Consider the following 72,089-nt stretch of genomic DNA (forward strand, 5'->3'; position numbering starts at 1 on the left):
GATAACGCCATAAACGTGAACCAAGGGTGACTTTAGAATTTGTTTGTACGGTATGGGTATCAAATGAAAGATGTTAATGAGTATTTTAAAAGGGAGTGGGCCTTAGTTCTATAGAAGGACGCCTTTTCGAGATATCGCCATAAAGATGGACCAGGACTGACTCCAGAATTTGTTTGTACGGTATGGGTATCAAATGAAAGGTGTTAATGAGTATTTTAAAAGGGAGTGGGCCTTAGTTCTATAGAAGGACGCCTTTTCGAGATATCGCCATAAAGATGGACCAGGACTGTCTCCAGAATTTGTTTGTACGATATGGGTATCAAATGAAAGGTGTTAATGAGTATTTTAAAAGGGAGTGGACCTTAGTTCTATAGGTGGCCCCTTTTCGAGATATCGACATAAAGGTGGACCAGGGGTGACTCTAGAATTTGTTTGTACGGTATGGGTATCAAATGAAAGGTGTTAATAAGTATTTTAAAAGGGAGTGGGCCTTAGTTCTATAAGTGGACGCCTTTTCGAGATATCGCCATAAAGGTGGACCAGGGGTGACTCTAGGATTTGTTCGTACGATATAGGTATCAAATGAAAGGTGTTAATGAGTATTTTAAAAGGGAGTGGGCCTTAGTTCTATAGGTGGACGCCTTTTCGAGATATCGCCATAAAGGTGGACCAGGGGTGACTCTAGAATTTGTTTGTACTATATGGGTATCAAATGAAAGGTGTTAAAGAGTATTTTAAAAGGGAGTGGGCCTTAGTTCTATAGATGGACGCCTTTTCGGAATATCGTTATAAAGGTGGACCAGGGTCGACTCTAGAATTTGTTTGTACGATATGGGTATCAAATGAAAGGTGTTAATGAGTATTTTAAAAGGGAGTGGGCCTTAGTTCTATAGAAGGACGCCTTTTCGAGATATCGCCATAAAGATGGACCAGGACTGACTCCAGAATTTGTTTGTACGATATGGGAATCAAATGAAAGGTGTTAATGAGTATTTTAAAAGGGAGTGGACCTTAGTTCTATAGGTGGCCCCTTTTCGAGATATCGACATAAAGGTGGACCAGGGGTGACTCTAGAATTTGTTTGTACGGTATGGGTATCAAATGAAAGGTGTTAATAAGTATTTTAAAAGGGAGTGGGCCTTAGTTCTATAAGTGGACGCCTTTTCGAGATATCGCCATAAAGGTGGACCAGGGGTGACTCTAGGATTTGTTCGTACTATATGGGTATCAAATGAAAGGTGTTAAAGAGTATTTTAAAAGGGAGTGGGCCTTAGTTCTATAGATGGACGCCTTTTCGGAATATCGTTATAAAGGTGGACCAGGGTCGACTCTAGAATTTGTTTGTACGATATGGGTATTAAATGAAAGGTCTTAATGAGTATTTTAAAAGGGAGTGGGCCTTAGTTCTATAGGTGGACGCCTTCTCCAGATATCGCCATAAAGGTGGACCAGGGGTGACTCTAGAATTTGTTTGTACGATATGGGTATTAAATGAAAGGTCTTAATGAGTATTTTAAAAGGGAGTGGGCCTTAATTCTATAGGTTGACGCCTTTTCGCGATATCTCCATAAAGGTGGGCCAGCGGTGAACCAGAATTTTTTTGTACGATATGGGTATTAAATGAAAGGTCTTAATGAGTATTTTAAAAGGGAGTGGGCCTTAGTTCTATAGGTGGACGCCTTTTCGAGATATCGCCATAAAGGTGGACCAGGTGTGACTCTAGAATTTGTTCGTACGATATGGGTATCAAATGAAAGGTGTTAATGAGTATTTTAAAAGGGAGTGGGCCTTAGTTCTATAGGTGGCCCCTTTTCGAGATAACGCCATAAACGTGGACCAAGAGTGACTCTAGAATTTGTTTGTACTATATGGGTATCAAATGAAAGGAGTTAATGAGTATTTTAAAAGGGTATGTGGACGCCTTTTCGAGATATCGCCATAAAGGTGGACCAGGGGTGACTCTAGAATTTGTTCGTACGATATGGGTATCAAATGAAAGGTGTTAATGAGTATTTTAAAAGGGAATGGACCTTAGTTCTATAGGTGGACGCCTTTTTGAGATATCGCCATAAAGATGGACCAGGACTGACTGTAGAATTTGTTTGTACGATATGGGTATCAAATGAAAGGTGTTAACGAGTATTTTAAAAGGGAGTGGGCCTTAGTTCTATAGGTGGCCCCTTTTCGAGATAACGCCATAAACGTGGACCAAGGGTGACTCTAGAATTTGTTTGTACGATATGGGTATCAAATGAAAGGTGTTAATAAGTATTTTAAAAGGGAGTGGGCCTTAGTTCTATAAGTGGACGCCTTTTCGAGATATCGCCATAAACGTGGGCCAGGGGTGACTCTGGAATGCGTTTGTACAATATGGGTATCAAACGAAAGGTGTTAATGAGTATTTTAAAACGGAGTGGGCCTTAGTTCTATGGGTGGACGCCTTTTCGAGATATCGACATAAAGGTGGACCAGGGGTGACTCTAGAATTTGTTTGTACGATATGGGTATCAAATGAAAGGTGTTAATAAGTATTTTAAAAGGGAGTGGGCCTTAGTTCTATAAGTGGACGCCTTTTCGAGATATCGCCATAAACGTGGGCCAGGGGTGACTCTGGAATGCGTTTGTACAATATGGGTATCAAACGAAAGGTGTTAATGAGTATTTTAAAACGGAGTGGGCCTTAGTTCTATGTGTGGACGCCTTTTCGAGATATCGACATAAAGGTGGACCAGGGGTGACTCTAGAATTTGTTTGTACGATATGGGTATCAAATGAAAGGTATTAATAAGTATTTTAAAACGGAGTGGGCCTTGTTCTATGGGTGGACGCCTTTTCGAGATATCGCCATAAAGGTGGACCAGGGGTGACCCTAGAATTTGTTTGTACGGTATGGGTATCAAATGAAAGGTGTTAATAAGTATTTTAAAAGGGAGTGGGCCTTAGTTCTATAAGTGGACGCCTTTTCGAGATATCGCCATAAACGTGGGCCAGGGGTGACTCTGGAATGCGTTTGTACAATATGGGTATCAAACGAAAGGTGTTAATGAGTATTTTAAAACGGAGTGGGCCTTATTTCTATGGGTGGACGCCTTTTCGAAATATCGCTATAAAGGTGGACCAGGGGTCACTCTAGAATTTGTTTGTACGATATGGGTATCAAATGAAAGGTGTTAATAAGTATTTTAAAAGGGAGTGGGCCTTAGATCTATTAGTGGACGCCTTTTCGAGATATCGCCATAAACGTGGGCAGGGGTGATTCTGGAATGCGTTTGTACAATATGGGTATCAAACGAAAGGTGTTAATGAGTATTTTAAAACGGAGTGGGCCTTAGTTCTATGGGTGAACGCCTTTTCGAGATATCGACATAAAGGTGGACCAGGGGTGACTCTAGAATTTGTTTGTACGATGTGGGTATCAAATGAAAGGTATTAATAAGTATTTTAAAACGGAGTGGGCCTTGTTCTATGGGTGGACGCCTTTTCGAGATATCGCCATAAAGGTGGACCAGGGGTGACCCTAGAATTTGTTTGTACGGTATGGGTACCAAATGAAAGGTGTTAATAAGTATTTTAAATGGGAGTGGGCCTTAGTTCTATAAGTGGACGCCTTTTCGAGATATCGCCATAAACGTGGGCCAGGGGTGACTCTGGAATGCGTTTGTACAATATGGGTATCAAACGAAAGGTGTTAATGAGTATTTTAAAACGGAGTGGACCTTAGTTCTATGGGTGGACGCCTTTTCGAGATATCGCCATAAAGGTGGACCAGGGGTGACTCTAGAATTTCTTTGTACGATATGGGTATCAAATGAAAGGTGTTAATGAGTATTTTAAAAGGGAGTGGGCCTTAGTTCTATAGAAGGACGCCTTTTCGAGATATCGCCATAAAGATGGACCAGGACTGACTCTAGAATTTGTTTGTACGATATGGGTATCAAATGAAAGGTGTTAATGAGTATTTTAAAAGGGAGTGGGCCTTAGTTCTATAGGTGGCCCCTTTTCGAGATAACGCCATAAACGTGGACCAAGGGTGACTTTAGAATTTGTTTGTACTATATGGGTTTCAAATGAAAGGTGTTAATGAGTATTTTAAAAGGGTATGGGCCTTAGTTCTATAAGTGGACGCCTTTTCGAGATATCGCCATAAAGGTGGACCAGGGGTGACTCTAGGATTTGTTCGTACGATATAGGTATCAAATGAAAGGTGTTAATGAGTATTTTAAAAGGAAGTGGGCCTTAGTTCTATAGGTGGCCCCTTTTCGAGATAACGCCATAAACGTGAACCAAGGGTAACTTTAGAATTTGTTTGTACGGCATGGGTATCAAATGAAAGGTGTTAATGATTATTTTAAAAGGGAGTGGGCCTTAGTTCTATAGAAGGACGCCTTTTAGAGATATCGCCATAAAGATGGACCAGGACTGACTCCAGAATTTGTTTGTACGATATGGGTATCAAATGAAAGGTGTTAATGAGTATTTTAAAAGGGAGTGGACCTTAGTTCTATAGGTGGCCCCTTTTCGAGATATCGACATAAAGGTGGACCAGGGGTGACTCTAGAATTTGTTTGTACGGTATGGGTATCAAATGAAAGGTGTTAATAAGTATTTTAAAAGGGAGTGGGCCTTAGTTCTATAAGTGGACGCCTTTTCGAGATATCGCCATAAAGGTGGACCAGGGGTGACTCTAGGATTTGTTCGTACGATATAGGTATCAAATGAAAGGTGTTAATGAGTATTTTAAAAGGGAGTGGGCCTTAGTTCTATATGTAGGTGGACGCCTTTTCGAGATATCGCCATAAAGGTGGACCAGGGGTGACTCTAGAATTTGTTTGTACTATATGGGTATCAAATGAAAGGTGTTAAAGAGTATTTTAAAAGGGAGTGGGCCTTAGTTCTATAGATGGACGCCTTTTCGGAATATCGTTATAAAGGTGGACCAGGGTCGACTCTAGAATTTGTTTGTACGATATGGGTATTAAATGAAAGGTCTTAATGAGTATTTTAAAAGGGAGTGGGCCTTAGTTCTATAGGTGGACGCCTTCTCCAGATATCGCCATAAAGGTGGACCAGGGGTGACTCTAGAATTTGTTTGTACGATATGGGTATTAAATGAAAGGTCTTAATGAGTATTTTAAAAGGGAGTGGGCCTTAGTTCTATAGGTTGACGCCTTTTCGCGATATCTCCATAAAGGTGGGCCAGCGGTGAACCAGAATTTTTTTGTACGATATGGGTATTAAATGAAATGTCTTAATGAGTATTTTAAAAGGGAGTGGGCCTTAGTTCTATAGGTTGACGCCTTTTCGCGATATCTCCATAAAGGTGGGCCAGCGGTGAACCAGAATTTTTTTGTACGATATGGGTATCAAATGAAAGGTGTTAATAAGTATTTTAAAAGGGAGTGGGCCTTAGTTCTATAAGTGGACGCCTTTTCGAGATATTGCCATAAACGTGGACCAGGGGTGACTCTAGAATGCGTTTGTACAATATGGGGATCAAACGAAAGGTGTTAATGAGTATTTTAAAACGGAGTGGGCTTTAGTTCTATGGGTGGACCCCGTTTCGAGATATCGCCATAAAGGTGGACCAGGGGTGACTCTAGAATTTGTTCGTACGATATGGGTTTCAAATGAAAGGTGTTAATGAGTATTTTAAAAGGGAGTGGGCTTTAGTTCTATAGGTTGACGCCTTTTCGCGATATCGCCATAAAGGTGGGCCAGGGGTGAACTAGAATTTGTTTGTACGATATGGGTATCAAATGAAAGGTGTTAATGAGTATTTTAAAAGGGAGTGGGCCTTAGTTCTAAAGGTGGACGCCTTTTTGTGATATCACCATAAAGGTGGACCAGGGGTGACTCTGGAATTTGTTTGTATGATATGGGTATCAAATTAAAGGTATTAATGAGGGTTTTAAAAGGGAGTGGTGGTAGTTGTATATGTGAAGGCGTTTTCGAGATATCGACCACAATGTGGACCAGGGTGATCCAGAACATCATCTGCCGGGTATCGCTAATTTATTTATATACTAGCCTTTACCCGCGGCCCCGTCCGCAAGGAGAAAATTAAATATATGGGATATTCACGTTAGCCTGCTTATCAAGTTATCTGTTTAAAAAGATGTTTCTGTCTAATACATTTTATTTTTGTAATTGAGTAAAAAAAGAACTAAATGAGCTGATAACCTGATAGGATCCCCAAATGATCCCGAAATTATCCAGAAAAATCCACGAAATGACCCCGACGCTATCGCGGACAGATCCCAAAAACCATCTAGAAATGCCACGGAAGGGTCTCCAAAAGTTCCCGGAATATTCCCAAAAAACCCGAAATGACAACGACACGATTCTAGACTTATCCAGAGAACCACAAAGAAATGATGCCTGAAGGGTACCAAAATGATCCCGAAATAGTCGCGAAAAAGTTCCGAAATGACCCTGACGGGCTCCTGGACGGTTCTCAAAAACCATCCAGAAAATATCCAGGAAGGGTCCTTAGGGGATCCACGACGGATCGCGAAAACCATACAGAAATTATTCCGGAAGGGTCCCAAAATGATCCCGTATTAGTCCCGAAAAAGTCCTGAAATGACCCCGACGGGATCCCAGACGGATTCCGAAAACTATCCAGAAATGATGCCGGAAAGATCCTCAAATGATCCCCTAATAGTCCCGAAATGACCCTGACGGGATCTCGAACGGACTCCTAAATAACCCTGACGGGATCCCGGACAGATCTCGAAATCCATCCAGAAATGATCTAGGAAGGGCCCAAAATAATCCCGAAACAATCTCTGAAAAGTCCAGAAATTACCCCGACGAGATCCCGCACGGATCCCAAAAACTATCCAGAAATGATCCCGAAATGACCGAAAACCATCCAGAAATTATGCCGGAAGGGACCCCAAATGATCCCGAATTAGTCCCGAAAAAGTTCCGAAGTGACCCGGAAGGGATCCCGGACGGATCCCGAAAACCATCCAGAAATTATGCCGAAAGGGTCCCCAAATGATCCGATACCAGTTGATAAAAAGTCCCGAAATAACCCCGGCGGGATCCCGGACGGATCCTCAAAATCATGATGCCGAAAGGCTCCCCTAATTATCCCGTATTAGTCCCGAAAAAGTCCTGAAATGACCCCAACGGTATTCCTGACGGATCCCGAAAAGCATCCAGAAATAATGCCGAAAGGGTCCCCAAATCATCCCGTATTAGTCGAGAAAAAGTCCTGAATTGACCCCGTTGGGATCCCGGATGGATCCCGAAAACTATCCAGAAATGATGCCGGAAGGTATCCCGAAATAGTCCCGAAATGACCCTGACGGGATCCCGGACGGATCCCTAAAACCATCTAGAAATGGTGCCGGAAGGTACCTCAAATTATCCTGAAACAGTACCGAAATGACCCGACGGGATCCCGGACGGATCCCGAAAACCATCTAGAAATGATGCCGGAAGGTACCCCAAATGATCCCGAAATAGTCCCGGAATTACCTCGACGGGATACCGGACGGATCCCGAAAACCATCCAGAAATGATGCCGAAAGCGTCCCCAAATGATCCCGTATTAGTCGAGAAAAATTCCCGAAATGACCCCGACGGGATCCCGGACGGATCCTCAAAACCATATAGAAATGATGCCGGAAGGTACCCCAAAGGATCCCGAAATAGTTCCGTAATCAACCTGACGGGATCCCGAACAGATCCCCTAAACCATCTAGAAATGGTGCCGGAAGGTATCTCAAATGATCCCGAAATAGTACCGAAATGACCCTGACGGGATCCCGGACGGATCCCGAAAACCATCTAGAAATGATGCCGGAAGGTACCCCAAATGATCCCAAAATATTCCCGAAATGACCCCGACGGGATCCCGGACGGATCCCGAAAACCATCCAGAAATGATGCCGAAAGCGTCCCCAAATGATCCCGTATTAGTCGAGAAAAAGTCCCGAAATGACCCTGAAGGGCTCCCGGACGGATCCCGAAAAGCATCCAGATATGATGACGAAAGGGTCCCCAAATGATCCCGTATAAGTCGAGAAAAAGTCCCGAAATGACCAAGACGGGATCCCGGACGGATCCCGAAAACCATCCAGAAATGATGCCGAAAGCGTCCCCAAATGATCCCGTGTTAGTCGAGAAAAAGTCCCGAAATGACCCCGACGGGTTGCCGGACGGATCCCGAAAAGCATCCAGATATGATGCCGAAAGGGTCCCCAAATGATCCCGTATAAGTCGAGAAAAAGTCGCGAAATGACCAAGACGGGATCCCGGACGGATCCCGAAAACCATCTAGCAATGGTGACGGAAGCTACCCTAAATGATCCTGTATTAGTCGAGAAAAAGTCCCGAAATTATCACGTCGGGATCCCGGACGGATCCCGAAAACCATCTAGAAATGATGCCGGAAGGTACCCCAAATGATCCCGAAATAGTCCCGAAATGGCCCCGACGGGATCCCGGACGGATCCCGAAAACCATCCAGAAATGATGCCGAAAGCGTCCCCAAATGATCCCGTATTAGTCGAGAAAAAGTCCCGAAATGACCCCGACGGGTTCCCGGACGGATCCCGAAAAGCATCCAGATATGATGCCGAAAGGGTCCACAAATGATCCCGTATAAATCGAGAAAAAGTCCGGAAATTACCAAGACGGGATCCCGGACGGATCCTGAAAACCATCCAGAAATGATGCCGAAAGCGTCCCCAAATGATCCCGTATTAGTCGAGAAAAAGTTCCGAAATGACCCCGACGGGATCCCGGACGGATCCCGAAAACCATCTAGAAATGATGCCGGAAGGTACCCCAAATGATCCCGAAATAGTCCCGAAATGACCCCGACGGGATCCCGGACGGATCCCGAAAACCATCCAGAAATGATGCCGAAAGCGTCCCCAAATGATCCCGTATTAGTCGAGAAAAAGTCCCGAAATTACCCCGACGGGTTCCCGGACAGATCCCGAAAAGCATCCAGATATGATGCCGAAGGGTCCCCAAATGATCCCGTATAAGTCGAGAAAAAGTCCCGAAATGACCAAGACGGGATCCCGGACGGATCCCGAAAACCATCTAGCAATGATGACGGAAGCTACCTTAAATGATCCTGTATTAGTCGAGAAAAAGTCCCGAAATTACCACGACGGGATCCCCAAATGATACCGAAATAGTCCCGAAATGACCCTGACGGATCCCGAAAACCATCTAGAAATGAAGCCGGTAGGTACCCCAAATGATCCCCAAATAGTACCGAAATGACCTTAACGGGATCCCGGACGGATCCCGAAAACCATCTAGCAATGATGCCGGAAGCTACCCCAAATGATCCCGTATTAGTCGAGAAAAAGTCCCGCAATTACCCCGACGGGATCCCGGACGGATCAAGAAAACCGTCTAGAAATGAAGCCGGAAGGTACCCCAATGATCCCGAAATAGTCCAGAAATGACCCTGATTGGATCCTGGACGGATCCCGAAAACCATCTAGCAATGATGCCGGAAGGTACCTCAAATGAACCCGTATTAGTCGAGAAAAAGTCCCAAAATTACCCTGAAGGGATCCCGAAAACCATACAGCAATGATGCCGAAAAGGTCCCGAAATGATCCCGTATAAGTCGAGAAAAAGTCCCGAAATGACCAAGACGGGATCCCGGACGGATCCCGAAAACCATCCAGAAATGATGCCGAAAGCGTCCCCAAATGATCCCGTATTAGTCGAGAAAAATTCCCGAAATGACCCCGACGGGATCCCGGACGGATCCCGAAAACCATCTAGAAATGATGCCGGAAGGTACCCCAAATGATCCCGAAATAGTCCCGAAATTACCCCGACGAGATCCGGGACGGATCCCGAAAACCATCCAGAAATGATGCCGGAAAAGCCCCCAAATGATCCCGAAAAAGTCCCGAAATGACCAAGACGGGATCCCGGACGGATCCCGAAAACCATCCAGAAATGATGCCGAAAGCGTCCCTAAATGATCCCGTATTAGTCGAGAAAAAGTCCCGAAATGACCCCGACGGGATCCCGGACGGATCCCGAAAACCATCCAGAAATGATGCCGAATGCGTCCCCAAATGATCCCGTATTAGTCGAGAAAAATTTCCGAAATGACCCCGACGGGATCCCGGACGGATCCCTAAAACCATCTAGCAATGATGCCATAAGCTACCACAAATGATCCCGTATTAGTCGAGAAAAAGTCCAGAAATGACCCCGACGGGATCCCTGATGGATTCCGAAAACCATCTAGAAATGATGCCGGAAGGTACCTCAAAGGAACCCGTATTAGTCGAGAAAAAGTCCCAAAATGACCCTGAAGGGATCCCGAACGGATCCCGAAAACCATACAGAAATGATGCCGAAAAGGTCCCCAAATGATCCCGTATTAGTCGAGAAAAAGTCTCGAAATGACCCCGACGGGATCCCTGATGGATCCCGAAAACCATCTAGAAATGATGCCGGAAGGTACCTCAAAGGAACCCGTATTAATCGAGAAAAAGTCCCAAAATGACCCTGAAGGGATCCCGAACGGATCCCGAAAACCGTACAGAAATGATGCCGAAAAGGTCCCCAAATGATCCCGTATTAGTCGAGAAAAAGTCCCGAAATGACCCCGACGGGATCCCGGACGGATCCCGAAAACCATCGAGAAATGATGCCGAAAGGGTCCCCAAATGATCCCGTATTAGTCGAGAAAGGGCCCCGAAATGACCCTGACGGGATACGGACGAAACCCGAAAACCATCCAGAAATGATGCCGAAAGGGTCCTCAAATGCTCCCGTATCAGTCGAGAAAAAGTCCAGAAATTACCCCGACGGGACCCGGACGGATCCCGAAAACCATCCAGAAATGATGCCGAAAGGGTCCCCAAATAATCCCGTCTTAGTCGAGAAAAAGTTCCGAAATGACCCCGACGGGATCCCGGACGGATCCCGAAAACCGTTCAGAAATGATGCCGGAAGGGTCCCCAAATGATCGCGAAATAGTCCCGAAAAAATCCCGGAATAGTCCCGAAAATGTCCCAAAATAATCCCGACGGAATCCCGGACGGATTCCGAAAACCATCCAGAAATGATCCCGGAAGGGTCTCGATATGACCCAAACGGGATTACAAATAGGGTGAAGATAATTATAAAACCATGTTAATAAGGCAACAGGCGCGTTGGAGCGAGTGAAGAGTTACAAAGAAACATACAGGTAAAGCTAATAAAAGCGTGCTAATAAAAACAATTGAAGGAGGGCGGATGGCGGGAGGAGGAGAGTACCACTGATCGTTTTTCCAAAATTGTTTAGATCTCGATCTGTATGAGCCAGATACCAAAAATTATTGATTTTAGGACAAAATTTACATTGAGTTATAGCAATTTATAGATTTTGCACGAGAGGGGAAAGGAGGGGGGGGGGGGTGTATCACTGCTCACTTTGTAAGCCCTCGACTTATTTCACCCATTGAGTTTGTAATATTGTTGAAGGTCAGTATACGAAAAGTTATAATGTGTAAAAATTGTTAAAAAGTAATTATTCGAAAGGGTCGTGGGACCCCCTTTCCATGTTCGAAAAAAATTTCGGCAGTAGCTTATTATCTCTGTCCCAAATTTCATCAAAATCCGTGAAGCCGTTCTGGCGTGATTCAGTCGCAAAGACAAAAAATATAATAATTAAATTATAACTGTTCCTAGGGGGCGGAGACCACGCCCCTTTTGAAAAATATATAGCTAGTAGATCCTTCTAGACTATTGGCTATATGTGTGCAAAATTTCATCCAAATCGGTCCAGCCGTTCTTGCGTTATTGAGTCACAAAGACAAACGTCTGGACAAACATCCAAACATCCAAACATCCAAACATCCAAACATCCAAACATCTAAACATCCAAACTTTGCCATTTATAATATATATTAGACTAGCCTTTACCCGCGGCCCCGTCCGCAAGGAGAAAATGAAATATGTGGGCTATTCACGTTAGCCTGATTATAAAGTTATCTGTTTAAAATTTTTTTTCTGTCTAATGCATTTTATTTTTGTAATTGAGTAAAAAAAAGAACTTTATGAGCTGATAACCTGATAGGATCCCAAAATGATAACGAAATTATCCAGAAAAAGCCACGAAATAACCCCGACGCTATCGCGAACGGATCCCGAAAACCATCTAGAAACGCCCCGGAAGTGTTTCCAAAAGTTCCCGAAGTAGTCCCCAAAAAACCCGAAATGACAACGACACGATTCTAGACTTATCCAGATAACCACACAGAAATGATGCCTGAAGGGTACCAAATTGATCCCGAAATAGTCCCGAAAAAGTTCCGAAATTACCCTGACGGGCTCCCGGACGGATCTCAGAAACCATCCAGAAAATATCCAGGAAGGGTCCCTAAATTATCCCGACTAACTCCAGAAAAAGTTCCGAAATGGCTTCGAGGGGATCCACGACGGATCGCGAAAACCATACAGAAATGATTCTTGACCCAGATGGGATCCCGCACAGATCCAGAAATGATCCCGGAAGGGTGCAAAAACTATCCCGGAAAAGTAACAAAAAATCCCGAAATGGCTCCTACGGCATCCCGGACGGATCCAGAAATGATCTCGGAAGGGTCCCCAAATGATCCCAAAATGGTCCCGAAATGACCCTGATGGATCCGGCAAACCATCAAGAAATTATGCCGAAAGGGTCCCAAAATGATCCCGAAATAATACAGAAAAAGTCACGAAACGACCCCTAGAGGATCCCCAAATGATACCGTATTAGCCCCGAAAAGGTCCCGAAATAACCCCGACGGGATCCCGGACAAATCCCGAAAACCATCCAGAAATGATGCCGGAAGGAATCCCAAATGATTCCGTAAAAGTCCCGCATTGATTCCGACGGGATCCCGAACGGATACCGAAAATCATCCAGAAGTGACGCCGGAAAGGTCCTCAAATGATCACCTAATAGTCCCGAAATGACCCTTAAGGGGTCATGGACGGATCCCATAAACCATCCAGAAATGATCCCGATATATTCCCGAAGAAGTCCCGAAATGACCCTGACGGGATCTCGAACGCGCCCCTAAATGACCCTGACGGGATCCCGGACAGATCGCGAAATCCATCCAGAAATGATCTTGGGAGGGACCCCAAATGATCCCGAAAAAGTCCCGCAATGATTCCGAGGGGATCCTGATCGGATACCGATAACCATCCAGAAGTGATGCCGGAAAGGTCCTCAAATGATCACTTAATATCAAAATGACCCTGACGGCATCCCGGACAGATCCCGAAATCCATCCAGAAATGATCTTGGGAGGGTCCCAAAATTATCACGAAATAGTGTGGGAAAAGTCCAGAAATTACCCTGACGGATACCGGACGAATCCTGAAAACCAATCTTAAATGATGCCGAAAAAGTCCCGAAATGACCCTGATGGGACCCGGAAAGGATCCCGAAAACTAACCAGAAATGATGCCGGAAAGGTCCTCAAATGATCTCCCAATAGTTCCGAAAAGACCCTGACGGGATCCCGAATGGATCCCGACAACTATCCAGAAATGATACCGAAAGGGCCCGCAAATGATCTCGTATTAGTCGAGAAAAAGTCCCGAAATGACCCCGACGGGATGCCGGACGAATCCCAAAAACCATCCAGAAATGATTTTGGAAGGGACCCCAATGATCCCGAAAAAGTCCCGCAATTATTCCGACGGGAATCTGAACGGATACCGAAAACCATCCAGAAGTGATGCCGGAACGGTCCTCAAATGCTTACCTAATAGTCCCAAAATGACCCTGAGGGCATCCCGGACAAATCCCGAAATCCATCCAGAAATGATCTTGGGAAGGTCCCAAAATGATCCCGAAATAGTCTCGGAAAAGTCCAGAAATTACCCTGACGGGTTCCCGGGCGAATCCTGAAAGCCATCCTTAAATGATCCCGAAAAAGCCCCGAAATGACCCTGACGGGATCCCGAAAGGATTCCAAAAACTATCCAGAAATGATGCCGGAAAGATCCTCAAATGATCCCCTAATAGTTCCGAAATAACCGTGACGGGATCCCGAACGGATCCCGACAACTATCCAGCAATTATGCCGAAAGGGTCCGCAAATGATCCCGTATTAGTCGAGAAAAAGTCCCGAAATGACCCCGACGGGATCCCGGACGAATCCCAAAAACCATTCAGAAATGATGCCGGTAGGTATCCCAAATGATCCCGAAATAATCCCGAAATGACCTCGTCGATATCCCGGACGGATACCGAAAATTATCCAGTAATGATGCCGGAAAGGTCAACAAATGATCCCCTAATAGTCCCGAAATTACCCTGATGGGATCCCGGACGGATCCCGAAAACCATCCAGAAATGATGCCGGAAGAGCCCCCAAATGATCCCGAAAAAGTCCCCAAATGACCCCGACGATATCCCGGACGGATCCCGAAAACCATCCAGAAATGATGCCGGAAGAGCCCCCGAATGATCCCGAAAAAGTCCCCAAATGACCCCGACGAGATCCCGCACGGATCCCGAAAACCATCCAGAAATGATGCCGGAAGAGCCCCAAATGATCCCGAAAAAGTCCCCAAATGACCCCGACATACTCCAGAAAAGGTTCCGAAATGGCTCCGAGGGAATCAACGACGGATCGCGAAAACCATACAGAAATGATTCCGGAAGGATCCCAAAATGATCCCGAAATAGTCCGGAAATGACCCAGATGGGATCCCGCACAGATCCAGAAATGATCCCGGAAGGGTCCAAAAACTATCCCGAAAAAGTAACAAAAAATCCCGAAATGGCTCCTACGGCAACCGGACGGACCCCGAAAACCATCCAGAAATGATGCCGAAAACGTCCCCAAATGATCCCGTATTAGTTGAGAAAAATTCCCGAAATGACCCCGACGGGATCCCGGACGGATCCTCAAAACCATATAGAAATGATGCCGGAAGGTACCCCAAATGATCCCGTATAAGTCGAGAAAAAGTCCCGAAATGACCAATACGGGATCCCGGACGGATCCCTAAAACCATCTAGCAATGATGCCGGAAGCTACCCCAAATTATCCCGTATTAGTCGAGAAAAAGTCCAGAAATGACCCCGACGGGATCCCTGATGGATCCCGAAAGCCATCTAGAAATGATGTCGGAAGGTACCTCAAAGGAACCCGCATTAGTCGAGAAAAAGTCCCAAAATGACCCTGAAGGGATCCCGAACGGATCCCGAAAACCATAGAGAAATGATGCCGAAAAGGTCCCCAAATGATCCCGTATTAGTCGAGAAAAAGTCCCGAAATGACCCCGACGGGATCCCGGACGGATCCCGAAAACCATTGGGAAGTGATGCCAAAAGGGTCCCCAAATGATCCCGTATTAGTCGAGAAAGGGCCCCGAAATGACCCTGAAGGGATCCGGACGGAACCCGAAAACCATCCAGAAATGATGCCGAAAGGGTCCTCAAATGATCCCGTATCAGTCGAGAAAAAGTCCAGAAATGACCTCGACGGGACCCGGACGGATCCCGAAAACCATCCAGAAATGATGCCGGAAGGGTCCCCAAATGATCCAGTCTTAGTCGAGAAAAAGTTCCGAAATGACCCCGACGGGATCCCGGACGGATCCCGAAAACCGTCCAGAAATGATGCCGGAAGGGTCCCCAAATTATCGCGAAATAGTCCCGAAATAATCCCGGAATAGTCCCGAAAATGTGCCAAAATAATCCCGACGGAATCCCGGACGGATCCCGAAAACTATACACAAATAATCCCGGAGGGGTCCCAAAATAATCCCGGAATAGTTCCGAAAAAGTCCAGAAATGACCCCGGCGGGATCGCGGACGGATCCCGAAAACCATCCAGAAATGATCCCGGAAGGGTCTCGATATGACCCAAACGGGATTACAAATAGGGTGAAGATAATTATAAAACCATGTAAATAAGGCCGGGCCTGTTGGAGCGAATGAAGAGTTACAAAGAAACATACAGGTAAAGCTAATAAAAGCGGGCTAATAAAAACAATTGAAGGATGGCGGATGGCGGGAGGAGGAGAGTACCACTGATCGTTTTTCCAAAAATGTTTAGATCTCGATCTGTATGAGCCAGATACCAAAAATTATTGATTTTAGGACAAAATTTACATTGAGTTATAACAATTTATAGATTTTGCACGAGAGGGGAAAGTAGGGGGGGGGTGTATCACTGCTCACTTTGTAAGCCCTCGACTTATTTCACCCATTGAGTTTGTAATATTGGTGAAGGTCAGTATACGTAAAGTTATAATGTGTAAAAATTGTTAAAAAGTAATTTTTCGAAGGGGTCGTGGGACCCCCTTCCCCCTTTCCATGTTCGAAAAAAATTTCGCCAGTAGCCTATTATCTCTGTCCCAAATTTCATCAAAATCCGGGAAGCCGTTCTGGCGTGATTGAGTCACAAAGACAAACGTCTGGACAAACATCCAAACATCCAAACATCCAAACATCTTCACATCCAAACTTTGCCATTTATAATATATATTAGATTAGATAGCCTTTACCCGCGGCCCCGTCCGCAAGGAGAAAATTAAATATATGGGATATTCACGTTAGCCTGCTTATCAAGTTATCTGTTTAAAAAGATGTTTCTGTCTAATACATTTTATTTTTGTAATTGAGTAAAAAAAGAACTAAATGAGCTGATAACCTGATAGGATCCCCAAATTATCCCGAAATTATCCAGAAAAATCCACGAAATGACCCCGACGCTATCGCGGACAGATCCCGAAAACCATCTAGAAATGCCATGAAAGGGTCTCCAAAAGTTCCCGGAATAGTCCCAAAAACCCGAAATGACAACGACACGATTCTAGACTTATCCAGAGAACCACAATGAAATGATGCCTGAAGGGTACCAAAATGATCCCGAAAAAGTTCCGAAATGACCCTGACGGGCTCCCGGACGGTTCTCAAAAACCATCCAGGAAATATCCAGGAAGGCTCCTTAGGGGATCCACGACGGATCGTGAATACCATACAGAATCCATACAGATTCCGGAGGGGTCCCAAAATGATCCCGTATTAGTCCCGAAAAGTCCTGAAATGACCCAGACGGGATCCCAGACGGATTCCGAAAACTATCCAGAAATGATGGCGGAATGGTCCTCAAATGATCCCCTATTAGTCCCGAAATGGCCCTGACGGGATTTCGAACGGACTCCTAAATGACCCTGACGGGATCCCGGACAGATCTCGAAATCCATCCAGAAATGATCTTGGAAGGGCCCAAAATAATCCCGAAACAATCTCCGAAAAGTTCAGAAATCACCCCGACGGGATCCCGCACGGATCCCAAAAACTATCCAGAAATGATGCCGAAATGTCCTCAAATGATCCCCCAATAGTCCCGAAATTACCGAAAACCATCCAGAAATTATGCCGGAAGGAACCCCAAATGATCCCGAATACCATGCAGAAATGATGCCGGAAAATACCCCAAATGATCCCGAAATAGTCCCGAAAAAGTTCCGAAATGACCCTGACGGGCTCCCGGATGGTTCTCAAAAACCATCCAGAAAATATCCAGGAAGGGTCCTTAGGGGATCCACGACGGATCGCGAAAACCATACAGAAATGATTCCGGAAGGGTCCCAAAATGATCCCGTATTAGTCCCGAAAAGTCTTGAAATGACCCCGACGGGATCCCAGACGGATTCCGAAAACTATCCAGAAATGATGCCGGAATGTCCTCAAATGATCCCCTAATAGTCCCGAAATTACCGAAAACCATCCAGAAATTATGCCGAAAGGGTCCCCAAACGATCCGATACCAGTCGATAAAAAGTCCCGAAATAACCCCGACGGGATCCCGGACGGATCCTCAAAATCATATAGAAATGATGCCGGAAGGTACCCCGAATGATCCCGAAATAGTCCCGAAATGACCCTGGCAGGATCCCGTACGGATCTCGAAAACCATCCAGAAATGATGCCGAAAGGGTCCCCAAATCATCCCGTATTAGTCGAGAAAAAGTCCTGAATTGACCCGTCGGGATCCCGGATGGATCCTCAAAACCATATAGAAATGATGCCGGAAGGTACCCCAAATGATCCCGAAATAGTCCCGAAATGACCCTGGCAGGATCCCGTACGAATCCCGAAAACCGTCAAGAAATAATGCCGAAAGGGTCCCCAAATCATCCCGTATTAGTCGAGAAAAAGTCCTGAATTGACCCCGTCGGGATCTCGGATGGATCCCGAAAACTATCCAGAAACGATGCCGGAAGGTATCCCGAAATAGTCCCGAAATGACCCTGACGGGATCCCGGACGGATCCCTAAAACCATCTAGAAATGGTGCCGGAAGGTACCTCAAATGATACCGAAATAGTATCGAACGGACCACGACGGGATACCGGACGGACCCCGAAAACCATCCAGAAATGATGCCGAAAACGTCCCCAAATGATCCCGTATTAGTTAAGAAAAGTTCCCGAAATGACCCCGACGGGATCCCGGACGGATCCTCAAAACCATACAGAAATGATGCCGGAAGGTACCCCAAATGATCCCGTATAAGTCGAGAAAAAGTCCCGAAATGACCAATACGGGATCCCGGACGGATCCCTAAAACCATCTAGCAATGATGCCGGAAGCTACCCCAAATTATCCCGTATTAGTCGAGAAAAAGTCCAGAAATGACCCCGACGGGATCCCTGATGGATCCCGAAAGCCATCTAGAAATGATGTCGGAAGGTACCTCAAACGAACCCGCATTAGTCGAGAAAAACTCCCAAAATGACCCTGAAGGGATCCCGAACGGATCCCGAAAACCATACAGAAATGATGCCGAAAACGTCCCCAAATGATCCCGTATTAGTCGAGAAAAAGTCCCGAAATGACCCCGACGGGATCCCGGACGGATCCCGAAAACCATTGGGAAGTGATGCCAAAAGGGTCCCCAAATGATCCCGTATTAGTCGAGAAAGGGCCCCGAAATGACCCTGAAGGGATCCGGACGGAACCCGAAAAACCATCCAGAAATGATGCCGAAAGGGTCCTCAAATGATCCCGTATCAGTCGAGAAAAAGTCCAGAAATTACCTCGACGGGACCCGGACGGATCCCGAAAACCATCCAGAAATGATGCCGAAAGGGTCCCCAAATTATCGCGAAATAGTCCCGAAATTATCCCGGAATAGTCCCGAAAATGTCCCAAAATAATCCCGACGGAATCCCGGACGGATCCCGAAAAATATACACAAATGATCCCGGAAGGGTCCCAAAATAATCCCGGAATAGTCCCGACAAAGTCCAGAAATGACCCCGGCGGGATCGCGGACGGATCCCGAAAACCATCCAGAAATGATCCCGGAAGGGTCTCGATATGACCCAAACGGGATTACAAATAGGGTGAAGATAATTATAAAACCATGTTAATAAGGCAACAGGCGCGTTGGAGCGAATGAAGAGTTACAAAGAAACATACAGGTAAAGCTAATAAAAGCGGGCTAATAAAAACAATTGAAGGATGGCGGACGGCGGGAGTAGGAGAGTACCACTGATCGTTTTTCCAAAAATGTTTAGATCTCGATCTGTATGAGCCAGATACCAAAAATTATTGATTTTAGGACAAAATTTACATTGAGTTATAACAATTTATAGATTTTGCACGAGAGGGGAAAGGAGGGGGAGGGGGGTGTATCACTGCTCACTTTGTAAGCCCTCGACTTATTTCACCCATTGAGTTTGTAATATTGGTGAAGGTCAGTATACGTAAAGTTATAATGTGTAAAAATTGTTAAAAAGTAATTATTCGAAGGGGTCGTGGGACCCCCTCCCCTTTCCATGTTCGAAAAAAATTTCGCCAGTAGCCTATTATCTCTGTCCCAAATTTCATCAAAATCCGTGAAGCCGTTCTGGCGTGATTCAGTCGCAAAGACAAAAAAATATAATAATTAAATTATAACTGTTCCTAGGGGGCGGAGACCACGCCCGTTTTGAAAAATATATAGCTAGTAGATCCTTCTAGACTATTGGCTATATGCATGCCAAATTTCACACAAATCCGTCCAGCCGTTCTTGCGTGATTGAGTCACAAAGACAAACGTCTGGACAAACATCCAAACATCCAAACTTTGCCATTTATAATATAAATTAACGTTTTATAGTACGTTTTATATTTTTTAAAAAAGTAGCGGACTTGTGTCCGCTTTCATTTTTATTGGCTGTGATTCAACTTAAGAATAATTACAATGAATGTCTTAACTTAAAATTACACCTATCATTGGCCATACGTCACGTTGCATTTGCATGTGTGCCCTATTTCTTGTTATTGCCAAAAATCGAACTATTGCTGATTGTTGTTTACTGCGATCGTTGCTGACTGTTGTTTACTGTGCTTATTGCTGACTGTTGTTTGTTACAATTAAACCGATGATGAAGCATTTAATGAAGTTGCGCGTGCAGGCCGTTGGTAAGGGTCAACTTGGTAAGCGGTTGCCTTAACTCTTCCCCCTTTCAGTGTGAGCGTCCTCGATCATTAGTAGAATGGCAAATTGTTAAAACTCACATATGTTGGAATATGATTTTCTTGACTTGACTGGCTAACTTCTTGATTCGTAATGGATTGTATTGGCTTTGCTATTTCTTCTTCTACATATCGTATTTCCACGGATCGTTTCCTTAGGAAGAAAATAAGTATTATGATTATTAGGAATGCTGCCGTTGTGAAACTTCCGACAGAGAGTGTTGCTTTTTTAATAGAATTGATTTGATGCGTGTTTTTGATGTGCAGGTCTTTTAAAGCTTCTAGGGAGAGTAATTCAATGTGGTCTTTTTCTAATGGAGTTGGCTGTAGTATTGCGGGAATGGTTTCAATTGGTCTTGCTTCAACATTTTCGAATGTTTGGCCGTTTATTTTTATTGTTGCATTGTTAAATATTATCACATGCGTTCCATTGATTGGTTGAGATACTTTATCAGTTTGCACTTCGCCTTCGAACCGGTTTAGCAATATTACTCCGGGTTTGATTTCTTCTAAAGTAGGGACGTGATGGCCGTTCGTTGTCGAACAAGTCGAATTTAAACTATTTATTATTCTAGCTACACATAAGTCTTTACTTAAATCTATAACATTTGTTTCTTTACAGATCGTTAGATCATTATAACTTTCACATTCATTTTTTATTCCGTACAGTGAATATTTTCCTTTTAGTATTTCATTATACTCAGTTTTTATACTCAGTTGAGCAGAGCTCACAGAGTATATTAAGTTTGATTGGATAACGGTTGGTTGTACATATATAAAGGAATCGAGATAGATATAGACTTCCATATATCAAAATAATCAGGATCGAAAAATAATTTGATTGAGCCATGTCCGTCCGTCCGTCCATCCGTCCGTCCGTCCGTCCGTTAACACGATAACTTGAGTAAATTTTGAGGTATCTTGATGAAATTTGGTATGTAGGTTCCTGAGCACTCATCTCAGATCGCTATTTAAAATAAACGATATCGGACTATAACCACGCCCACTTTTTCGATATCGGAAATTTCGAAAAACCGAAAAAATGCGATAATTCATTGCCAAAGGCGGTTAAAGCGATGAAACTTGGCGGATGGGTTGATGTTATGACGCAGAATAGAAAACTAGTAAGATTTTGGACAATGGGCGTGGCACCGCCCACTTTTACAAGAAGGTAATTTAAAAGTTTTGCAAGCTGTAATTTGGCAGTCGTTGAAGATATCATGATGAAATTTGGCAGGAACGTTACTACTATTACTATGTATGTGCTAAATAAAAATTAGCAAAATTGGATGAAGAACACGCCCACTTTTTAAAAAAAAATTTTTTTAAATTCAAATTTTAACAAAAAAGTTAATATCTTTACTGTGTATAAGTAAATTAAGTCAAAATTCAACTCCAGTAATGATATGATGCAACAAAATCCAAAAATAAAAGAAAATTTCAAAATGGGCGTGGCTCCGCCCATTTTCATTTAGTTTGTCTAGAATACTTTTAATGCCATAAGTCGAACAAAAATTTACCAATCCTTCTCAAATTTGGTAGGAGCATAGATTCTGTGACGGTAACTGTTCTCTGTGAAAATGGGCGAAATCGGTGGAAGCCACGCCCAGTTTTTATACACAGTCCACCGTCTGTCCTTCCGCTCGGCCGTTAACACAATAACTTGAGCAAAAACCAATATATCTTTACTAAACTTAGCCCACGTACTTATCTGAACTCACTTTATCTTGGTATAAAAAATGGCCGAAATCCGACCATAACCACGCCCACTTTATCGATATCGAAAATTACGAAAAATGAAAAAAATGCCATAATTCTATACCAACTACGAAAAAAGGGATGAAACATGGTAAGTGGATTGGTTTATTGACGCAAAATATAACTTTGGAAAAAACTTTGTAAAATGGGTGTGACACCTACCATATTAAGTAGAAGAAAATGAAAAAGTTCTACAAGGCGAAATCAACAGCCCTTGGGATCTTGGCAGGAATACTGTTAGTGGTATTGCATATATAAATAAATTAGCAGTACCCGACAGATGATTTTCTGGATCACCTGGTCCACATTTTGGTCGATATCGCGAGAACGCCTTCACATATACATCTAAGGGCCACTCGCTTTTAAAACCCTCATTAATACTTTTAATTTGATATCCATATCGTACAAACACATTCTACAATCACCCTGGCCCACCCTAATGGCGATATCTCGAAAAGGCGTCCACCTATAGACCTAATGCCCACTCCCTCTTAAAATGCTCAGTAACACCTTTCGTTTGATACCCATATCGTACAAACATTCTAGAGTCACCCCTGGCCCACCCTAATGGCGATATCTCGAAAAGGCGACCACCTATATACCTAATGTCCACTCCCTCTTAAAATGCTCAGTAACACCTTTCGTTTGATACCCATATCGTACAAACATTCTAGAGTCACCCCTGGCCCACCCTAATGGCGATATCTCGAAAAGGCGTCCACCTATAGACCTAATGCCCACTCCCTCTTAAAATGCTCAGTAACACCTTTCGTTTGATACCCATATCGTACAAACATTCTAGAGTCACCCCTGGCCCACCCTAATGGCGATATCTCGAAAAGGCGTCCACCTACAGACCTAATGCCCACTCCCTCTTAAAATGCTCAGTAACACCTTTCGTTTGATATCCATATCGTACAAACATTCTAGAGTCACCCTTGGTCCACCTTTATGGCGATATCTCGAAAAGGCGTCCACCTATAGAACTAAGGATTACTACCTTTTAAAATACTCATTACCACCTTTCATTTGATACCCATATCGTACAAAAACATTCTAGAGTCACCCCTGGCCCACCCTAATGGCGATATCTCGAAAAGGCGTCCACCTATAGACCTAATGCCCACTCCCTCTTAAAATGCTCAGCAACACCTTTCGTTTGATACCCATATCGTACAAACATTCTAGAGTCACCCCTGGCCCACCCTAATGGCGATATCTCGAAAAGGCGTCGACCTATAGACCTAATGCCCACTCCCTCTTAAAATGATCAGTAACACCTTCCATTTGATACCCATATCGTACAAACACATTCTAGAGTCAGCCCTGGTCCACCTTTATGGCGATATCCCTAAATGGCGTCCATCCATAGAACTATGGCCTACTCTCTCTTAAAATACTCTTTAATACCTTCCATTTGATACACATGTCATACAACCACATTCCAGGGTTACCCTAGGTTCATTTTCCTACATGGTGATTTTCCTTATTTTGTCTCCATAGCTCTCAACTGAGTATGTAATGTTCGGTTACACCCGAACTTAGCCTTCCTTACTTGTTATTATAGTATTTTTTTGCCCTTTTTACAGGTCGTATGATAATTCTTCTAAATATTTCTTTCAGTGTCAGCGGTATTTTAACCATGTATAAAATTTTCATTCCTTTACTTAGTACATTTATTTGTGATATTTCTAGTGCTTCTTCGGCACTTTTAAATGGTATTTTTTCCTTTTTCATCTTGTTGATTGACAATTCTATTTCTTCTTTGCTTAGTATTACAGAGTTCAATATATTTTCTTTTGCCCATTGGATGGCATATTTTATATTTATTAATTCTTCCTTAATTAACCTAATTCTATTTTGCAAATTTATTATGATTTCCGTTAAAACATTTTCCTCTTTTCTAATAGTGTTTATCATTCTATTAACTATATTAGTTATGTTATTTATTCTTTTTTCAAATAGGTTATTAATTACTACTTGCTCATTATTATTTTCTTTTAGATTATTTAAATTATTGGTTATTATGTTTAAATCTTCGTGGTCGGGAGATCCAGCTATGTATTTCCATGCCGTTCCCAATATATCAATGGATCTTCTAGTTTTATAATTGATGTTAGAGGGTTTAAGTGTATTTAGGATTTCAAGGGTTTGAATGGTTTCATGTTTGAGGAGGGGATATAGGAAGTGATCGTTAGGGATTTGGTTATTTATCTCTTCATATGTCTCTGTCAAAAATTGTTCGTATTTTTCTAAGTCGATGAGGTGAATAAGTCTAAATGTTCCGTCTTGTATTTTCGCTTGTCCATTGTCTATTGTTACTAGTTGGGATTTGCTGTAGTCTAGAATTCGAACGTCTGAGGAAGAGGTAGTAGTAGTAATGAGGAGAATAAGGAGTTTGTAGAGGTCCATTTTGCCTGGAAATTTAATTAGGTTTTTATTAGAGATTTGTGAATTGTTCGTCCTGATACTGTTTTAACTGTTGTCCTGTGATTTTCCAAGACTTCCTGCTTTTTATACTTTGGAGTTAGTTTGGAACCTAGTCTCTTGTTAATTTTAACATAGATTATTTCTCCTACGGGGAAATTTTTATTTTCAGGTCTGTTTTTGTTGTGATACGAGAGATCCTGTTCTTGTTTTTTCCTGAGTAAGGCAATGTTTTCTTGCCTTTTCTGTTCTAATTGTTGTGGGTCATTGTAAAGTCTCTTTCCGAAAAATATCTCTATGGGTTTGTTCTTTGTGGTTGAGTGAATCGACGAATTGTATTCCTGTACCGATTTAAATAGAAGTTCTTCGAATGTTATTGTAGGCTGATTGCTTTTGAGACATCTCATTATTTCTGAAAGTGTGCTGTGGAATCTTTCTACCTGACCGTTACTTGTGCTACTGTATGGTGGTGTGGTGTGGACGTTAATGGACATTTCATCCTTAAGTAAGGATGAGATTGAGGCAGAGTTAAGAGATTTTTCGTTATCAATTACTACGAGTCTTGGTATTCCAAATGCGATCATTAGTTCTCGAATCGGATCTTTAATATGCTCTATTGCTCTAGAAGGTATCATTTTAACCTGGGCGTATTTAGAGAATTTATCAATTGCGGTAAGTATTAATTTTTTCTCAGTGCAATATATGTCAACGTGAACTATTTCACCTGGAGACTGAGGAATGGGGGTCGGCTGAATTTGCGGTTTTGCTGGATGCCTATCGTATTTTTGGACGCGACAAGTTGAACATTTTTTTACAAATTGTTCAATTTTCGCATACATTATTGGAAAGTAGAATTTACGTAAAATTTGGGTTTTATTTTCGCGGCTGTTTCTGTGAGCTCGTTGATGTTCTTCGATTATAATTTGCTCCTGTTCTTTTTCTGATGTGACGTCCTGGAGTAGAGTCTGTGTGTAACGGATTTTAACATTACTAAAGTGGAGAGGAAATATTTCCTGAATTTTACCCATCAACCCTTCTGTAGTGTACAGACCGTTGACGAGGGCTGGATCTAGATATCTTTTAAATATATCAATGATGTCCTGTGTAGAAAAGTTTGGCTTTGTAATTGTATGTCTGTGGAAAGTAGGGAATGGTAACTGGAACGAGTACCTATCCTCGTTGCCAAACATTAGAAACAATGGATTCTTAAAAGCATTTATGGGGGCTTCAGTGGCAGGAATGAGAGGGTGTGAGGAGCTTTCGTTGCTATGTTCTGTAGTTGTGAGGGTGTTAATGTCAGTTTGTGGCGGTTTTGATAGTGCATCTGCAACAACGTTTGTTTTTCCGGGCTTGTACTTCATCTCATAGTTGTATTCTTCCAGGATACACTTCCATCTTTTCATGTTTCCATTGTGGTTTTTATTGCTCAATGCAAAAGTGAGTGGCTGGTGATCGGTGAAAATTACAACCTTTGCAGATCCATATAAGTAGTTTCGTAAGGAGGTGAGGGCCCAAATTATTGCCAGCATTTCTTTTTCATTTGCGGCGTAATTCTCCTCAGTTTTATTTAGTGATCGAGATATGAAAGTTATCGGTTTCCCCGATTGTTCAAGGACGGCACCTAAAGCGTAGTTTGAAGCGTCTGTGGTGAGGTGGAATTCTTCTTTGAAATTAGGGTACGATAGTATGACTTCTTGCGATGTTAATGCTGATTTTATTTTATTGAAGGCATCAATAGCGTCGTTATCGAACACAACCGGCTTTTTGTTGGAAGAATTTTTGAATAGTGAGGTTGCCCTGCACTAGAGAGGTCATTTGGTACTCGAGAGTACCTAAATCTCGCTTATCGGCGTAATGGAGAGTAAGGCATCTTGAAATAGCCTTCCAATCCAATGGTGTATTGTAAGATTCGAGAGCAATATCGGCGTTGCCCACAACTTTGTTCCTTATAACATTAAAAATGCCGTAGTATTTTGGCGTTCCTTTTAGGGGCTCGTAGATCTGAAGGATACGGTCTACGCTTTTTTTCCAAGAGTTAAACTCTCCTGGATTACCAGAAAATTCGCGGAGGCATCGAACAACGTCCGGTATTTTGTCGAGTTCCGTTATGTTGTTCAAGTGGTTTTCGTCTATGGTTACGTCAGATATGTTGGAAAAGCAAGCGTTTGGGTTAAGGGCTGCCTGTACTAAATTTCGTCCTTCCTGCTTAAGGATATTGGTGACAAGTCCTGTCACTATGGTTGTTAATTGATCCATATTAAATTGACCTGAAGGAGCGGTAGTTGGTTGAGAAGGTGGGTTAGGCGCATTTGCATTTAACACAGGGGGTCGGATTATGCCATTAGGGTTTGACATTGTTTGAAAAATTTATATTATTTCAGTTTGCTATTATTAATACTATTAATATATTTTTTTTTTTGTGTTATTATTCTCTGGAGGGTCCCTTTGGTGGTGAATCGCAGAGAATATTCGCTGTTATAAGCTGGAGGGTCCCCACGAACGTGGTGAATCGCAGCTTTGAATTATATTATTTTATGGCTGTACAAGCCAGATATTATTATAAATTGGTATATTAGATTGTAAACTAGTCTAAGCAATATTTAGTTTCCTAAAAAAATTTTGTGGTAAATCCTTATGATTCTTATTCTTTCTTTTGGATTTTGTTTTTTTTTCAAAATTCTTATGTCTGTCCTAATTTCTTTTCTCTCAATAATAAATATTTTATTTTTATTATTTTTTTTTTTTCGCTAAGATATTCTGATATAATTTCGATATGATTTATTTTGCATCAATAATTTATAATTTTTTTCACTTTAATATTGTGGTATACTTTCGATATATGTAATTTCTTTCCTTTATTTTTTTTCAATCACTTCGATATAATTTCACTTTAGAAAAAAAAATTTTATATTACCTAAACTAATCTTACGGTAAGCGCCTCCTGGCGGTGGGATATTGCTCCTTTTTGCTGCCGCTACTCTGGTATCGCCAAATCGCACTATTGGAGACGTGCGTTCTTCCTACAGGAATCCAACGCTGGGTTCTTTGGGGCTGGCTTTTGCCTCGATATTCACGAAACTCGTTTTTTCGCGTTGGCACTTTTTGCCAAATACTATTCGACCGAATACTTATTTTATCGAACACAATAACACCGGCCCCTTCGTTGGGCGCCAATTAACGTTTTATAGTACGTTTTATATTTTTTAAAAAAGTAGCGGACTTGTGTCCGCTTTCATTTTTATTGGTTGTGATTCAACTTAAGAATAATTACAATGAATGTCTTAACTTAAAATTACACCTATCATTGGCCATACGTCACGTTGCATTTGCATGTGTGCCCTATTTCTTGTTATTGCCAAAAATCGAACTATTGCTGATTGTTGTTTACTGCGATCGTTGCTGACTGTTGTTTACTGTGCTTATTGATGACTGTTGTTTGTTACAATTAAACCGATGATGAAGCATTTAATGAAGTTGCGCGTGCAGGCCGTTGGTAAGGGTCAACTTGGTAAGCGGTTGCCTTAACTTTTATACTAGCCTTTACCCGCGGCCCCGTCCGCAAGGAGAAAATAAAATATATGTGCTATTCACGTTAGCCTGTTTATCAAGTTGTCTGTTTAAAAATTTTTTCTGTCAATGTATTTTATTTTTTAATACAGTAGAAAAAAAGAACTAACTGAGCTGATGGGCACGCTTACATGAATAGTACAATACACTTTTTTCGAATTAAAAAAAATAAATTTTGTTTCTAAGTTAAATTAATTGATATGACAGGGGTGAAAGAATTACTACTCATAGAACAAAGGAGTGAAACTACAATTAGCTAAAACCAAAAAGAAGTTTTTAAATAAAAGCAGTGTTGCTTTTTCGGGTATTTAGTTGGTTAAAATATTACAAACATTTTAATTATAGTTGTAATAGTTCGTTACAGGATTCATTTAAAAATAGAACGAAAAAGCTGTGATATATTAAAGATAAAACATACCGAATTTTAATTACGAATAATTTGCCGTAAATCCACGGCCATGTGTGCTGAATTACCGGTTTCGAAGAGACCTAAAATGATCCCGGAAGTGTCCCTAAATGACACCAAATAGTCACGAAATGATGCCGACGGGATCCTGGACAAATCTCGAAAACTATCCAGAAATGATGCCGGAAGGGTCCCAAAATAATCCCGAAGTAGTCACGAAAAGTCCCGAAATGACCCTGACGGGATCGCGGACGGATCCCGAAAACCATCCAGATTTGATTCCTGAACGGTCCGCAAATGATCCCGATATAGTCCGAAAAAGTCCCGAAAAAACTCTGACGGGATCGCGGACAAATCCCGAAAATCGCCCAGAAATTATCCCGGAGGAGTCCCAAAATGATTCCGAAATAGTAGTCACGAAAAAGGCCCGAAATGAGCCTGACGGGATCCCGAAAACCATCCAGAAATGACTCTGGAGGGATCCCCAAATGATCCCGGAAAAGTCCACAAACCATCCAGAATTGATCTCTGAAGGTTCCGCAAATGATCCCGAAATAGTCCCGAAAGTCACGAAAAACTCAGACCCATCCCGAAAATCATGAAGAAATTATCCTGGAAGGGTCCCAAAATTACCCCGAAATAACTCCGACGGGATCCCGGACAGATCCCAAAAATCATCCAGAACTGAGCCCTGAAACGTCCGCACATAATCCAGAAATAGTCCGGAAAAAGTCCCGAAAAAACTCCGTCGGGATCCCGGACAGATCCCGAAAATCCCCCAGAAATTTTGCCGGAGGGGTCCCAAAATGATTCCGAAATAGTCCCGAAAAAGTCCCGAAATGACCTTGAGGGGATCCCAGACCGATACCGAAAACCATCCAGAATTGATCTCTAAAGGGTCCGCAATTTATCCCAGATAAAATCGCGAAAAAACTACGAAGGGATCCCGAACAGATCCCGAAAATCATAGAGAAATTATTCCGGAAGAGTCCCAAAATGATCCCGAAATAGTCCCGAAAAGGCGCGAAATAACCCTGACGGGATCCGGACGGATCCCGAGAACCACTCAGAAATGATCTTTAAGGGCAACTGACCCCGAAATAGTCGTGAAAGTCCCGAAATTACCCCGACGGGATCCCGAAAACCATCCAGAAATTATCCCTGAAGGATCCCCAAATGATCCAAGAACAGTCTCGAAATTCGCTGACATTTTCCCGAAAAAGTAAAAAAATAAACCCGACGGGATCTCGGACGGATCCCGAAAACGATCCAGAAATGATGCCGGAAGGGACCCCAAATGATCCCGAAAAATTCCCGAAATTCCCCCGATGGGATCCCGGACGGATCCCGGATCATCCAGAAATGATGCCGGTTGGTACCCCAAAATAATCCCGAAATAGGCCAGAAATGACCCCGTCGGGATCCCGGACGGATCCCCAAGAGTATACAGAAATGATGCTGGAAGGTGAAATGATCCCCTTAAAGAAAGATGAAAAATAAAATGATCCCCTTATAGTTCCGAAATGATCCTGACGGGATTCCCGACGGATCCCGGAAACTATCCAGAAATGATGCCGGAAAGGTTCCCAAGTTATCCCCAAATAGTCCCGAAATTACCCTGACGGTATCCCGGACGGATCACGAAAACCATCCGGAAATGATGGCGAAAGGGTCCCCAAATGATCCCGCATTAGTCGCGGGTTCCGAAATGACCCTGACGGGATCCCCGAAGGATCCCGGAAACTATCCAGAAATGATGCCGGAATGGTTCCCAAGTTATCCCCAAATAGTCCCGAAATTACCCTGACGGTATCCCGGACGGATACCAAAAACCATCTAGAAAAGTGGCCGGAGGATACCCCAAATGATCCCGAAAAAGTCCTGAAATGATCCAGACGGGATCCCGGACGAATCCCGAAAACTATCCATCTAGGTACCCCAAATGATCCCGAAATAGTCCTGAAATGACCCCGACGGGATCCCGTATGGATCCCGAAAATCATCCAGAAATGATGAAGGTAGGTACCCAAATGATCCCGAAATAGTCCCGAAATGACCCTGACGGGATCGCGGACGGATTCCGAAAACTATCCAGAAATGATGCCGATAGGGTCCCCAAATGATCCTGTATTAGTGGAGAAAAAATTCCGAAATAACTCCGACGGGATCCCGGACGGATCCCGAAAACCATCTAGAATTGATACCGGAAGGTACCCCAAATGATGCCGAAATAGTCCCGAAATGACATCGACGGGATCCCGGACGGATCCCGAAAACCAACCAGAAATGATGCCGGTAGGTACCCCAAATGGTCCCGATATGACCCCGTCGGGATCCCGAACGGATCCCTAAAACTATCAAGAAATGAATGCCGGAAAGGTCCCCAAATAACCCCCTAATAGTCCCGAAATTACGCCGACGGAATCCCGGACGGATCCGGAAACTATCCAGAAATGATGCCGGAGGAGACCCCAAATGATCCCGCTAAAGTCCCAAAATGACCCCGACAGGATCCCGGACGGATCCCGTAAACCATCCAGAAATGATGCCGGTAGGTACCCCAAATGGTCCCGATATGACCCCGTCGGGATCCCGAACGGATCCCTAAAACTATCCAGAAATGATGCCGAAAGGGTCCCCAAATGATCCTGTATTAGTCGAGAAATAGTCCCGAAATGACCCTGACGGGATCGCGGACGGATTCCGAAAACTATCCAGAAATGATACCGGAAGAGACCCCAAATGATCCCGCAAAAGTCCCAAAATGACCCCGACAGGATCCCGGACGGATCCCGTAAACCATCCAGAAATGATGCCGGAAGAGACCCCAAATGATCCCGCAAAAGTCCCAAAATGACCCCGACAGGATCCCGGACGGATCCCGTAAACCATCCAGAAATGATGCCGGAAGAGACCCCAAATGATCCCGCAAAAGTCCCAAAATGACGCCGACGGGATCCCGGACGGATCCCGTAAACCATCCAGAAATGATGCCGAAAGTTCCCCAAATGATCCTGTATTAGTCGAGAAAAAGTTCCGAAATGACCCCGACAGGGTCCCGTACGGATCCCGTAAACCATCCAGAAATGATGCCGGTAGGTACCCCAAATGGTCCCGATATGACCCCGTCGGGATCCCGAACGGATCCCTAAAACTATCCAGAAATGATGCCGAAAGGGTCCCCAAATGATCCTGTATTAGTCGAGAAATAGTCCCGAAATGACCCTGACGGGATCGCGGACGGATTCCGAAAACTATCCAGAAATGATACCGGAAGAGACCCCAAATGATCCCGCAAAAGTCCCAAAATGACCCCGACAGGATCCCGGACGGATCCCGTAAACCATCCAGAAATGATGCCGGAAGAGACCCCAAATGATCCCGCAAAAGTCCCAAAATGACCCCGACAGGATCCCGGACAGATCCCGTAAACCATCCAGAAATGATGCCGGAAGAGACCCCAAATGATCCCGCAAAAGTCCCAAAATGACCCCGACAGGATCCCGGACGGATCCCGTAAACCATCCAGAAATGATGCCGGAAGAGACCCCAAATGATCCCGCAAAAGTCCCAAAATGACCCCGACAGGATCCCGGACGGATCCCGTAAACCATCCAGAAATGATGCCGGAGGAGACCCCAAATGATCCCGCAAAAGTCTCAAAATGACCCCGACAGGATCCCGGACGGATCCCGAACACCATCCAGAAATGATGCTGGAAGAGACCCCAAATGATCCCGCAAAAGTCCCAAAATGACCCCAACAGGATCCCGGACGGATCCCGTAAACCATCCAGAAATGATGCCGGAAGAGACCCCAAATGATCCCGCAAAAGTCCCAAAATGACGCCGACGGGATCCCGGACGGATCCCGTAAACCGTCCAGAAATGATGCCGAAAGTTCCCCAAATGATCCTGTATTAGTCGAGAAAAAGTTCCGAAATGACCCCGACGGGATCCCGGATGGATCCCGAAAACCATCTAGAAATGATGCCGGAAGGTACCCCAAATGATGCCGTAATAGTCCCGAAATGACATCGACGGGATCCCGGACGGATCCCGAAAACCATCCAGAAATGATGCCGGAAGAGACCCCAAATGATCCCGCAAAAGTCCCAAAATAACCCCGACAGGATCCCGGACTGATCCCGAAAACCATCCAGAAATGATGCCGGAACGGACCCCAAATGGTCCCGAAATGACACCGACGGGATCCCGGACGGATCCCGAAAACCATCCAGAAATGATGCCGGAAGAGACCCCAAATGATCCCGCAAAAGTCCCAAAATGACCCCGACAGGATCCCGGACGGATCACGAAAACCATCCAGAAATGATGCCGGAATGGACCCCAAATGGTCCCGAAATGACACCGACGGGATCCCGGACGGATCCCGTAAACCATCCAGAAATGATGCCGGAAGATACCCCTAATGATCCCGAAATTGTCCCGACGGGATCCCGGACGGATCCCTAAAACCATCCAGGAATGATTACGGAAAGGACCCAAACTGACTCCGAAAAAGTCCCGTAATGATCTCGGAAACCATCAAGAATTTATCTCTCGAAGGTACGCAAATGATCCCGAAAGTACCCCGACGGGATCCCGGACGGATCCCGAAAACCATCCAGAAATGATGCCGGAAGGGTCCCCAAATGATCGCGAAATAGTCCCGAAATGATTCCGGAATAGTCCCGAACATGTCCCAAAATAACCCCGACTATACAGAAATGATCCCGGAAGGGTCCCAAAATGATCCCGAAATAGTCCCGAAAAAGTCCCGAAATTACCCCGGCGTAATCCCGGACCGAAAGACCGGAAAACCAGGCGCATTGGAGCGAATAAAAAGTTACATAGAAACATACAGGTAAAGCTAATAAAAGCGTGCTAATAAAAACAATTGATGGAGGGCGGATGGCGGGAGTAGAGGAGAGGACCACTGATCGTTCCTCCAAAATTGTCTAGATCTCGTTCTGTATGTACCAGATACCAAAAACTATTGATTTAGGAGAAAATTTAGATTGAGTTATAACAATTTATGGATTTTACATCAGAGGGGGAGATAAAGGGGGGCGGGCGGAGGGTGTCACTGCTTACTTTGTAAGCCCTCGACTTATTTGACCCCTTGAGTCTGTGATATTGGTGAAGGCCAGTATACGTAAAGTTATAATGTGTAAAAATTATGAAAAATAATTTCTCGAAGGGTCGTGGGACCCCCACCCCTCTTTCCATGTTCGAAAAAAATTTCACTAGTAGACTACTGTCTGTGTCCCAAATTTCATCAAAATCCGTGTAGCCATTCTGGCGTGATTCAGTCGCAAAGACGAAAAAATATAATAATTAAATTATAACTGTTCCTAGGGGGCGGGGACCACGCCCCTTTTGAAAAATATATAGCTAGTAGATCCTTCTAGACTATTGGCTATATGTGTGCAAAATTTCATCCAAATCGGTCCAGCCGTTCTTGCGTTATTGAGTCACAAAGACAAACGTCTGGACAAACATCCAAACATCCAAACATCCAAACATCCAAACATCCAAACATCTAAACATCCAAACATCCAAACATCCAAACATCTTAACATCCAAACTTTCCCATTTATAATATATATATTAGACTAGCCTTTACCCGCGGCCCCGTCCGCAAGGAGAAAATTAATATATGGGATATTCACGTTAGCCTGCTTATCAAGTTATCTGATGTTTCTGTCTAATACATTTTATTTTTGTAATTGAGTAGAAAAAGAACTAAATGAGCTGATAACCTGATAGGATCCCCAAATGATCCCGAAATTATCCAGAAATTCCACGAAATGACCCCGACGCTATCGCGGAAAGATCCCGAAAACCATCTAGAAATGCCACGGAAGGGTCTCCAAAAGTTCCCGGAGTAGTCCCAAAAAACCCGAAATGACAACGACACGATTCTAGACTTATCCAGAGAACCACAAAGAAATGATGCCTGAAGGGTACCAAAATGATCCGAAATAGTCCCGAAAAGTTCCGAAATGACCCTGACGGGCTCCCGGACGGTTCTCAAAAACCATCCAGAAAATATCCAGGAAGGGTCCTTAGGGAATCCACGACGGATCGCGAAAACCATACAGAAATGATTCCGGAAGGGTCCCAAAATGATCCCGTATTAGTCCCGAAATTCCTGAAATGACCCAGACGGGATCCCAGACGGATTCCGAAAACTATACAGAAATGATGGCGGAATGGTCCTCAAATGATCCCCTATTAGTCCCGAAATGACCCTGACGGGATTTCGAACGGACTCCTAAATGACCCTGACGGGATCCCGGACAGATCTCGAAATCCATCCAGAAATGATCTTGGAAGGGCCCAAAATAATCCCGAAACAATCTCCGAAAAGTTCAGAAATCACCCCGACGGGATCCCGCACGGATCCCAAAAACTATCCAGAAATGATGCCGAAATGTCCTCAAATGATCCCCCAATAGTCCCGAAATTACCGAAAACCATCCAGAAATTATGCCGGAAGGGACCCCAAATGATCCCGAATACCATACAGAAATGATGCCGGAAAATACCCCAAATGATCCCGAAATAGTCCCGAAAAAGTTCCGAAATGACCCTGACGGGCTCCCAGATGGTTCTCAAAAACCATCCAGAAAATATCCAGGAAGGGTCCTTAGGGGATCCACGACGGATCGCGAAAACCATACAGAAATGATTCCGGAAGGGTCCCAAAATGATCCCGTATTAGTCCCGAAAAGTCCTGAAATGACCCGACGGGATCCCAGACGGATTCCGAAAACTATCCAGAAATGATGCCGGAATGTCCTCAAATGATCCCCTAATAGTCCCGAAATTACCGAAAACCATCCAGAAATTATGCCGAAAGGGTCCCCAAACGATCCGATACCAGTCGAGAAAAAGTTCCGAAATGACCCCGACGGGATCCCGGATGGATCCCGAAGACCATCTAGAAATGATGCCGGAAGGTACCCCAAATGATGCCGTAATAGTCCCGAACTGACATCGACGGGATCCCGGACGGATCCCGAAAACCATCCAGAAATGATGCCGGAAGAGACCCCAAATGATCCCGCAAAAGTCCCAAAATAACCCCGACAGGATCCCGGACTGATCCCGAAAACCATTCAGAAATGATGCCGGAACGGACACCAAATGGTCCCGAAATGACACCGACGGGATCCCGGACGGATCCCGAAAACCATCCAGAAATGATGCCGGAAGAGACCCCAAATGATCCCGCAAAAGTCCCAAAATTACCCCGACAGGATCCCGGACGGATCCCGAAAACCATCCAGAAATGATGCCGGAATGGACCCCAAATGGTCCCGAAATGACACCGACGGGATCCCGGACGGATCCCGTAAACCATCCAGAAATGATGCCGGAAGATACCCCTAATGATCCCGAAATAGCCCCGAAATTGTCCCGACGGGATCCCGGACGGATCCCTAAAACCATCCAGGAATGATTACGGAAAGGACCCAAACTGACCCCGAAAAAGTCCCGTAATGATCTCGGAAACCATCAAGAATTTATCTCTCGAAGGTACGCAAATGATCCCGAAAGTACCCCGACGGGATCCCGGACGGATCCCGAAAACCATCCAGAAATGGTGCCGGAAGGGTCCCCAAATGATCGCGAAATAGTCCCGAAATGATTCCGGAATAGTCCCGAAAATGTCCCAAAATAACCCCGACGGGATCCCGGACGGATCCCGAAAACTATACAGAAATGATCCTGGAAGGGTCCCAAAATGATCCCGAAATAGTCCCGAAAAAGTCCCGAAATTACCCCGGCGTAATCCCGGACCGATCCCGAAAACCATCCAGAAATGATCCCGGAGGGTCTCGATATGACCCTTACGGGATTACAAATAAGGTGAAGCTAATTATAAAACCATGTTAATAAGGCAGCAGGCGCATTGGAGCGAATAAAAACTTACATAGAAACATACAGGTAAAACTAATAAAAGCGTGGTAATAAAAAGAATTGATGGAGGCCGGATGGCGGGAGTAGAGGAGAGGACCACTGATCGTTCCTCCAAAATTGTCTAGATCTCGTTCTGTATGTACCAGATACCAAAAACTATTGATTTAGGAGAAAATTTATATTGAGTTATAACAATTTATAGATTTTACACCAGAGGGGGAGATAAAAGGGGGCGGGCGGAGGGTGTCACTGCTTACTTTGTAAGCCCTCGACTTATTTGACCCCTTGAGTCTGTGATATTGGTGAAGGCCAGTATAAGTAAAGTTATAATGTGTAAAAATTATGAAAAATAATTTCTCGAAGGGGTCGCGGGAGCCCCACCCCTCTTTCCATGTTCGAAAAAAATTTCGCTAGTAGACTACTGTCTGTGTCCCAAATTTCATCAAAATCCGTGTAGCCATTCTGGTGTGATTCAGTCGCAAAGACGAAAAAATATAATAATTAAATTATAACTGTTCCTAGGGGGCGGCGACCACGCCCCGTTTGAAAAATATATAGCTAGTAGATCCTTCTAGACTATTGGCTATATGTGTGCAAAATTTCACCCAAATCGGTCCAGCCGTTCTTGCGTTATTGAGTCACAAAGACAAACGTCTGGACAAACATCCAAACATCCAAACATCCAAACATCCAAACATCTAAACATCCAAACATCTTAACATCCAAACTTTCCCATTTATAATATATACTAGCCTTTACCCGCGGCCCCGACCGCAAGGAGAAAATGAAATATGTGGGCTATTCACGTTAGCCTGCTTATAAAGTTATCTGTTTAAAATTTTTTTCTGTCTAATGCATTTTATTTTTGTAATTGAGTAAAAAAAAGAACTTTATGAGCTGATAACCTGATAGGATCCCAAAATGATAACGAAATTATCCAGAAAAAGCCACGAAATGACCCCGACGCTATCGCGGATGGATCCCGAAAACCATCCAGAAACGCCCCGGAGTGGTTCCCGAAGTAGTCCCAAAAAAACCCGAAATGACAACGACACGATTCTAGACTTATCCAGATAACCACACAGACATGATGCCTGAAGGGTACCAAATTGATCCCGAAATAGTCCCGAAAAAGTTCCGAAATTACTCTGACGGGCTTCCGGACGGAACTCAGAAACCATCCAGAAAATATCCAGGAAAGGTCCCTAAATTATCCCGACTAACTCCAGAAAAAGTTCCGAAATGGCTCCGAGGGGATCCACGATAGATCGCGAAAACCATACAGAAATGATTCCGGAAGGATTCCAAAATGATCCCGAAATAGTCCGGAATTGACCCAGATGGGATCCCGCACAGATCCAGAAATGATCCCGGAAGGGTGCAAAAACTATCCCGGAAAAGTAACAAAAAATCCCGAAATGGCTCCTACGGCATCCCGGACGGATCCAGAAATGATCTCGGAAGGGTCTCCAAATGATCCCAAAATGGTCCCGAAATGACCCTGATGGATCCGGCAAACCATCAAGAAATTATGCCGAAAGGGTCTCAAAATGATCCCAAAATAATACAGAAAAAGTCACGAAACGACCCCTAGAAGATCCCCAAATGATCCCGTATTAGCCCCGAAAAGGTCCCGAAATAACCCCGACGGGATCCTGGACAAATCCCGAAAACCATCCAGAAATGATGCCGGAAGGAATCCCAAATGATTCCGTAAAAGTCCCGCATTGATTCCGACGGGATCCCGAATGGATACCGAAAATCATCCAGAAGTGATGCAGGAAAGGTCCTCAAATGATCACCTAATAGTCCCGAAATGACCCTTAAGGGGTAATGGACGGATCCCATAAACCCTCCAGAAATGATCCCGATATATTCCCGAAGAAGTCCCGAAATGACCCTGACGGGATCTCGAACGCACCCCTAAATGACCCTGACGGGATCCCGGACAGATCCCGAAATCCATCCAGAAATGATCTTGGGAGGGACCCCAAATGATCCCGAAAAAGTCCCGCAATGATTCCGAGGGGATCCTGATCGGATACCGATAACCATCCAGAAGTGATGCCGGAAAGGTCCTCAAATGATCACCTAATACCAAAATGACCCTGACGCCATCCCGGACTGATCCCAAAATCCATCCAGAAATGATCTTGGGAAGGTCCCAAAATTATCCCGAAATAGTCTCGGAAAAGTTCAGAAATTATCCTGACGGGTTCCCGGACGAATCCTGAAAGCCATCTCTAAATGATCCCGAAAAAGTCCCGAAATGACCCTGACTGGACCCCGAAAGGATCCCGAAAACTATCCAGAAATGATGCCGGAAATGTCCTCAAATGATCACCTAATAGTTCCGAAAAGACCCTGACGGGATCCCGAACGGATCCCGACAACTATCTAGAAATGATGCCGAAAGGGCCCGCAAATGATACCGTATTAGTCGAGAAAAAGTCCCGAAATGAACCCGACGGCATGCCGGACGAATCCCAAAAACCAGCCAGAAATGATGCCGGAAGGGACACCAAATGATCCCGAAAAAGTCCCGCAATAATTCCGACGGGATCCTGAGCGGATACCGAAAACCATCCAGAAGTGATTCCGAAAAGGTCCCCAAATGATCACCTAATAGTCCCAAAATGACCCTGACGGCATCCCGGACAGATCCCGAAATCCATCCAGAAATGATCTTGGGAGGGTCCCAAAATTATCCCGAAATAGTCTGGGAAAAGTCCAGAAATTACCCTGACGGATACCGGACGAATCCTGAAAACCTATCTTAAATGATGCCGAAAAAGTCCCGAAATGACCATGATGGGACCCGGAAAAGATCCCGAAAACTAACCAGAAATGATGCCGGAAAGGTCCTCAAATGATCTCCCAATAGTTCCGAAAAGACCCTGACGGGATCCCGAACGGATCCCGACAACTATCCAGAAATGATACCGAAAGGGCCCGCAAATGATCCCGTATTAGTCGAGAAAAAGTCCCGAGATGACCCCGACGGGATGCCGGACGAATCCCAAAAACCATCCAGAAATGATTTTGGAAGGGACCCCAATGATCCCGAAAAAGTCCCGCAATTATCCCGACGGGAATCTGAACGGATACCGAAAACCATCCAGAAGTGATGCCGGAACGGTCCTCAAATGCTCACCTAATAGTCCCAAAATGACCCTGAGGGCATCCCGGACAAATCCCGAAATCCATCCAGAAATGATCTTGGGAAGGTCCCAAAATGATCCCGAAATAGTCTCGGAAAAGTCCAGAAATTACCCTGACGGGTTCCCGGACGAATCCTGAAAGCCATCCTTAAATGATCCCGAAAAAGCCCCGAAATGACCCTGACGGGATCCCGAAAGGATTCCAAAAACTATCCAGAAATGATGCCGGAAAGGTCCTCAAATGATCCCCTAATAGTTCCGAAATGACCCGGACGAATCCCAAAAACCATCCAGAAATGATGCCGGTAGGTATCCCAAATGATCCAGAAATAATCCCGAAATGACCTCGTCGGCATCCCGGATGGATACCGAAAATTATCCAGAAATGATGCCGGAAAGGTCCACAAATTATCCCCTAATAGTCCCGAAATTACCCTGATGGGATCCCGGACGGATCCCGAAAACCATCCAGAAATGATGCCGGAAGAGCCCCCAAATGATCCCGAAAAAGTCCCCAAATGACCCCGACGAGATCCCGCACGGATCCCGAAAACCATCCAGAAATGATGCTGGAAGAGCCCCAAATGATCCCGAAAAAGTCCCCAAATGACCCCGACATACTCCAGAAAAGGTTCCGAAATGGCTCCGAGGGAATCAACGACGGATTGCGAAAACCATACAGAAATGATTCCGGAAGGATCCCAAAATGATCCCGAAATAGTCCGGAAATGACCCAGATGGGATCCCGCACAGATCCAGAAATGATCCCGGAAGGGTCCAAAAACTATCCCGGAAAAGTAACAAAAAATCCCGAAATGGCTCCTACGGCATCCCGGACGGATCCAGAAATGATCTCGGAAGGGTCCCCAAATGATCCCAAAATGGTCCCGAAATGACCCTGATGGATCCGGCAAACCATCAAGAAATTATGCCGGAAGGGTCCCCAAATGATCCCGAAATAAAACAGAAAAAGTCACGAAACGACCTCTAGAGGATCCCCAAATGATCCCGTATTAGCCCCAAAAAAGTCCCAAAATGACCCTGACGGGATCCCGAAAGGATTCCGAAAACAATACAGAAATGATGCCGGAAAGGTCCTCAAATGATCCCCTAATAGTCCCGAAATGACCGTGACGGGATCCCGACACCTATCCAGAAATGATGCCGAAAGGGTCCGCAAATGATCCCGTATTAGTCGAAAAAAAGTCCCGAAAGGACTACGACGGGATCCCGTACGAATCCCAAAAACCATCCAGAAATGATGCCGGTAGGTATCCCAAATGATCCCGAAATAGTCCCGAAATGACCTCGTCGGCATCCCGGACGGATCCCGAAAATTATCCAGAAATGATGCCGGAAAGGTTCCCAAATGATCCCCTAATAGTCCCGAAATTACCCTAATGGGATCCCGGACGGATCCCGAAAACCATTCAGAAATGATGCCGAAAGGGTTCCCAAATGATCCCGTATTAGGCGCGAAAAAGTCCCGAAATGACCCCGACGGGATCCCGGACGGATCCCGAAAACCATCCAGAAATGATGCCGAAAGGGTTCCCAAATGATCCCGTATTAGTCGCGAAAAAGTCCCGAAATGACCCCGACGGGATCCCGGACGGATCCCGAAAACCATCTAGAAATGATGCCGGATGAGCCCCAAAATGATCCCGAAAAAGTCCCCAAATGACCCCGACGAGATCCCGGAGGGATCTCGAAAACCATTCAGAAATGATGCCGGAAGAGCCCCCAAATGATCCCGAAAAAGTCCCCAAATGACCCCGACGATATCCCGGACGGATCCCGAAAACCATCCAGAAATGATGCCGGAAGAGCCCTCAAATGATCCCGAAAAAGTCCCCATATGACCCCGACGAGATTCCGCACGGATCCCGAAAACCATCCAGAAATGATGCCGGAAGGGTCCCCAAATGATCGCGAAATAGTCCCGAAATGATTCCGGAATAGTCCCGAAAATGTTACAAAATAACCCCGACGGGATACCGGACGGATCCCGTAAACTATACAGAAATGATCCCGGAAGGGTCCCAAAATGATCCCGAAATAGTCCCGAAAAAGTCCCGAAATTACCCCGGCGTAATCCCGGACCAATCCCGAAAACCATCCAGAAATGATCCCGGAAGGGTCTCGATATGACCCTTACGGGATTACAAATAAAGTGAAGCTAATTATAAAACCATGTTAATAAGGCAGCAGTCGCATTGGAGCGAATAAAAAGTTAGATAGAAACATACAGGTAAAGCTAATAAAAGCGTGCTAATAAAAACAATTGATGGAGGGCGGATGGCGGGAGTAGAGGAGAGGACCACTGATCGTTCCTCCAAAATTGTCTAGATCTCGTTCTGTATGTACCAGATACCAAAAACTATTGATTTAGGAGAAAATTTAGATTCAGTTATAACAATTTATGGATTTTACACCAGAGGGGGAGATAAAGGGGGGCGGGCGGAGGGTGTCACTGCTTACTTTGTAAGCCCTCGACTTATTTGACCCCTTGAGTCTGTGATATTGGTGAAGGCCAGTATACGTAAAGTTATAATGTGTAAAAATTATGAAAAATAATTTCTCGAAGGGTCGTGGGACCCCCACCCCTCTTTCCATGTTCGAAAAAAATTTCGCTAGTAGACTACTGTCTGTGTCCCAAATTTCATCAAAATCCGTGTAGCCATTCTGGCGTGATTCAGTCGCAAAGACGAAAAAATATAATAATTAAATTATAACTGTTCCTAGGGGGCGGGGACCACGCCCCTTTTGAAAAATATATAGCTAGTAGATCCTTCTAGACTATTGGCTATATGTGTGCAAAATTTCATCCAAATCGGTCCAGCCGTTCTTGCGTTATTGAGTCACAAAGACAAACGTCTGGACAAACATCCAAACATCCAAACATCCAAACATCCAAACATCCAAACATCCAAACATCTAAACATCCAAACATCCAAACATCCAAACATCTTAACATCCAAACTTTGCCATTTATAATATACTAGCCTTTACCCGCGGCCCCGTCCGCAAGGAGAAAATGAAATATGTGGGCTATTCACGTTAGCCTGCTTATAAAGTTATCTGTTTAAAATTTTTTTTCTGTCTAATGCATTTTATTTTTGTAATTGAGTAAAAAAAAGAACTTTATGAGCTGATAACCTGATAGGATCCCAAAACGATAACGAAATTATCCAGAAAAAGCCACGAAATGACCCCGACGCTATCGCGGACGGATCCCGAAAACCATCCAGAAACGCCCCGGAAGTGTTTCCAAAAGTTCCCGAAGTAGTCTCAAAAAAAAAAACCGAAATGACAACGACACGATTCCAGACTTATCCAGATAACCACACAGAAATGATGCCTGAAGGGTACCAAATTGATCCCGAAATAGTCCCGAAAAAGTTCCGAAATTACCCTGACGGGCTCCCGGACGGATCTCAGAAACCATCCAGAAAATATCCAGGAAGGGTCCCTAAATTATCCCGACTAACTCCAGAAAAAGTTCCGAAATGGCTCCGAGGGGATCCACGATGGATCGCGAAAACCATACAGAAATGATTCCGGAAGGATTTCAAAATGATCCCGAAATAGTCCGGAATTGACCCAGATGGGATCACAGATCCAGAAATGATCCCGGAAGGGTGCAAAAACTATCCCGGAAAAGTAACAAAAAATCTCGAAATGGTTCCTACGGCATCCCGGACGGATCCAGAAATGATCTCGGAAGGGTCCCCAAATGATCCCAAAATGGTCCCGAAATGACCCTGATGGATCCGGCAAACCATCAATAAATTATGCCGAAAGGGTCCCAAAATGATCCCGAAATAATACAGAAAAAGTCACGAAACGACCCCTAGAGGATCCCCAAATGATCCCGTATTAGCCCCGAAAAGGTCCCGAAATAACCCCGACGGGATCCCGGACAAATCCCGAAAACCATCCAGAAATGATGCCGGAAGGAATCCCAAATGATTCCGTAAAAGTCCCGCATTGATTCCGACGGGATCCCGAACGGATACCGAAAATCATCCAGAAGTGACGCCGGAAAGGTCCTCAAATGATCACCTAATAGTCCCGAAATGACCCTTAAGGGGTCATGGACGGATCTCATAAACCATCCAGAAATGATCCCGATATATTCCCGAAGAAGTCCCGAAATGACCCTGACGGGATCTCGAACGCACCCCTAAATAACCCTGACGGGATCCCGGACAGATCCCGAAATCCATCCAGAAATGATCTTGGGAGGGACCCCAAATGATCCCGAAAAAGTCCCGCAATGATTCCGAGGGGATCCTGATCGGATACCGATAACCATCCAGAAGTGATGCCGGAAAGGTCCCCAAATGATCACCTAATACCAAAATGACCCTGACGGCATCCCGGACTGATCCCAAAATCCATCCAGAAATGATCTTGGGAAGGTCCCAAAATTATCCCGAAATAGTCTCGGAAAAGTTCAGAAATTACCCTGACGGGTTCCCGGACGAATCCTGAAAGCCATCTCTAAATGATCCCGAAAAAGTCCCGAAATGACCCTGACTGGACCCCGAAAGGATCCCGAAAACTATCCAGAAATGATGCTGGAAATGTCCTCAAATGATCACCTAATAGTTCCGAAAAGACCCTGACGGGATCCCGAACGGATCCCGACAACTATCTAGAAATGATGCCGAAAGGGCCCGAAAATGATCCCGTATTAGTCGAGAAAAAGTCCCGAAATGAACCCGACGGGATGCCGCACGAATCCCAAAAACCAGCCAGAAATGATGCCGGAAGGGACACCAAATGATCCCGAAAAAGTCCCGCAATAATTCCGACGGGATCCTGAGCGGATACCGAAAACCATCCAGAAGTGATGCCGAAAAGGTCCTCAAATGATCACCTAATAGTCCCAAAATGACCTTACGGCATCCCGGACAGATCCCGAAATCCATCCAGAAATGATCTTGGGAGGGTCCCAAAATTATCCCGAAATAGTCTGGGAAAAGTCCAGAAATTACCCTGACGGATACCGGACGAATCCTGAAAACCAATTTTAAATGATGCCGAAAAAGTCCCGAAATGACCCTGATGGGACCCGGAAAGGATCCCGAAAACTAACCAGAAATGATGCCGGAAAGGTCCTCAAATGATCTCCCTATAGTTCCGAAAAGACCCTGACGGGATCCCGAACGGATCCCGACAACTATCCAGAAATGATACCGAAAGGGCCCGCAAATGATCCCGTATTAGTCGAGAAAAAGTCCCGAAATGACCCCGACGGGATGCCGGACGAATCCCAAAAACCATCCAGAAATGATTTTGGAAGGGACCCCAATGATCCCGAAAAAGTCCCGCAATTATTCCGACGGGAATCTGAACGGACACCGAAAACCATCCAGAAGTGATGCCGGAACGGTCCTCAAATGCTCACCTAATAGTCCCAAAATGACCCTGAAGGCATCCCGGACAAATCCCGAAATCCATCCAGAAATGATCTTGGGAAGGTCCCAAAATGATCCCGAAATAGTCTCGGAAAAGTCCAGAAATTACCCTGACGGGTTCCCGGACGAATCCTGAAAGCCATCCTTAAATGATCCCGAAAAAGCCCCGAAATGACCCTGACGGGATCCCGAAGGGATTCCAAAAACTATCCAGAAATGATGCCGGAAAAGTCCTCAAATGATCCCCTAATAGTTCCGAAATGACCGTGACGGGATCCCGAACGGATCCCGACAACTATCCAGAAATTATGCCGAAAGGGTCCGCAAATGATCCCGCATTAGTCGAGAAAAAGTCCCGAAATGACCCCGACGGGATCCCGGACGAATCCCAAAAACCATCCAGAAATGATGCCGGTAGGTATCCTAAATGATCCCGAAATAATCCCGAAATGACCTCGTCGGCATCCCGGACGGATACCGAAAATTATCCAGAAATGATGCCGGAAAGGTCCACAAAACGAAATTACCCTGATGGGATCCCGGACGGATCCCGAAAACCATCCAGAAATGATGCCGGAAGAGCCCCCAAATGATCCCGAAAAAGTCCCCAAATGACCCCGACGATATCCCGGACGGATCCCGAAAACCATCCAGAAATGATGCCGGATGAGCCCCCAAATGATCCCGAAAAAGTCCCCAAATGACCCCGACGAGATCCCGCACGGATCCCGAAAACCATCCAGAAATGATGCCGGAAGAGCCCCAAATGATCCCGAAAAAGTCCCCAAATGACCCCGACATACTCCAGAAAAGGTTCCGAAATGGCTCCGAGGGAATCAACGACGGATCGCGAAAACCATACAGAAATGATTCCGGAAGGATCCCAAAATGATCCCGAAATAGTCCGGAAATGACCCAGATGGGATCCCGCACAGATCCAGAAATGATCCCGGAAGGGTCCAAAAACTATCCCGGAAAAGTAACAAAAAATCCCGAAATGGCTCCTACGGCATCCCAGACGGATCCAGAAATGATCTCGGAAGGGTCCCCAAATGATCCCAAAATGGTCCCGAAATGACCCTGATGGATCCGGCAAACCATCAAGTAATTATGCCGGACGGGTCCCCAAATGATCCCGAAATAAAACAGAAAAAGTCACGAAACGACCCCTAGAGGATCCCCAAATGATCCCGTATTAGCCCCAAAAAAGTCCCAAAATGACCCTGACGGGATCCCGAAAGGATTCCGATAACAATACAGAAATGATGCCGGAAAGGTCCTCAAATGATCCCCTAATAGTCCCGAAATGACCGTGACGGGATCCCGACAACTATCCAGAAATGATGCCGAAAGGGTCCGCAAATGATCCCGTATTAGTCGAAAAAAAGTCCCGAAACGACCACGACGGGATCCCGGACGAATCCCAAAAACCATCCAGAAATGATGCCGGTAGGTATCCCAAATGATCCCGAAATAGTCCCGAAATGACCTCGTCGTCATCCCGGACGGATCCCGAAAATTATCCAGAAATGATGCCGGAAAGGTTCCCAAATGATCCCCTAATAGTCCCGAAATTACCCTATTGGGATCCCGGACGGATCCCGTAAACCATACAGAAATGATGCCGAAAGGGTTCCCAAATGATCCCGTATTAGTCGCGAAAAAGTCCCGAAATGACCCCGACGGGATCCCGGACGGATCCCGAAAACCATCCAGAAATAATGCCGAAAGGGTTCCCAAATGATCCCGTATTAGTCGCGAAAAAGTCCCGAAATGACCCCGACGGGATCCCGGACGGATCCCGAAAACCATCCAGAAATAATGCCGAAAGGGTTCCCAAATGATCCCGTATTAGTCGCGAAAAAGTCCCGAAATGACCCCGACGGGATCCCGGACGGATCCCGAAAACCATCCAGAAATGATGCCGGATGAGCCCCAAAATGATCCCGAAAAAGTCCCCAAATGACCCCGACGAGATCCCGGACGGATCCCGAAAACCATCCAGAAATGATGCCGGAAGAGCCCCCAAATGATCCCGAAAAAGTCCCCAAATGACCCCGACGATATCCCGGACAGATCCCGAAAATCATCCAGAAATGATGCCGGAAGAGCCCTCAAATGATCCCGAAAAAGTCCCCATATGACCCCGACGAGATCCCGCACGGATCCCGAAAACCATCCAGAAATGATGCCGGAAGGGTCCCCAAATGATCGCGAAATAGTCCCGAAATGATTCCGGAATAGTCCCGAAAATGTTCCAAAATAACCCCGACGGGATCCCGGACGGATCCCGTAAACTATACAGAAATGATCCCGGAAGGGTCCCAAAATGATCCCGAAATAGTCCCGAAAAAGTCCCGAAATTACCCCGGCGTAATCCCGGACCGATCCCGAAAACCGTCCAGAAATGATCCTGGAAGGGTCTCGATATGACCCTTACGGGATTACAAATAAGGTGAAGCTAATTATAAAACCATGTTAATAAGGCAGCAGGCGCATTGGAGCGAATAAAAAGTTAGATAGAAACATACAGGTAAAGCTAATAAAAGCGTGCTAATAAAAACAATTGATGGAGGGCGGATGGCGGGAGTAGAGGAGAGGACCACTGATCGTTCCTCCAAAATTGTCTAGATCTCGTTCTGTATGTACCAGATACCAAAAACTATTGATTTAGGAGAAAATTTAGATTGAGTTATAACAATTTATGGATTTTACACCAGAGGGGGAGATAAAGGGGGGCGGGCGGAGGGTGTCACTGCTTACTTTGTAAGCCCTCGACTTATTTGACCCCTTGAGTCTGTGATATTGGTGAAGGCCAGTATACGTAAAGTTATAATGTGTAAAAATTATGATAAATAATTTCTCGAAGGGTCGTGGGACCCCCACCCCTCTTTCCATGTTCGAAAAAAATTTCGCTAGTAGACTACTGTCTGTGTCCCAAATTTCATTAAAACCCGTGTAGCCATTCTGGCGTGATTCAGTCGCAAAGACGAAAAAATATAATAATTAAATTATAACTGTTCCTAGGGGGCGGGGACCACGCCCCTTTTGAAAAATATATAGCTAGTAGATCCTTCTAGACTATTGGCTATATGTGTGCAAAATTTCATCCGAATCGGTCCAGCCGTTCTTGCGTTATTGAGTCACAAAGACAAACGTCTGGACAAACATCCAAACATCCAAACATCCAAACATCTAAACATCCAAACATCCAAACATCCAAACATCTTAACATCCAAACTTTCCCATTTATAATATATATTAGATATTAGATTAGATTAGATATTAGATTAGATATTAGATGTAATACCACGAACAGTATTCCTTCCAAGATTCCAAGGGCTTTTGATTTCGCCCTGCAGAACTTTTTCATTTTCTTCTACTTAATATGGTAGGTGTCACACCCATTCTACAAAGTTGTTTTCTAAAGTTATATTTTGCGTCAATAGACCAATACAATTACCATGTTTTATCCCTTTTTTCGTATTTGGTATATATAATTATGGAATTTTTATCATTTTTCGTAATTTTCGATATCGAAAAAGTGGGCGTGGTCATAGTCGGATTTCGGCCATTTTTTACACCAATACAAAGTGAGTTCAGATAAGTACCTGAACTGGGTTTAGTAAAGATATATCGATTTTTGCTCAAGTTGTGGTGCTAAGGGCCGAGAGGAAGGACAGACGGTCGACTGTGTATAAAAACTGGGAGTGGCTTCAACCGATTTCGCCCTTTTTCACAGAAAACAGTTATCGTCCTAGAATCTAAGCCTCTACCAAATTTCACAAGGATTGGTAAATTTTTGTTCGACTTATGGCATTAAAAGTATCCTAGACAAATTAAACGAAAAAGTTCGGAGCCACGCCCATTTTGAAATTTTATTTTATTTTTGTATTTTGTTGCACCATATCATTACTGGAGTTGAATGTTGACATAATTTACTTATATATTGTAAAGATATTAACTTTTATTTTAAAATTTGACTTAAAAAAATTTTTTTTTAAAAAGTGGGCGTGGTCGTTCTCCGATTTTGCTAATTTTTATTAAGCGTACGTACAGTAATAAGTGTAACGTTACTGCCAAATTTCATCATGATATCTTCAACGCCTGCCAAATTACAGCTTGCAAAACTTCTAAATTACCTTCTTTTAAAAGTGGGCGGTGCCACGCCTATTGTCCAAAATTTTACGAGTTTTCTATTCTGCGTCATAAGTTCAACTCACCTACCAAGTTTCATCGCTTTATCCGTATTTGGTAATGAATTATCGCACTTTTTCGATTTTTCGAAATTTTCGATATCGAAAAAGTGGGCGTGGTTAGAGTCCGATATCGTTCATTTTAAATAGCGATCTGAGATTACATCCAAATTTCATCAAGATAACTCAAAATTTACTCAAGTTATCGTGTTAACGGGCGGACGGACGGACGGACGGACGGACATGGCTCAATCAAATTTTTTTTCGATACTGATGATTTTGATATATGGAAGTCTATATCTATCTCGATTCCTTTATACCTGTACAACCAACCGTTATCCAATCAAAGTTAATATACTCTGTGAGCTCTGCTCAACTGTGTATAAAAATACTAAAAGCTAGAAAATAATTAAATAAAAGCTTTGGACGCGTAAAATTTCTGTTGGTAGCCATAAGTAAGACCAACTGAACCTTAATGAGGTTATGCTACGCCTCATATTTTTAGATATTTCGCGCGGGTGATGCTTTTGTTTAATTATTTTCTAGCTTTTAGTATTGCGATAAAACGAATTCAAATGGGTACTGGAACTCGCATTTTTGCTGTCGAGGAACAAAGAGGAGATACAAAGTGTTGAACTCATCTTTTGCAGGTGCCTCGAAGTGCCCAGAATAGGTTATGGGATGTCTTAGCAAGCAAAAGCATTAGCGCATTCAATAGGATACGTGGCAGTGGTGTAGCCGGAGGGGGAATTTAGGGATAGGTTTCTTTAAGTTGTTATCGAAGAATGCGGCAAATAGATAAAGTCTTATTATAGGAAATGTGCCTGAACAAAATTAACGTAATCGGTAAAGGACCACACCCAATTTTACAGCAGCGAACAAGAAATTTGCAGTGACATTTGTTCTAATTAATTTTCGTCAATTAAATTAATTTTTATTTTCGATATTTTAAGAAAAAATCTTTCATGAATTTTGTAACTGAAACTATGCAAACCAATTTCAAAATATTTCTAGAAAAAAATCCATAAAATTTTACGAAAATTTCGAACTTTTTATTTCTCTAAATTTTCTCTTGAATATGCAGTTTTGTAGGACTATCAATTTTAGTCTAACAAAGTACAAATTGTAGGTCAATCAAAATTCGGATTGTTTTTGACATATAATAAGGGTTGTTTTAGATTTTGCTCCATACAAAGTGTGAACAATTTGTTTTATATGGAAGAAAGCCTGAAACATCGTTCGGAAAAAAAAAAATTGTCAAAAATCAATGCAAATTTTTATAGACCTCTGACTTGTAATTTGTTAGACTAAAATTGTTGCTTATCAGATCCGGATATATACCAAAACTTTAGTGAAGCAACAGGTTGCTTCTTTAAAATAAAAAAGAATGCAATAAATGTAATATCAAAAATTCAAGATCATTGGTGACAAATCTTCAAACTTCTTTTGCGACAAAAATTTATTGCAAAAACTTTTGTTTTAATTGAAATAAATCGAACAACTAAAAGTTTGCAAACAATCAAGCCATGAAATCATTTTCGATGCTCTAAAATGGGAAAATTTTTATCAGGGCTGCAAACCGCCTAGAAAATCCAAGCGGTTCAGCAAACTTAGGCAAAACTTGAACCGGTTCGTGAACCGGTTCGCGGCTACCTCGGTTCAAGTGGTTCCAACGTTTAATACTAAGTTTTGATAGTATACAAAATTTGAAATTCGTCACTTGGGATCTGTGTGCAACCAACCATCGATATGTACCTACTAAGCATACAAATAAAATACAGCTATTGAGATCCAATCCATGTATGTATTTATTTATAAAACTTATCAAAATGGTTTATTGATTATTACAAAATGTAAGGAACGAAAATGGTGGAATGTATGACTATACCTATAGGGAGCATTTACAACGCATATATTCTGCACATAAGAAAGTAGTCGTATTTTTAAGAGAAGAAAAACTATTCAATTAGCTGCTTTCAATATATGTACATATAAAACATACCTACTAAATTTTAGATGCGAGACTACTACACACACTAAAAGAAATTCGTGAAAATCTAAATGTCTTCTTTGCTTTTCTTAGGTTAAGTGAAAAATAATATGGTCTCCCTTTAAAACGGTTAAAACGGTATTCTTCCCAAATTATGTTTATTTATTAGTTTTTAATGATTCCAATTTAAAATATCGTTTTAACTATAACACAAACTGTATATATATATTTCAAAGCTTACACAAAGCTCCCAACAAAATTTATTTTTATATGGCAGATATGGGCAACACCCTCGGGGAAAATTTTTTTTTAAAAAATTAACGGTAATTCTCATCTACTTGAAACGTGCACACTATTACACTACAATTGAATGAGCTTCAAGATTGCACATTGAGAAATTTTCTAAAAACTGTTAAAAAAAGTTTCGAAAATTGATAAAAATTTGATTAATTCAACTCTAAGATTTTTATAAATTTACGTATGTATGTGGTTTGTGTTATAGTTCGGACTATCTTATAAATGAAAAAATGTTATAAATGAAGAAGCTCTTTCATATACAAAGTTGTTATGCACGGGGTTTGAACTCATTATGTATTTGTTTATTTTTTCACAAAGCTTTTGACCACAGCCGCAAACAGTAGACGCTATTACTACCAAAAGTGACAACTCACGGCGTTGCCATAGAGAAAAAATGTATGAAATTTTATCTTAGAGTTGTATTTTGAAGCAAGGTGGTGAATTCAGAAAGTTAAGTGATTTTTGTTGAAACTTTATTTTGAACCGAACCGAACAATTTTTTTTTGAGTGTTTTTCGGTTCGGTTTTTGGAGTTCGGTTCGTGGTACGGTTCAAAGCCCCAAAATAGCGGGTGGTTCGGTTCGAACCGGTTTGCAGCCCTGTTTTTATACGCAGCGTACATATATAAAATACATTTTAGACACTTCAGTCCTACATACCTATATACAAACATGTAAAATACGTAAAACTACAACTACTTTCAATCAATTAATCTTGACAAAAAGTTTAAAAACTTAATTAACTTGTTTGTGCATTCCGACGTTTCTGAATGATTTTAGTGGTTTTTGCCATATAAAAATTTTTCCGCTTTCTAAGTGATTTGTCTCGTAGACGCCACTGAGTCACAAAATGGTAGGTAAATAACTTTTTGCTTAAATAAGTTTGTGAATGCTTGAATGTGAACATCGTCAACTTTAAAGATGACACATTTTTTCTCACATCAAAACATCAGCCGGAGCTAATAATTACACTTTATTGAGCTACTTATTGCTGAAATGACTTCAAAGGCAACCATTTGAATAAAACGAAATTTAGATAGGAAAAGTTAGAGCTGAACTGTACCGCAACAACGGTTTTGCCATTTTCAATAATTTTTATTTTCTTTCTGATGCTTTTACTTAGTGATCGATACCAAAGAAGTTTGGTAATTGATTGATTGTACACTCCATGATGGATATGACTGTCAAAGCGAAAATAGGCTGATACTCTTCTCATTGGCAGCAAGTGCTTTGTACTTTTTTCTAGTTCCTGAGCATCTTCATCAAATAATTCTGAACTCCTGCCAATAAGAAATACCGGCGGTGTATGCAGGTAAGTATAATAACTGAGATCCAGGTCGCCCAGGTAGCTAATGAAAGGCCGTGCCGTTTTGATGCCATAAAACTCATTTAAACCTACTAAGTGCTACATCGGATATGTACTACAACAAGCCCGAGTTGTTTATAAAATCAAGAATATTTGTATGCACTATTTCCGATAATATTCCGAGGTTTTTCGAAAAAGGGCATCCGAAGTATATTTAACTTGTTCTAATTAGATCCGGGCATTTACATGCTCAACAGTCTTTTTTACATTGACGTCTTTACAACTTCTAAGGTGGTTGGTATTTTTTCTGTTGCAGCGATAAAGATAATTCCGGAAGGTGTTGGGGAGTGTTATCGACGTTAATGGTCCTTTGCAGGTTATTTAGCTGAAACGTTCTAGTAACAAGCACCATTAAGGTACAAGCCCATATGACCACACTGAACCTTCTAGGCCATCCCGCACCCACCTCCTATTTCCATGCGGCACTTTGGGTCGCCAGGGCCTCGGCTGCTAAAGAAACAGGATTGGCCGCAGATAGGTGAGGTTGACAATAAGGTTGGAAAGCTATAAATTGCGCATATCATTTGGCTAGTTTACGCGTCTTACGACTGGAATATCTGCCACGGGTGTATTCTAATCCCCCGTACCCGTTGGTGGTACTCTACAGTGGTAATTATGCGGAACATTCATCTTTTCCGCATTGGCCTCAGCTAACGCAATATAGGGATAGCGGGCGTTAAGAAACGTCAAAATTTACTAAGGCTGCTAAGCGACAATTCATGATGATGATGAACTCAATTAATTTCGTGCAAACCAATCCCAAAACGTCTTCGAAAAGGTTCGAGTAAAATCTAAATTGTCCAAAATGAATTTGAATTTTGAAAGATCTATAACTCGTACTTTGTTAGAGTAAAATAAATTGGGCTACAACATTCTAAAATTATTCAGAAAACTCAAAATAATAATTGTGAGGTTTTCATAAAATTTTCGAACAGTTACAAACTTTATGGAATTCACATATGTATGAACATAATAGTACAACTTACAAATCTACGAAAGTATTAATTTTCCTTTATAATTAGGACTTCATCTGTATTGCGAACGATAGCTCAGACGAACGAATCGACTGCAAATGATTTCGTCTAGGAATGGTATTATCTATTATTTTCGTTCGGCCTTTACGTTTCTTACTTTATGTCAAATAAGAAGGCTAAAGCAATTGTTATATGAAACGTTTGACATCATTTAACATAGTGCAAATACACTAGAGATTCGTCTCCGAGGAGAAACGAACGTTCGTTTCGTAATAGAGAATGAGGCCCTTAATTTGCACTAATTTTGTTTAACTAAAAATTTGGTTGACTCATCAAAAACGGTATTTCTAGCGAGATATTCGAAATACGATTCATTGCAAATTACCTTTGAAAGGCAGAATGTGGGGTAACTATTAAATTTTTCCTTTCTGGAAACAATGGTACCCTGTTGGCTCTTCTCTGCTCTATTCTAAGTTCGCGTGTTCCTTACACAAAATATTCTCCTTTGAAAGAAAAAGGAACACCATTACCTACAAATTCAGAAATTCTACAAAGCGCTAGATGACTAGTTCAAAAGATTAAATTTCAAAGTGCAGCCTGAGAGCAACATTTTTCGCAGAAAAGAAAACGTCATAAACATCCTCACTACGAAATTATATTAAAAAAAAGAAAATCGTTGTTATGGTGAATTTCATTCATAAATATTGTCTTTTTTTATCGACTCTATATATGTATACATATATATCTTCCCCATGACTTGTCCATATATACATAGCTATTTTTAACTATTCTTTGAATTATTTGAGAAATTAATTTTCCTAAATTATGCCAGTAACACCTTGAGAAACTCCATAAGCTTTTGAATTGCTAAAGGGTTAATCCAACAAAATAGATACATCGGGTAAAGAATTGGAATTAAACGATTAAATTCATGAAATAAGTAACACATATATTAAGAGTAATTGTTTTATTGCAGATAAATAAAATATTAACGTAGAAGCGGGCAGTATAAATTTAATTCCATATTATAAAATTTCAATGAAATTTGTCCCACCCGTCACAAGCTAAAATGAGCTTATACTAATTCTTCAAAAAATATACAAGAAAAGTCGCAAGTCCAAATATGTTTCTTAGTTTCTCATTAAACCATATTTCAGAGCCAATTTTGAAAATATTTTTATGATTTGTCTGGAATTGTCTCCCACCCGTCACTGTTAGAAAATGGTATTATTTTGTGGAAATTACACACCTAATTTTTAAATTTCATTAGCTTCATTGTGCACAAATATCCACCTTCAAGTGATAAAATTTCAAAACTTCTTAAATGACTGGCAACTATATTCATAATATGGATTCGAATATTAAATTGAATCCAAAAACATTTTGGAGCTATATTAAGTCCAAAAACGGTTGCTGCAGTGCACTGTCTGGAGTCTTCCTTAATGGCCACTCATCGCGAACACCATGTGATACAAACAACTAATTTGCGGAGTTTTTATACTCAGTTGAGCAGAGCTCACAGAGTATATTAAGTTTGATTGGATAACGGTTGGTTGTACATATATAAAGGAATCGAGATAGATATAGACTTCCATATATCAAAATAATCAGGATCCAAAAAAAATTTGATTGAGCCATGTCCGTCCGTCCGTCCGTTAACACGATAACTTGAGTAAATTTTGAGGTATCTTGATGAAATTTGGTATGTAGGTTCCTGAGCACTCATCTCAGATCGCTATTTAAAATGAACGATATCGGACTATAACCACGCCCACTTTTTCGATATCGAAAATTTCGAAAAACCGAAAAAATGCGATAATTCATTGCCACAGGCGGTCAAAGCGATGAAACTTGGTAGATGGGTTGACGTTATGACGCAGAATAGAAAATTAGTAAGATTTTGGACAATGGGCGTGGCACTGCCCACTTTTACAAGAAGGTAATTTAAAAGTTTTGCAAGCTGTAATTTGGCAGTCGTTGAAGATATCATGATGAAATTTGGCAGGAACGGTACTACTATTACTATATATGTGCTAAATAAAAATTAGCAAAATTGGATGAAGAACACGCCCACTTTTTAAAAAAAAATTTTTTTAAATTCAAATTTTAACAAAAAATTTAATATCTTTACTGTATATATGTAAATTAAGTCAAAATTCAACTCCAGTAATGATATGATGCAACAAAATACAAAAATAAAAGAAAATTTCAAAATGGGCGTGGCTCCGCCCATTTTCATTTAGTGTGTCTAGAATACTTTTAATGCCATAAGTCGAACAAAAATTTACCAATCCTTTTGAAATTTGGTAGGAGCATAGATTCTATGACGTTAACTGTTCTCTGTGAAAACGGGCGAAATCGGTGGAAGCCACGCCCAGTTTTTATACACAGTCCACCGTCTGTCCTTCCGCTCGGCCGTTAACACAATAACTTGAGCAAAAACCGATATATCTTTACTAAACTTAGCCCACGTACTTATCTGAACTCACTTTATCTTGGTATAAAAATGGCCGAAATCCGACCATAACCTCGCCCACTTTATCGATATCGAAAATTACGAAAAATTAAAAAAATGCCATAATTCTATACCAAATACGAAAAAAGGGATGACACATGGTAACTGGATTGGTTTATTGACGCAAAATATAACTTTGGAAAAAACTTTGTAAAATGGGTGTGACACCTACAATATTAAGTAGAAGAAAATGAAAAAGTTCTACAAGGCGAAATCAACAGCCCTTGGAATCTTGGCAGGAATACTGTTAGTGTTATTGAATATATAAATAAATTAGCAGTACCCGACAGATGATTTTCTGGATCACCTGATCCACATTTGGTCGATATCGCGAGAACGCCTTCACATATACATCTAAGGGCCACTCGCTTTTAAAACCCTCATTAATACCTTTAATTTGATATCCATATCGTAAAAACACATTCTAGAGTCAACCCTGGCCCACCCTAATGGCGATATCTCGAAAAGGCGTGCGCCTATAGACCTAATGCCCACTCCCTCTTAAAATGCTCAGTAACACCTTTCGTTTGATACCCATATCGTAAAAACATTCTAGAGTCACCCCTGGCCCACCCTAATGGCGATATCTCGAAAAGGCGTCCACCTATAGACCTAATGTCCACTCCCTCTTAAAATGCTCAGTAACACCTTTCCTTTGATACCCATATCGTACAAACATTCTAGAGTCACCCCTGGCCCACCCTAATGGCGATATCTCGAAAAGGCGTCCACCTATAGACCTAATGCCCACTCCCTCTTAAAATGCTCAGTAACACCTTTCGTTTGATACCCATATCGTACAAACATTCTAGAGTCACCCTTGGTCCACCTTTATGGCGATATCTCGAAAAGGCGTCCACCTATAGAACTAAGGATTACTCCCTTTTAAAATACTCATTACCACCTTTCATTTGATACCCATATCGTACAAACACATTCCAGAGTCACCCCTGGCCCACCCTAATGGCGATATCTTGAAAAGGCGTCCGCCTTTGGACCTAATGCCCACTCCCTCTTAAAATGCTCAGTAACAACTTTCGTTTGATACCCATATCGTACAAACACATTCTAGAGTCACCCCTGGCCCACCCTAATGGCGACATTTCGAAAAGGCGTCCACCTATAGACCTAATGCCCACTCCCTCTTAAAACGCTCAGTAACACCTTTCATTTGATTCCCATATCGTACAACTAGAGCCACCCCTGGTCCACCTTTATGGCGATATCTCGAAACGGCGTCCACCTAGGGAACTAAGGATCACTCCTTTTCAAAATACTCATTAACAGCTTTCATTTGATATCCATATCGTACAAACATATTCTAGAGTCACCCCTGGTCCACCTTTATGGGGATTTCTCGAAAAGGCATTCACCTATAGAACTAAAGCCCATTCCCTTTTAAAATACTCATTATCACCTTTCATTTGATACCCATATCGTACAAACACATTCTAGAGTCAGCCCTGGTCCACCTTTATGGCGATATCCCTAAATGGCGTCCATCCATAGAACTATGGCCTACTCTCTCTTAAAATACTCTTTAATACCTTCCATTTGATACACATGTCATACAACCACATTCCAGGGTTACCCTAGGTTCATTTTCCTACATGGTGATTTTCCTTATTTTGTCTCCATAGCTCTCAACTGAGTATGTAATGTTCGGTTACACCCGAACTTAGCCTTCCTTACTTGTTTAAGTTAAGTTTTTCTGCCGACGATAGTTATCTATCGTTTGATGCCTCTATGAATCTTAACACTGCTCTAAACTTTGGTGCCCTCTGTCTCTCATGTGATGATATTAGTAATGCTATTCGCAAACTTAAATCTTCGTCGCAAACTGACGTTGGTGGAGTTTCTTCAGTCCTGTTAAAAAACTGTCCGACCCTAATTTTTCCTTTAAGATTAATTTTCAATAAATTTCTATCGTCTGGTACATTCACTGACGAGTGGAATCTCACCTCTATTTAAAATTGGTAACAAGAATGCTGTGCGTAATTATAGACCTATGTCAAAGTTATCTACCATATCCAAAATTTTGAGCATGCTGTTAATGTCAAGTTGAGTTTTGTGGTTAAGTCTTTGGCTTTGTCGCTGGCAGATCAACAGTTTCTAATCTTATACTATTTTCACACAGACGGCTTATTGAATAATAAAGGCAATTTTCTACATTAAGACGCTTATTGAGCTCAATCTTCCCTACAAAATTCGAATCTATTATTATTTCATTAGTAGCTAATCGAATGCCTAATGAAGTAAAAAGCACAGTGCAACTCTGTTGGCAGCGTTCCGCTTCTTAGTTTTTGGTGTGTTCAGTGCTTAAAAATGTCATTTGTCAAAGCAAATGTCATTGTCTGCATGGCGGAACGATACAAGGTGGCCGCATCGAACAGCTGATTATAACCTTTTTTATTTGATTTGATACATCAAATTTGTTCATCGAATTTACAAGTACATGGAATTTTTTTTTGTTTGTAGGTATGTCGCCATGCTCCCACCTTGTATCGTTCCGCCATGATTGTCTGTCTCATCCTTCATACTAATCGAGCAGTTACTTCTGTGTGAAAGCAAAAATTTACGATTTCATTAGCAGGTGAAATGAGATCATTAAGTTTCTGTGTGAAAACAGTATTACTGTCTTCAGTGAATATTGTGTTGTTTTTCTGCAGGGTTTCAAGTTGATTGTATTTATACTGACTTCAAAATGTTTCCGTAGAATCCCTCAAAGTGTTATAATTAAAAAATTAGTTTGCCGTGGTTTCCACTCTTCGTTTTATGAGGTGGGTTTGGTCAAAGGCTGAGGTATGCTCAGTCAATCCAGAGTAGGGTGGAAGTGTCACTTCACCCACCTAAATAAATACACAGTAAATTAGCGTTTTGATTTCGAACACACACACATACGCGGCTCTCAGGCTAGAATATCTACAACCTTGAATACAGCTGAGAGAGGGAGATATTTCCTAGGTATTGTCGCTGAGAATATTAAGATCCAAGGACGGCGGTTCTCCGCAGAGAGAAATAGAATACTAGCTAACGGTGGCTCAGATGGTGATTACGGCGGTGAATGACGGTGGTTCTCGCCAAGGTTTGATAACGGGGGTAGTGATGACAGCAGTACTCGTGATCACGCCCGAAGAGAGAGAATTAAATGATGGTGGCCCTCTTACCTGAGCCGGATATCCGTGCATTACCCTTCCTCTGAGTACAAGGGGGGGAAGTACCATCGGCAGAAGCCCAATTTGTAACTTTATCCCCCATGGAGCCAAAGGGAGTCCCTAAAATGTATGTATTTATCTTGGTTCGGGTAGTCTGCCAGGGTAGTGGGGGCTGATGCGACACATACATACGTACATATACAGAATTCGCTGCGTTATTTAACTTCGGGCGTAGGTTTATAGGTGGATGCACATCACTACATAGTATAAAACAAAGTCGCTTTTTCTGTCCCATGTTCCTTTGAATGCTTAAACCTTTAAAAATACGCAACGGATTTTGATGCGCTTTTTTTAATAGAAAAAGATTGATTGAAGAGGAAGGAACGGATGAACATATTTGGCTCAAAATGGGTGGAGGGGTAGTTTAGAACCAGGAGACAGACATAGGATAATTTTTATCCCGTTCTGGCTAGGGCCTTGGGATCAAAACGTGGATCAGAGTAACACTAGGATGTGTTTTTACATTATGGGTATCAAATTGAAGCTCTTGATGAGTGCTTTAGTTCAGAGTACCGCTGGGTGACCAGGGTCTCAAGATATAGGCCAAAGCCTGGACCCGGGTACTCCTAGAATGTCCGTGTAATATGGATATCAAATGAAAGCTGTTGCTGAGAGCCTTAAAGTAATTTTCATTGTGATATTCGATTTAGTCGCATCAACCTGGCAAAACTGATAAATATGTATGCGAAGCCGAAATAAAGACATGAATTAATAATACCCACATAACTATTTACATACATTTTGGAACCTCTGAAAATTGCATGTGCGCTTTGCACGACAACGCCAAACAAATTATTTTTAATTGAAACTTCTTTAACTTTATTTAAGTTAGTTTAATTTCTGTAGTACAATAAATGTTATATTGTAATTTACTTTCCACTTATTATAGTTTTTATATTATGTTTGTACAATTAAATTATTTTAGTTCTGCCACAGTTGAAGCCGGTCCAAATTATAATTATATTGATAATGCCGGTCTTTTTTCTGCCGAGCCGAATTGCTCTGTTTCTAAGTTGTTCCAACACCTGTTGTTCGTTCACAGTAGACAACGGGTGTTGCAGCAATTTGGAAACAGGGTGACATTTGTATTATTTATTAAGGCTCTGTTACATCATCCTTTTTTGGGAAAAGAAGAATTGACAAAGTGATCAGTTTTGTCACATTCTTCTTTAGCCATAAACTTGCAAAAATTGTTGCGAACAAACGAATATATTTATATTAGGGTGTTCCTCCCCTTTTGAATTCGTTGGTTCGGAATCATTTTTGCTACTGATTACGAATGAACTTAGAGGTAAAATACTCAAATTGTATATACATTTATGTTAGTTTGCTGGTAGGAACTAGAAAGTTATTGGTAGGAATATTAATTACATTTTAAATGGTAAATATTTTGTTTGTTCTTTGTTTTTGAATTTTCTTTTGTAAAGATTTACATTATATACATTTGCATTTTTTGAAACTTAAGAAGTACAATTTTGTTTCACTTTTTAAGCTTTTAATGAACAGGAATTTTTGTTTACTTTTGTTTCATCCTTTCTTATGATTTAAATACCATACTTATGTATGAATCATTTTTATATAATACATTTTTCATTTGAATATATACATTTTTTTTTGTATTTTTTTTTTGTTTTAACAGTTTTTGAGTCTTCGTGGCTGCTTAAATGCTAGTAAGAAAATTTTGGATTTGTTTTTTAATCAAATTTATAGTTTATTAAAAGTATTGAAGTAATGTTAATTTACTTAGGCGGTTTTTATGTACTACTTTTTCTTTTTTTTAACTTCATCGAAAATAGTTACGTTAGGTTCGTTAATTTTGGTTATAATAAACGGACCTTGATAAATGTTTTCGTGTTTATGATGTGGTTCTTTCTGTAAAAGTACTCTATCTCCGATTTTGACAACTAAAGGTCGTGTCGTTTTATCGTACAGATTTTTATACTCAGTTGAGCAGAGCTCACAGAGTATATAAACTTTGATTGGATAATGGTTGGTTGTACAGGTATAAAGGAATCGAGATAGATATAGACTTCCATATATGAAAATCATCAGTATCGAAAAAAAAATTTGATTGAGCCATGCCCTTCCGTCCGCCCGTTAACACGATAACTTGAGTAAGTTTTGAGGTATCTTGATGAAATTTGGTATGTAGGTTCCTGGGCACTCACCTCAGATCGCTATTTAAAATGAACGATATCGGGCTATAAACACGCCCACTTTTTCGATATCGAAAATTTCGAAAAATCGAAAAAGTGCGATAATTCATTACCAAATACGGACAAAGGGATGAAACTCGGTAGGTGAGTTGAACTTATAACACAGAATAGAAAATTAATAAAATTTTGGACAATGGGCGTGACACCGCCCACTTTTAAAAGAAGGTAATTTAGAAGTTCTGCAGGGCGAAATCAAAAGCCCTTGGAATCTTGGCAGGAATACTGTTCGTGGTATTACATATATAAATAAATTAGCGGTACCCGACAGATGATGTTCTGGGTCACCCTGGTCCACATTTTGGTCGATATCCCGAAAACGCCTTCACATATACAACTACCACCACTCCCTATTAAAACTCTCATTAGTACCTTTAATTTGATACCAATAGCTTACAAACACATTCTAGAGTCACCCCTGGTCCACCTTTATGGCGATATCTCGAAAAGGCGTCCACCTATAGAACTAAGCCCCACTCGCTTTTAAAATACTCATTAACACCTTTCATTTGATACCCATATTGTACAAACAAATTCTAGAGTCACCCTTGGTCCATCTTTATGGCGATATCTCGCAAAGTCGTCCACCTATAGAACTAAGGCCCACTCCCTTTTAAAATACTCATTAACACCTTTCGTTTGATACCCATATTGTACAAACTAATTCTAGAGTCACCCCTCGTCCACCTTTATGGCGATATCTCGAAAAGGCATCCACCCATAGAACTAAGGGTCACTCCGTTTAAAATACTTATTATCACCTTTCGTTTGATACACATATCGTACAAACAAATTCTAGAGTCACCCCTGGTCCACCTTTATGGCGATATCTCGAAAAGGTGTTCACCCATAGAACTAAGGCCCACTCCGTTTTAAAATAATCATTAACACCTTTCGTTTGATACCCATATTGTACAAACGCATTCTGGAGTCACCCCTGGTCCACGTTTATGGCGATATCTCGAAAAGACGTCCACCTATAGAACTAAGGCCCACTCCCTTTTAAAATACTCATTAACACCTTTCATTTGATACCCATATAGTACAAACAAATTCTAGAGTCACCCCTGGGCCACCTTTATGGCGATATCTCGAAAAGGCGTCCACCTATAGAACTAAGGCCCACTCCCTTTTAAAATACTCATTAACACCTTTCATTTGAACCCATATCGTACAAACAAATTCTAGAGTCACCCCTGGTCCACCTTAATGGCGATATCCCTAAATGGCGTCCACCTATAGAACTATGGCCCTCTCCCTCTTAAAATACTCTTTAATACCTTCCACCGGCCGGGCGGCCACCGTGGTGTGATGGTAGCGTGCTCCGCCTATCACACCGTATGCCCTGGGTTCAACTCCCGGGCAAAGCAACATCAAAATTTTAGAAATAAGGTTTTTCAATTAGAAGAAAATTTTTCTAAGCGGGGTCGCCCCTCGGCAGTGTTTGGCAAGCGCTCCGGGTGTATTTCTGCCATCAAAAGCTCTCAGTGAAAACTCACCTGCCTTGCAGATGCCGTTCGGAGTCGGCATAAAACATGTAGGTCCCGTCCGGCCAATTTGTAGGGAAAATCAAGAGGAGCACGGCGCAAATTGGAAGAGAAGCTCGGCCTTAGATCTCTTCGGAGGTTATCGCGCCTTACATTTATTTTATTTTTTTACCTTCTATTTGATACACATGTCATACAAACACATTTCAGGGTTACCCTAGGTTCATTTTCCTACATGGTGATTTTCCCTTATTTTGTCTCCATAGCTCTCAACTGAGTATGTAAAGTTCGGTTACACCCGAACTTAGCCTTCCTTACTTTTTACTTTGTAACTTATTTTTATTAATTAGGTTTTGTGCCATTTTGTGCGTTTTCTGCATTCTATACTTAACTTCTTTGGCATAGTTTTCGACATTATAAATTGGGTAATTTTTTCTTTTGTCAATTCATTAGGCAAAGTTGCCTTTTTCCCAAAGACTAACTCGAAAGGCGAAAATTGATTGTGGAAAACTGTGCTACTCGTAGTATTGTGTAGGAAAGTAAAGTATTTTAAATAAACATCCCAATCAGAAAAATTATCTTTTAAATATGCACGTAAGTATTCATTAAAAACTCTATGATTACGTTCAATCGTGCCAACAGTTTCGTGATGGTATGCAGTTGAAAAATTATGTTCAATATTTAGAAGTTTAGTTAATTCTTCAAATAATTCATTTTTAAATTCAGTACCTAAATCTGATTTTATGGCATTCATTGTGCCGTATGTTAAAATGAATCCTTCAAAAATTGCTGAAGCGATTGTTTTTGCCGATTTGTCTGGCACAGCGACTGTTACCAGGTATTTAGTCATGTCGCAAATCATGGTAAGTGCGAACTTGTTACCATATTTGGACTCAGGTAGGGGTCCTATTGTGTCAATTACTAGTATATCGAATGGTTTACAAGGAGCTGGTGTTAAAATAAGTTTTTATTTTGTTTTAGGATTAACCTTGTTTAAGAGACAATCTTTACAACTTTTGGTATATTTCGATATATCACGAGTCATGTTCTTCCAATAAAATTTTGTTCGCAGTTTTGCGTAAAGTCTTTTCATTCCGCAATGTCCACCAGAAATTGGATCATTATGGTAAATTTTCATTAGCTTTAATTTTGTATCCTCATCTGTTACTGTCTCCACTGGATCTGTTAGTATAATTTCTAATGATTTTAAAACCTTATTTCCAATATTTTTGAAATTTGTAATAGTATAATGTTCGAACAAAATATCGTTTTTAGGCCATTCAATTTTCTTAATTTTGCGTTTGCCGGCTTCTGATTCAAGCCTCGAAAGTCATTTCTCTAAAGTCATTATTTCCTTAACAAGCTCAGAACTAAGTAACTCGAGTTTCTTATGTTTAATATGCGCAAAAATTCTTAAACTTGTTGTTTTATTATTTTTATCGTACGTAATTGCAGATCTTATCCGTGGAACTTTTTTCGAAAAATTAAATGAAAATTTGTCGTAGACGTAAGTAAGTTGTTTTTCGTCGTTTTTGTCTGTTTTAGTAGGAAGGTTATTGTCGTTTTGCCGTTTTGTCATTGATCTTGTCTGTACTGCTAAAATTTGTTTGTTCGATTCTTTAATCTCATCGATTGTAATGCGCGATAGTGCATCAGCGCCAACGTTTGATTTTCCCTTAATATATACAATAGTGAAATTATATTCAGCTAGTTCCAGCCTTATTCTTGAAAGTTTTGAAGATGGGTATTTCATATTGAATAAGTATACTAGAGGTCTATGATCTGACTTTACAATAAAATGGGTATTATACACATATGGTCGAAATTGCTTTATTGCGAAATAAATAGCTAAGAGTTCCAACTCTATAATTGGTTTTTTCTGCTCTGCTTTATTAAATGCTTCAGAAGCCAAACAAATTGGTAAATCACTAACTTGCTGTTCTTGACTTAAAATAGCGCCACATCCAGTTGTGGAAGCATCAACGGTAATAATGAATTGTTTAGTAAAATCTGGATATTGAAGTAATTTTGGTGAAAGTAACGCTGCTTTCAAAGATAAGAATACTGTTTCTTAATTGATTTAGAGGCGCTGCCAGAGGCGCAAAATTAGGTATAAACCGTCTGTAATAGTTTGCAAATGCGACGAATCGTCGTACCGCGTCTTTGTCAGTCGGTTTTGTATACTTTTTAATTGCGTTTATTTTGGAGTCGTCTGGCAACAAACCTTTGGCTGAATATTTGTGACCTAAAAATGTAACTTCTGGTCGTAAAAAGTTGCATTTATTTGGGTTAAATTTGAGATTGAAAGACCTACAAGTATCAACAACTTTTGAAAGATTTTTAATGTGGTGTGCTTCACTACAACCTATGACGATAATATCGTCGACGTACAAAAATGCGACGTTGGGTGGTATACCCGAAAAAGATATTGTCATCATTCGTGAGAATGAATAAGGTGCTATATTTAAACCGAATGGAAGCACTTTCCATCTAAATGCACCTCGGTCAGTGCTGAAAGAAGTAATGTCACGTGAGTCAGGATCCAAGGGGATTTGATGAAATCCTGAAAAAAGATCTAATGTGGAAAAATACTTTGCTCTACCGAGATTGTCTAAAATATCAACAACTCTGGCTAGTGGAAATTTATCAGCAATAAGTTTTTTGTTTACTGCGCGAAAATCTACGCACATACGATATGCTTTCTGACCATTAGTATCCTTCTTTGGGACTACAATCAAAAGACTATTGTAATTCGAATAACTGGGTTCAATCAAATCGTTGTCTAATAATTTATTTACTTGGCGATTTATTTCTTCGCGTTGAGAGTATGGCAATCGATAATTTTTAACATATACCGGCTCGTTGTCTGTCAATCTTAATTTTTGCTCGTAGAAGTTGTTTAAAGTCATTTTGTCCGTGTCAAGAGCGAAAATGTCGGCATTGCCTATGCAAAGGTCAATTAATTTACTATGAGCATGTTGAGGTATTTGATTTTTTAAAATTGAAATAAGTTTTTTCGTACGTTTGTCTTCTGTGTCTGTCTTGTTAATTGTATAAACATTGTAGTTTGAAAGTTTTTCTGTCCGAATACTTTTTCTTTTCACATACTTTATATCATTCGTGGTATTTATGACTTTAATTATTGGGTTACTCGAATTAACAATGCACCTAGCTGTGAAAACGCCTTTTTCAATTTCCTGCGAGTCCACGAAAAGTGGCTCGGGTGAATCTCCTAAATCAAAAAGTCTGCATATTTCGCATCTTGGAGGAATGATACAACTGTCGCTTTCTGTTCCGTGCAGGATTGGTATCGCGACTTTTTCATTAACTACCCAAAAGGAAATACCATTTCTTTCATAATTAATAATGCATTTCTTAATTTTCAGAAAATATTTACCCAGTATGCCATCGGATGGAATATTAAAGTCCTCATTTACTACATGTAAAGTATGTTTAATAGAAAAGTTTGAAAAATTTAAATTTGCTGTAATTTTACCTAAAGTAGAAACTGAATTAAGAGTGACACCGGTAATGTTCATAATGTCGTATGTACTTAAGGAAATATTACTGTCTATACATGATATTTTTATTAGAGAAATGTCGGATTGAGTGTCTACTAGGAAAGAACAGCATTTTTTTGACTCGTTAAGTTGTAATTCTATGAAATCTGAATAGATTAAGTTTAAACAATAGATGCCTATTGGTGAGGAAAATTCGCTTACTCGGTTAGTTCGTCCTCCCCCAGTGTTCGCTCCTGAGGGGCACTCGCGTTTAAAGCGCGAACGTTTGTGTTTCTACCTCTACCATTGGCTGATCTCGAATTGTTACCTCTATTGTTACTATTGTTTGAATTAGGATTTGTATTTGAACGCGTATTATTATTGTTATTATTCTGGTATCTATTTCCGTTATAATTCCTATATCTTTGATTGTTGTTGCCGTTATAGTTACTATTGTATGAAAATGAACTATTATTATTTCTATAACCAGTATAGCCGCGGTTTGGGTACAAGCCTCGACAACTACCACGCGAATTTCTGAATGTGTTGTTACCACGTGATCGAAAAGCTAGAACCTGACGTTCAGTTACTTCGTTGTTTTGTTTTACAATTAATTTCGCTACTACGTCTTTCGGATCAGTAAATGCCGTTGAGGCTAAAATGGTTTTTACTAAGTTTGATTTTGCATTTAAACGACACACGTTAACCGTTTGTTCGACTGCCATTTCATGAGCTTTTGCTTGAGTGATCCCTTCAATAATAAGAGACCGCTCAAGTGAGTCAGCTAAATCTTCAACTTTTTTGGCAAAATCTGTATAATTGTTACCGTTAACGTGCAACGCTGCAATTCTCCCTGCTACAACTTTCGAGTTGTCTGGTTTGATCCTATTATGTAGAGCTGTTTTAATTTCATTAACTGAATTTACTTGTCTTGGTATTGCTTCACGGGCTTTACCCTCTAGTTTTGATTTTAAGAACGCTATAAAAGTATCAGTAAAATCTGCAGTAGCGAATTGTTCAAGTAATGCAATTTTGTCTATAAAAGAATCAAGTGCTATAGGATCACCACTGTAGTTTTCTCTAATAGAATTAGCACATGTGTTAATGAAAATTCTTTTTTCCTCATGTGTTGCCATGATTTGATCGTTAAGATCTGGAGCTGAATTAGCAGATGGTGAGGCCACGTTTGTACTATTTGGATCGTTAAGATCTGATCTGATTTTAAAGTAAAAGAAGTTGAAGTTAGTTTTGCACTATTTGACTCGTAAAGATTTGAATCTAAATTAGAAGTTGAATTTTTAGTGGAAGAATTTTCGAAGCCTGGAAAATCTGTTGACAAAGAAAATCTATTTTCCTGGTTTGTGACTTTTTCGGTCGAGGATGAAGCTAAAATTTCCTAGCTTGAGGCTGAATTATCGGAATCGGATTCTGAGTCTGAATTTTTTGCACTTGCTTACCATTTCTTAGGTACATATGTAGTTATCGGAATAGCAAAAATAATTCAGTTCAAACTATGAAATTAACGAAGTACTTGTTTGAATGTCTGAATTTATATTTAAGCTGAAATATTTAGGAAAAAGAAAAAAAATTGTAAAAGTGAACTGATTCACGGGTCGTCGCTAAGAAAATATTTAACAATTTATTTGAAGAATTAATGAAAACTGCTTTATACTTGTATAGAAAATCTTAAGAAGTAATTTAATTTAAACTTTGCACAAAAGTATATAGGTATTAATTGGTAAAAATTTCAAAATTGTTGTAACTTGTTCAAAAAAATTCATTTATATTCACAGACGCGCACCGCTTTGTAAAAAAAATTCGTATATTTTCACGGACGCACCGCTTTATATAAAAAAAATCTCACTTGGCTTTTCACGGAACCACCGTTTATATAAAAAAAATTTTAATTGGTTTTTAACGGAACCACCGCATATTTCAAAAAATTTTAATTGGTTTTTAACAGAACCACCGCATGGATTAAAAAAAATTTTAATTGGTTTTTTGTTTCAAACACCGTTTATATCAAAATTCCAAAATTTACACGTTACAAACTGCTTATCAAGTTCAACAGTCTTATCTGGTGAAAATTAATATTATATTGGAAAATGGGCGTATCTATCAAAAAAATTTTCCTTTTACCTGTAGTAAATAAAAGTCTAAAAAATGGAAAATCCGAAATTTGAAATAGAAGGTTTGTGAAATAAATTGCAAATTTGAAGAATGGAAGCTTGAAAATATGTGAATATGTAAAATAGATTGATGAATTTTTAATTTAGAATTTTGAAAACATGAAAAATTTGAGAAATTGGTGAAAATGTTGGACTTTATAAAATGCTTCGAAAATTTAAAAATTGTTGGAAACTGAAATAGTTAAATTTAGAACGCACCACTTTATCGTTTTAGTAAAAAAATCCATAACGTATATATAAGTTAGCACCAACTAAGTCAACATTCGAGCTGACGCTAACGTAAAGAGCTTAGTCAGCAATACGCAAGTTGATGGCTCAAAATACTTAATAATAATTTTGAAGCAAACAGGAAAAGGCCCAGACGCCTGATCAGCAAAAACACAAATATTGTGAACGACATCCGGAATTGAATTGGGAACAACATCCGCCATGCGCCGAACGAAATAATGCTGGCACAGGTAGAATTAAGTTATATTTAGAACTAATTTACCATTTTTAAGTCAGTCAGTTGTAAGCAGTCAGTTGTAAGCAGTTAGTTGTAAACGTTTAGTTTTAATTAGTGAGTAAGATAGTAAGGTCTTACGACCAATAATTAAATTAGTGAATAAATAATAATAAAGGTCTTGAGACCCAAAAAAATTATTTTTTTAGTATCCTTAACAAAGGATGCAATAATTGGCGCCCGAGCTAAAAGGCTTGGCCTGGTAAAGTTATAGTGTTGTAAAATCGGTATAAAGCTTAATAAAGTGCCGCGAAGGAAACTGTTATCAAAAAATTCCAAAAGTGCCACCAGTATAGCATTAACTTTCAAAAAAAGTGCCACAATACAAAAAGTGCCACAATAGAAAGAAAACCGGTAGGAAAAAAACTTTCAATAAGTACCACAAATAATAAAGTGCTACGAAAGAAAAACGATTCCAATTTGTATTACTAAACGATACCTATAAGAAGAGGCGTGAAAGGGGTAGTGAAAACTTACAAACTTCCCGGACGCCCCAACGATACCAGCCAAGGAGCCACCACCAGCAACAAGGTATAAGCCAGTGTACCACGAGTACCGCCAGGAAAAGGGAAAAATACACACTTATCGAGATGGAGCTGAAATTAATGTAAGAAAATATTTATATATTTAAGAAAAATATTTAAAACAAAAAAATTCAAATCTACTAAATTTTGAAATTTCATCTTAAAAACGCATATTTGAAAAATTTAGAAAGTAATGAGCGAAAGATTTTTTTTTTTTAAGGAAAAAGAAAAATATTGAAAAATAAGTAACTTTCAAAAAGATTTATAGGAATTAAAAATCATAAAAAATAAGAGAAGTAAATTACTACATAAAAATTACAATTACGAAATTCGAATACTTATTGTGGAAGTCACTCAAAAATTTAAATAATTTAGAATTTAATAACTTAGATATTTCATTTTAAAAGTGAAAGTGCGGAAATAAAAAAAAAAAAAAAGAAAAAATTTAGGAAAATCCTTTTCAAGACAATCGTAATTTTTTTGTGATTTAAGAAGTCCAGAAAATCAAATCCCTTACCGAAAGAAAAAAATCAAAAATTCCTTACAATGTCAAACCCAAACAATTTGATTAGACCCTCAATGCTTGGAGCTAACCCTCCTGCTGCACCACCAGCACCGCCAAGCGCTAATAACCAAATTTCACCAGACTTGGCCAATATGATAAAAAGCATGATATCCCTAGCCATAGAGGCAAGCGTGCCTAATATAGTACAGAGTGTCCTTAACAACACAACAAATCCTATCATAACTGATCAAACTATAGACGCCCAATTCCAAAATAATATGAGTGAAATGGATAAGATTCCAGGTGTTGTACGTTCATTAAGAGAATTCTCAGGAAATGTCTCAGAGTTTAGCTCCTGGAAAAAGAGTGTTGAAAGAATTTTGAGAATTTATGAACCCTCAAAGGGCACACCTAGATATTTCGGCATTTTGAATGTTATTAGGAATAAGATAATTGGAAAGGCAGACATAGCTTTAGAATCATACAACACCCCTTTAGATTGGACAGCAATTTCCCGCTGTCTAACTACCCACTACGCCGACAAACGAGACATAGGCACTTTAGAGTACCAAATGACATGTCTCATACAAGGACGAATGTCCATTAATGAGTTCTACCAGAAGGTATACGGACACCTTTCACTACTTTTAAATAAAATAGGCTGTATGGAGATAGGTGAAGAAGCAGTTCACCTGTTAACTGAGAATTACCGAGCTAAGGCCCTCGACACCTTCGTCAGAGGACTTTCGGGTGATCTCCCCAGGTTACTTGGCATAAAGGAACCAAAGAGTTTGCCAGAAGCCTTACACCTTTGCCTGAAGCTCGAAAACCAAAACTTCAGGGCATACCACGCGAACAACCAGATGTCTAACTCCCGTCAACAAAGCTTTAATTCTCCGAATCCACGACAGCAGCACTTCACGGTAAAATACCCCCAGCTGCAATCTTACCAACAACTCCAACCACAATCAAGGTTTTATCCCGAACTAGCACACCTACCTCAACCCATATCAAATCCCATTCCACAAAACTATCATCAACAAAATTTGAATCCTCCCAACTATCAGCTATACGCCAACCAAAACCCAAACCAGGTAAATAGATACCAACCACAAAACCCTTTTAACCAACAACACCACGCTCCTCCAAGACCACCTAAACCACCTCAACCCATGGACGTAGACGAAAGCGTCAGGACAAGAGCGGTAAATTATATGAACCGCCCTAAAGCTCAAGAAATGGGCAAACGGCCACCTAATACATCAATGATAAACCATCCCCCTATCAAAGTTCAAAGGAACTTTCACATAAACACCGACGGACCGACGGATAGCCAACACTACCATAACCAACACTACCATGACCAATACTACCAAGACCAATACTACGAAGATCCAAACGACCACAATCAGAACACAACCTTTAACAACGAAAAGGAAGAACCGCAGGATCTGAGTGATGTACATTTTTTAG

The sequence above is a fragment of the Eurosta solidaginis genome, chromosome 1 (genome assembly GCF_040869045.1).
Source record: "Eurosta solidaginis isolate ZX-2024a chromosome 1, ASM4086904v1, whole genome shotgun sequence".
NCBI lineage: Eukaryota > Metazoa > Arthropoda > Insecta > Diptera > Tephritidae > Eurosta > Eurosta solidaginis.